The sequence below is a fragment of the Ursus arctos genome, unplaced genomic scaffold (genome assembly GCF_023065955.2).
Source record: "Ursus arctos isolate Adak ecotype North America unplaced genomic scaffold, UrsArc2.0 scaffold_123, whole genome shotgun sequence".
NCBI classification, from domain to species: domain Eukaryota; kingdom Metazoa; phylum Chordata; class Mammalia; order Carnivora; family Ursidae; genus Ursus; species Ursus arctos.
Window position 1 is genome coordinate 1 of NW_026622790.1, and position 67,537 is coordinate 67,537.

General features: G+C 52.7%; 6 protein-coding genes across 10 annotated transcripts in view; 3 read left to right on the forward strand and 3 right to left on the reverse strand.

Moving 5' to 3' along the window:
• Positions 1-5,616: 5,616 nt before the first annotated feature.
• Positions 5,617-9,966, reverse strand: CD320 (CD320 molecule). Its single transcript, XM_026481258.4, has 5 exons — positions 9,772-9,966; positions 7,178-7,291; positions 6,601-6,834; positions 6,199-6,357; positions 5,617-6,090 (listed from the first exon to the last, which is right to left on the reverse strand). Exons 1-5 carry the CDS (start codon positions 9,896-9,898, stop codon positions 5,948-5,950), a joined length of 777 nt encoding a protein of 258 aa, XP_026337043.3. The 5' UTR covers positions 9,899-9,966; the 3' UTR covers positions 5,617-5,947.
• Positions 9,967-12,629: 2,663 nt separating this feature from the next.
• NDUFA7 (NADH:ubiquinone oxidoreductase subunit A7) lies at positions 12,630-19,405 on the reverse strand. Its single transcript, XM_026481256.4, has 4 exons — positions 19,278-19,405; positions 18,797-18,846; positions 15,916-16,065; positions 12,630-12,838 (listed from the first exon to the last, which is right to left on the reverse strand). The coding sequence occupies exons 1-4, from the start codon at positions 19,392-19,394 to the stop codon at positions 12,748-12,750; spliced, it is 408 nt and encodes a 135-aa protein (XP_026337041.2). The 5' UTR covers positions 19,395-19,405; the 3' UTR covers positions 12,630-12,747.
• Positions 19,406-19,431: 26 nt separating this feature from the next.
• RPS28 (ribosomal protein S28) lies at positions 19,432-20,559 on the forward strand. The gene is made up of 4 exons (XM_026481257.2): positions 19,432-19,533; positions 19,628-19,675; positions 20,156-20,289; positions 20,481-20,559. Exons 1-3 carry the CDS (start codon positions 19,495-19,497, stop codon positions 20,276-20,278), a joined length of 210 nt encoding a protein of 69 aa, XP_026337042.1. The 5' UTR covers positions 19,432-19,494; the 3' UTR covers positions 20,279-20,289; positions 20,481-20,559.
• A 122-nt stretch (positions 20,560-20,681) lies between these two features.
• On the reverse strand, positions 20,682-32,532 carry KANK3 (KN motif and ankyrin repeat domains 3). Of its 5 annotated transcripts, none has more exons than XM_057310842.1 (12): positions 30,220-30,328; positions 29,997-30,128; positions 29,648-29,709; positions 27,517-28,812; positions 27,339-27,438; positions 26,909-27,139; positions 26,717-26,801; positions 25,991-26,207; positions 22,291-22,433; positions 21,977-22,177; positions 21,795-21,893; positions 20,682-20,989 (listed from the first exon to the last, which is right to left on the reverse strand). In XM_057310842.1, exons 3-12 carry the CDS (start codon positions 29,679-29,681, stop codon positions 20,912-20,914), a joined length of 2,484 nt encoding a protein of 827 aa, XP_057166825.1. In that variant the 5' UTR covers positions 29,682-29,709; positions 29,997-30,128; positions 30,220-30,328; the 3' UTR covers positions 20,682-20,911. The 5 variants fall into 5 exon arrangements, with proteins under 5 accessions (XP_057166825.1, XP_057166824.1, XP_057166822.1 ...); XM_057310841.1 differs by having other exon boundaries at positions 27,517-28,845; XM_057310839.1 differs by lacking the exon at positions 30,220-30,328 and adding an exon at positions 32,502-32,532 and having other exon boundaries at positions 20,682-21,893; positions 27,517-28,845.
• Positions 32,533-52,816: 20,284 nt separating this feature from the next.
• ANGPTL4 (angiopoietin like 4) lies at positions 52,817-58,813 on the forward strand. The gene is made up of 7 exons (XM_026481252.4): positions 52,817-53,781; positions 53,958-54,068; positions 54,190-54,307; positions 56,498-56,611; positions 56,963-57,058; positions 57,147-57,428; positions 58,148-58,813. Exons 1-7 carry the CDS (start codon positions 53,446-53,448, stop codon positions 58,327-58,329), a joined length of 1,239 nt encoding a protein of 412 aa, XP_026337037.1. The 5' UTR covers positions 52,817-53,445; the 3' UTR covers positions 58,330-58,813.
• Positions 58,814-65,498: 6,685 nt separating this feature from the next.
• The window catches only part of RAB11B (RAB11B, member RAS oncogene family), an 11,683-nt gene continuing 9,644 nt past the window's right edge, over positions 65,499-67,537 (forward strand). Inside the window, exon 1 of the mRNA XM_048227080.2 lies at positions 65,499-65,754. Coding sequence (XP_048083037.1) covers positions 65,715-65,754 — 40 coding nt within the window. The 5' untranslated portion in view covers positions 65,499-65,714. The remainder of the gene's footprint in view (positions 65,755-67,537) is intronic.

A 67,537-nucleotide genomic window follows, 5' to 3' on the forward strand; every position in this document is an offset into this window, starting at 1 on the left:
GTCACTTCTGTCCACTGCACCACCCCCTCCACACTCGCTCCAGACTTCCTGTTTCTGAAACACACTTCTGCCTCAGGGCCTTTGCATGGGCTCTTTGCTCTTCTCAGAATGTTTTCCACCTATATACCTGCACAGTTCATCTTTCTCCTTCAGGTCTCAACTCAAATGTCTCCCTGTTCCGGATGCCTCTTTTGATTATCAAATATAAAGATAGCAACTCTTCTTTCCCCCAACCCAGCATGCCCACCTTCCTCCTTTGGTTCTTAGTCCCCAGAACTTAGCACCATCTGACACCGATGTACTGGTGTAGTAGGGTTTAGCAGCTGACACATCTGTGCCCTCACCCCACCTCCACTCACTCCCCTTCGTGGGGAGGGGCCTTGTTCTTGTTTGGTTCAAGGCCAGCCTCCGGCACCTACAACACCTGCCACCCACTCAGTGCTCAATGAATATTTGTTCTCCTCCACAAAGTAACCGAGAAATTCAATGCAATCCCAAAGTCCCAAGTAGGTGTTTTCTGAAATGCTGCAAACGGCTGGAAAGATTCACATACTACCTGTTAGAGGTGCTGGTTGCATAACACTGAGTGTGCTGAATGCCATGGAATTGTGCGCTTTAAAGTGATTCTGTTACATGAATTTCACGTCAATAAAAAAGGGCTTGGTGAATACCATTGCACACCTGTGAGAACGGCTGCCCATAGCGAGTGAAGGAACAAGAAATACATTGCTGGGGGAGGAAAGTAAGAGTCCACTCACTTTGTAAGGCATTTTGGTGTTTCTTTTTTCTTTTTTTTTTTTTAAGATTTACTTATTTATTTGACAGAGAGAGACAGCCAGCAAGAGAGGGAACACAAGCAGGGGGAGTGGGAGAGGAAGAAGCAAGCTCCCAGTGGAGGAGCCCGATGCGGGGCTCGATCCCAGAACCCCGGGATCACGCCCCTGAGCCGAAGGCAGCCGCTTAACGACTGAGCCGCCCAGGCGCCCCCATTCTGGTGTTTCTTTACAATTAAGTACATAGGGGCGCCTGGCGGGTTCAGTCAGCAGACCACACGATTCTTGATCTCAAGGTTGTGAGTTCAAGCCCCATATTGGGCATGGAGCCTACTTTAAAAAATTAAATTAAATGAAATATATACCTACCACGTGATGCAACCACTCCATTCCTGGGGTACTTACCCGAAAGAAATAAGAGCACATGAACAGACTTAGACCTAATGTTCGTAGCAGGTTTATTTGTAATAATGAAAAATTGGAAAGGAGGGGTATCTGGGTGGCTCAGTCGGTTAAGTGGCTACCTTTGGCTCAGGTCATGCTCTCAGAGTCCTGGGATCGAGCCCCGTGTCGGTCTCCCTGCTAGGTGGGGAGCCTGCTTCTCCCTCTCCCTCTGCCTGCCACTCCCCCTACTCAGGCTCAATCTCTCTGTCAAATAAATGAATAAAATCTTAAAAAAAAAGAAAGAAGAAAGAAAGAAAGATAAAGAATTCTTCCAGCAGGTTCTTCTTTTAAAACAAAATTGGAAAAGACACAAATACCCACCACCAGGTGAACTGGGTACATGAAGTGTGGGACAAGCCATACAACGGAATACGGCTTAGCAATAAAAATGAGCTAACTTTTAGTACATGCAACATCATGTACAGATCTAAATGTGTCAGGTAAAAAACGCCAGATAAAACAGGCTACCTAATCTAAGTGTCTAGAAATGCAATTAAGGGGCGCCTCGCTGGCTCAGTCGGAAGAGCGTGCAACTCTTGATATCAGGGTCAAGAATTCGAGCCCCATGGGGCGCCTGGGTGGCACAGCGGTTAAGCGTCTGCCTTCGGCTCAGGGCGTGATCCCGGCGTTATGGGATCGAGCCCCACATCAGGCTCCTCCGCTATGAGCCTGCTTCTTCCTCTCCCACTCCCCCTGCTTGTGTTCCTTCTCTCGCTGGCTGTCTCTATCTCTGTCGAATAAATAAATAAATCTTAAAAAAAAAAAAAAGAATTCGAGCCCCATATTGGGTGTAGAGATTATGTGAATAAATATGTTTAAAAAATAGAAATGCAATGGATGTATAGTGTCAGAAGCCAGTCGATCGTTGCCTGGGTCATGGCGGGGTGGGGGGGGGAGCAGTAATAAAAAGGGGCACAAGGAAACGTTGGGGGAGACGCTTGAAAACTCGATGATCAGTGAAAGAAGCCAGACATCAAAGGCCACCTGTGGAATCATAATTCCATCCATATGAAATATCTACATCAGGCAAATCCACAGAAACAGAAAGTGGGTTATTAGGAGCCACGGGCTGGGGGAGGGAGGCGGGGAGGGAGTGCTAATGGGGGCAGGGTTTCCTTCCGGGGGATGGAAAGGTCTTAGAACTAGGCGCACAACACTGCGAATGTACTAAATGCCATGGAGTTGTCCACGTTAAACTGGTTAATGGTTAATCTAATGTGAATTTCTCAATAAAAAAAAAAAAAAGAGGAACGGCAAGAGTTATAGAGATACGCACACACACTCCCCTCCATCCTGCTCCCCATCCTCACCTGCAGCCCCCACCCTGCCCCACCCCACCCCCTCCCAGCCACCTGCCCTGGTCCACCACCCCCTCCTCCTGGGCTCCCCAAACACCCCCCCCCACTTTTAAACTTGGACCCGTCCCTGCAGTTTCCTGGAAGTGACTCACTGAGCCTGCTGCACAGGAGGGACGGGAGGGACAGCCATGCGAGCCCTGCTCCAGGCGATGAAGGCAGCTGAAACCCCAGGACGCTCAGGGCGACAAACACTTGCCCCTGTGCCTGGCCCAGCGTGCAGATGACAAAGCTGCCCCCAAGAGCAAAGCCATGAGCCCACAGATGGTCAGCTGGCTCAAAGGGAGCTGTCCCCTTTGTGCAAGCTGGTCTGCAAGGATGGCACAGCGACCTGGGTCCTCCCAGTGTTCACACCCTCGTACGGTCCCCACGCACTTCTGGGCTAACCTGGGGCTCCAAGATAGCAACAGAACGCATCAGAAGTGCTGCTGGCCCGGCTCCAGGCCCCCCTTTAAGAGGTCTGGTGGCCTCCACGCCGCACTCTGAGGAGCCGAGTTGCCACGAAAGAGACCAGACCGTCCCGCTCGGGGGCCACATAGAGAGGGAGTGGCCCTGCTGCCCTGGCCATCATCCCAAGGCTCCAGACATGACGGAGAAATTCTAGATGCTAAGGTCCGGCTCAGCCCCCAGAGGACAGCAGCCATGACTCCATGCGTGAAACAGAAGAGCGGCCAGCAGTCGTGACAGAGAACACGTGGGGGAGGTCTGCTCCACTGAATCCACGTGGATGAGTCAGACCTCCGCTTAGGTGGCATGTGACAAGCGGCCTCATACCTCCCTTCCACACCCTCTGACCCTCTGACCATGCCTAAGCAAAAGAGAAAAACCTAAAAACAAGAAAATCCTACCCTGCGGTGGGACTCCTTCCTGTCGACTGGAAGCCTACGGTTCTGCTTCTGCCTCAGTACTCCTTGGCTCCAGCGGGTGCTGAGGGAAGGCCTTGTACCCCAGGAGATGGGGCCCCCTACGGTCGCTGCAGCCCCCCCCAAGCCCTCACTCCCACTGCCCCCCGCACTGCCTGACAGAGCACTCAGCCCCCCACACACTGCCCAAGGCCCAGACTCCCAAACCTACCTCAACCACCTTCCCCGCACTGGGAGGTGGGTGGGGCCCCAAAGCCAAACTCTACCACCCCCAGAAAGCCCTCCTTGGTGCACCTGTTCACTCTACCCCTCCCCAGCATCTCATCATCAGGGGTCTCCCTGCCTGCCAGATGAGGGAGCCCCAAGACCCTACATGGGACCCTGGGTGCTCGCTCAACAGTGGGCTGCACGGGCGCAGCCGGGGGCAGACACCCAGTTCAGCTCCAGGGATGTCAGGAAGGTCCTCCCCCGCCCCGGGCAAGGAGGCTATGGGAGCCCTGGCTACGCCATCTGGAAATGAGGAAAATGAGGACTGGAGAAGAGCCTTGCCCTCAACACCCAGCAGTAGGGTGTGTATGATCTAGATTTTCTGTATTCCCGATGCTCTGGCGTCTAGGGCCTCGCTGACCAGGAGGGACTGTCCCCCATGGAGTCAGCCAGTTCCTACAGACGGCAAACAGCTCACCAGTGGAGCGCACGTTTCACATGCGAACCAATCCGTCCAGAGCCCACACCCTGAGCCAGGGTCCCGCTGCCCTGATCACCTCGGGGTCAACTGCCAGACAGCTGGGGACAGGGCACATCGAGCTCTGATTGCCAGCATCCCTCCAGAATAAACATTATCGCCAGCTGTAGGGCCCAGCTCCGAGCAACCCCGCCAGATAAGGAATTCGGCTGCCCCGCCCCTGAAGCTCCCTCTTTCGGAAAGCCCTGGGTGGCTTAGATAGTTGACTGCCTGAGTGACCCCACTTCTACCTCCCCGCCCCAATTCCTCTTCTTATGCTTTAAATTCACCAGTAAAAGGGCGCCTGGGGGGGGCTCAGTCAGTGAAGCGTCTGCTCTCAGCTCAGGTCATGATCCCGGGGTCCTGGGATTGAGTCCCGCATCAGGCTCCCTGCTCAACGGGGAGTCTGCTTCTCCCTCTCCCTCTCCCTCTGCCTCTCCCCTGGCACATGCTCTCACTCTAATAAATAAATAAAATCTTTAAAAAATAAAATAGAATAAATTCACCAGTAAAGAGTGAACTCGTGAAACCCTAGACACCCCACCCTTGGACCCTAACGAAGACAGAGAGCCCCAGGTCCACACTGCCTCTTTACCCGTGATCTCGCTGTGCGGCCCGTGAGGGTGCCGTGTGCCCTCTTGCGAGGACTTGTGAGTCATCACCCTCGTTCCTCGAAGTTCCCGGATAGTCTTTGCTGAAGTGTGTCCAGCGATCATAAGAAGAACCACAAGGGCGGGCCCAGCCACAACATCGGCAGATCCGTGGGGCTGGCTACGCCAGGCACAGACCCAGGCGGATGCCCCAGGCATTCCTAGCCAGTGGCGTCACTGTCAACAGGCTGGTACCTACAGGACAGACAGCACCTGCCCCCAGAGCCCACTGGGGTTATTCAAATTAGCCAATCCCAAGCCCGCTCACCCTGCCTCACCTGTTCCTTCCCATGGGAACCACAATAAAGGTTCTTGCCTACATTCTCCGCCCGCTCCCTCTGCCTCCTGACCCTGGGACTTCCTTCCCCTGTGTGGCACAGTGTGCCAACTCCGCGCCCCCCCATCTTTTGGGAACTGCGAGTCTTTTCAACGGCAGTCCGCACCTGCACAATAATGAAACCTACATTTTAAAACCGGGTGGAGCCCAGACCAACCCTGGGATGCCCAGCTTCCATCTCAAAGAGGAAGAAGCCACGATGGATGGCGGTTCCCCAGGACTCTAGGAGGCACTGGTCGGGTTCTGCTCCCCCGCACAAGAGCCTTCGGGTCATGCAGACCACCCTGCTGCCCCAGCCCCGCTGCCTCCTGATGTGGGTCCCAGGAAGCTAGAGGCAAAGTGGCCGAGGGAGTGCCCAGGGCTGGGTCTCGGAGTCCCACCCTCTCGAGACACTTCCACCACGGAGGAGGGCCTGGCCTGGAGATCCCTGGCTGGCTGGGCAGAGCGAGACAGAGGCCCAGAGGCAGGCAGAAGATGTGAAGTAACTTTAATCGGCACCTTCAGATGGGGGCAGCAGGAGTGTCTACATGTGGGGCCGCCCCCAGAAGCAGCCTGGGACCAGCCCCTCAGTTCCAGCTGTGATGTACTCCCCATCCAGGCTCCCTGCATCCAGGGGGAGGGTCCCAGCACCCCCAACCTCTCCGGAGCCAGCGGCAGGAGCTCTGGTCCATGGTGCTGCCTGGCCAGAAGGACCCACGTCTGAGGGCTGGTGCGCCAGCAGCCGTGCGCTGCTGCTGAGGTACACGTCCCCATAGCTGCCCCCGCTCGGGGACCAAGAGCTGTGGTAGCAAGAGCCCGTCCTCAGAAGTGCGAGGTCTTCCTGTCTGACAGCAGCAGGGACTCCTTCACGACCGTCAGCAGCCCCAGCGGGTGCAGCCGCCCCCGCACACAGAGCCGGGACAGCACAAACAGGGAGATGGCAGCCACACCGGCACTGAGCACCACTGTGGGGGACAGACAGGCAGGAGTCAGCAGCTCGCCACACGGAGAAGGGGCATCTGCAGCCTGTCCCCTCCCCAAGCCCCAGGAGTAGGAGGGCCTGGTCCTCTCACCCGCAGCTGCGATAACCCCACAAGCACTCCGGTATCCAGACTGGACAGAGTCCTGGTCCTCAACGGGGGTGGCTGTGGCATTCTTGAGAGAGGTGACACTGTGCGGGGTCACAGGCGTCCCTGTGGACGTGGCAGTCCCTTCCTTGAGGGTCTCAGTTCCTGCAATAAGTCCAGGCATTCAGCAGCTGGGGATTGGGCACTGAGGACGGTGGGGGGGGGGACGACACATGATGAACAGGTGTTCCAAATGCCTGAGGGGACCTTGGGCTGATCTTCCGCTGCCCCCACGGGGATGCAAGTGTCCACACCCTCAGCCTGGTCCCACCGGAAGCGTGAGGTGTCCTTATCTAATGCCCAGCCCTCTCCACCCCTCCAGGCACACTGAGGTCCCATGATACACACCACAGCCAAGCTCGTCACTGGAGGCGGGACAGTCGGGATGGCCATCGCAGAGCCAGGTGTGTGGGATGCAGGCACCGCCTAGCAGGCAGTGGAGCTCCCCAGCCGGGCAGGGCTGGTAACTGCAGTTGTGAACATTCTCGACGATGCCATCTAGGCAGTCATCGATGTTGTCACAAGGGCAGGGGCTGCCAGTGGGTGGCTGGCACTCTCCGTCCTGGGCACAAGGCTTGTTCCCTGGGGTACGAGGTCAGTCAGGTCCCAAATACCTGCCCAACAGTGCTGCAGTACGCCCCTCCACCCGGCCCCCTTGTAAGCCCCGCCTTCCAGGAACAGGTGACTCTAGAAAAATCCACCCATCCTAAAGACTCCCCCTTGCTAGCTCCACCTGCCAAGGACTGGCCTCCCTGCAAGCCCCTCTTCCCAAGGCCCCCCTAAGTCCGCTTCCCAGTAAACCCACCTCGTCTTGTAAGCCCTGCCCACCCTCAGGCCCCGCCCCATCATTCCCCCGCCTGAAGGCCACACCCCTCGCACCAGCAGCTCACCCCTGCGGCCCCGCCCCCAGAGCCCGGCCACTCACGGCACTCCTCCTCATCGCTGCCGTCCGGGCAGTCCTTGTCACCGTCGCAGCGCATCGTGAGAGGCACACAGAAGCCACTGGTCCGGCACTGGAAGCTGGTGGGCGGGCACGAGCCTGCAAGATGCACACAAGTGAGGTCTGGGAGGCCCGAGTCCTGCCCCCCACCCCAGGGGCACGGTGGTTTCAGACTGCGACCACCAGGAGGCAGGCCAGGTCCCAGGGCACTGGAATGACACTGGCAGCCACCGTTTGCTGAGGACCTACTACGCGGGAGGCTCGGAGGGCAGGTTCTACCGCCAGCCCCATGCTGCAGAAGACACTGAGGAGACAGGCAAGGCCCGGGGCTACAGAGCTGGTGGCAGAGTCCAGGTCTGAACCCATGTCTCACTGATCCTGGGGTCTTTACCAGGCTCCAGGCCAGATGGTCTCCCCAAGAGGCTCTCCAAGATCCACGGTTAAACAGACTAGGGTAGGGGCCATCTCTGAACCTGCCCTGGCCCAGGCCCATGGTCTGGGTCGGCAAGGCCCATTATATCCCACCTGCTTAGCCAAGGGGAAACTGAGGCCCTGGGTGGAGGACCTGCTTAGTTACCAAGGCTTGTCCACTCACCACCTAAATTCCTCCCAGATCCGACCACTTTCCCCATCCTGAATGTGCCGCCTCCTCACCAGGCCCCATCCCCATCTCCATTTGGACACTGGGGATCTCACAGAGTCACATCATTCAGTCACCTGCCCTTGCCTCCTCTCTGCTCAAAGCTGTGCCCTGGTCCCCTGAGCCTCTCACACCAAATCCCTATTTTGTCTATGCGGCCACAGGCCTGGCAAAGCCCTGCCATGAACCCTTCCTGGACCTCATTTCCTCCCTCCTTCTTCCTCTTCATCCAGCTCCCTCTGTCCTGGCCTCCTCACTGTTCTCCAAGAGGCCTGGCTCATTTCTACCTCAGGGCCTTTGCCTGCGCTGATGCTTGGCCCTGTGCCCCTCTCTTCCCCACACTCTGCAACTGGTGATTCCTCCCCAGCTTTCAGATCTCTGCTTCTTTCTTGGAAAGGGTCTCACGCACCCCTCAGAGAGGCCTGAAGCTCTGCCTTCCACTAAAACAATGGTCCTCAAATTGGTATCCACACAGACTGGACACTCAGTGGAGATCAGGGCCAGGACCTTGTGACCGCAAGCCCAGGGCAATACAGACACAAGTCACACAAGGGTCCAGGCTGGGTCCTGATGAGATCTGAGCCTTCCTGGACCCCAGGCAGTGAGGCTCGGGCTACATGCTGATCTGGAAGAGCACGAAAGGGCCTAGAACGTGGGCAGCAGGAGAAGTCTGACAGACTGAGGAAACGAATGGCCTTTAAGGCTCTCCTCCTGGGTTCAGTGATGGGGGTGCAAATACCTGCTTGGCCCCAACCTAGAGGCACTCCAGTCAATCCTGGTACTCTTAGCATTTCCACCGTTACTTACAGGCCTGAGCCTCCAAACCCCCTTCTCCCCACAGCCAGCCCGCCACAGGCCTCCAGGCCCAATGACACCTGTGACCCACACAGTCCCTGAGCTTTTGAAGACAGGAAGAGCTGTGACCGGACCTGGAGCTGGCTTCCTTCCCTGCCCACGGGGGGTCTGGCGGTCTCTGGGTGCGGCTTCCTCTCTAGGCCTAGCCACTCTTAGCCTTGCCAACCTCCCGACTGACCTCCCTCCCTGGAGTGTGTGTTCTTCCTGGAAAGTGGGAGGCAGAGCACAGCAGACCAGGCCTCATAGGGCTATTGGGTCAGACAGGAGTTGAAGTGACCAGCGACTTTCCCTCCCAGCCTCAGTTCCCTCCCCTGTAAAAGGAGCATGTTAGGAGTCCCTACCTCATTGTCCTGAGGAGAGGAGAACTGTAGAGTTTGGTACTTGGTTAAATTGAGTCCTGCCTCCTTAAAGGAACCAGGAACATTTAGCCTGTAAAGGCAGGGGCTTTGGGGTGAGGCAGGGACCAGATCAGACGGGAGCTCACTGCTGAAAGCGAGGATCACCTGTGCCTACACGGAGGTCACTCTCCCACCCAGCTGCCTCTGGGGACCTCAGGGAGGGCCACCAAGATCACCTAGGCCCAGGAGCAGGTGCCCAAGGGCCTGGCGTCACAGGGAGGGAGAGAAACGATGGGGACGGTGGGGGCTGGTCGCCCAGGAAACTCAGCCATATGGCCTTGGGGTTGGATGAGGGCCTCCTACAACTGCTGCAAGAGGCGCCAGATGACCGGCCATGCACAGTTAGAGGTCGGACAACCTGAGCCTACAGCAAGCCCTCCTGCCCACGCTGGGCTGAAGGGCGGCTTGGAGGTGACAAAGGGGTACGCCAAGCAGAGCAGGAGTGGGGTGTGAGCAGGCAGAAGCAGGACAGTTAAAGGCAGGCAGAGCCACCCACGCGAGGATCCCCCGACTGGGGAAGGCTCGCTCAAAGGCCAGGCTCCCCGCACTCCAGAGTCTCCAGCCACGTGCCGGGGGAGTGTCCGGAGCGCACAAGCGTTACAACCAATGGCGAGGCGCCGCCGGCGCGCGGGGCGGGACCAGGCCTCCCGGGGGGCGCGCGCGTGGAGTACGCGGAGCTCACTCACCTGGGGCCTGGGCCAAGAACTGGATCGGGACCGGGCTCGGGGCGGCCTCCATGCCCAGCCCGAAGCCAAGCAGCAGCCGCAGCGCCAGACCCAGGGCCGCTGTCCGCCGCACTCCGCCCTGCGCCATGCAGCCGCTTGCTGCACCGCCCCGTCCCGGTACTAACCACGCGCCGACTGGGCCTCGCTTTTATCCCGGCGCACGCGCGCCGCGGTCGGGGGCGGGGCCCACGCCCCGAGGAGCCGCGGCGCCCGCCGCTAAGAGTACCGTAAAGGTCCGAATACGAGAGGAACCAAATTTGAGGCTCTAACCCACTTTTCCCAGTGACAAGGTACATCGAAATGTGTTGGGCCCATCTGAAGTTAGAAACTATGGGGATGTAAACGAACTTGTCATTGTCTACTTACAATATCGAATGTGTCGCGGGCATACCGCAGCAAATGTTACTGTCTGATTATCATATTTAATATGGTAGCCACTCCCCTCAGGCACGCCCCAGCCTTTCCCTCCTCCTGCTTCTCCCATGCGCCCAACTTTTCTACTTTGCTTACTTTGATTGAGTGATGACCCACTAGGTCAGCGGCAGGGCAGGAATGCTGTGTTGTTCACTGCATCTCCAGTGCCTAGCACAGCGTCGGCCACAATAGCAGGCTCTGAAATATTTAGTGAATAAATGAACGAAACACTCCCAGAATTTACTGGCTTCCATCAAGGGTCCGGTTCCTCGCACCTGGATGCGCTCACCCACACCCACTGCCTCCTTCAGTCCTCCTCACAGGGCGGTGGGTATTCTCCAGGAACAAGATATGTAAAGGCAGCCCATGGGCTTTCTCATGCTCAACCAATAGGCACATAAAATACAAACCTTCTGCAGGCTTTCTAGCCAACCAGTGGCCGTGTTTTCTTGAAAGTTAAGTATTTTATCAATTGTTCTGCCTTGAGAAGAAGCAACGCTTCGGACTGTCAGCAGAACCCCAAACAAGTGGAAGTCCCTCAGTGTTAGGTATGCAAGCATTTACCCCCACCCCCACCCCCATTTCCTGGAAGCAACACTAAAGCATCCAGATCTTTCCCACAAGGGGCTGTTTGCAGGTTGTTGGCAAGCTTCACTATTAGAAAATGTTGAAAGTTATAGCTGCTTTTGGAGTGTGTATATGTGTGTGTTGGGGTTTTTTGTTGTTGTTTAAAACCTCCCAGATTCCCGTGTGCAATGGGTAGAGGCTAAGGAGTACCGGCGCAGAGGCAGGTGACAAACAGTGGACTGTGCACCGTAGGGGTGGGGAGCATCCCACCTTTGAGGCTCAAAGGTCTCTGGGGTGCAGGGGTAGAAGCTGAAGAAGCCATGGATTTGTAGTAGCTTGGCAGACTCATCAGCTGCCAGGTTCAATTTCAGTGAGCCTGAGCGAGTTCTTGTCCGTCATTCTGTTTTTCTGTCAAGGGGGTGTGGCATCAGCCATGACCTCACAGGATTGCTCCACAAAGGAGCTGAGATCCTGAAAGCGTTCAAAACAGTACCTAGCGGGGCACCTGGGTGGCTCAGTCGTTAAGCCTCTGCCTTCGGCTGAGGGTATGGTCCCAGAGTCCTGGGATCGAGCCCCACATCAGGCTCCTCCTGGGAGCCTGCTTCTTCCTCTCTCACTCCCCTTGCCTGTGTTCCATCTCTTGATGGCTGTGTCTCTGTCAAAGAAATAAAATCTTAAAAAAAAAAAAAAAAAAAAAAAAACAGTACCTAGCACACAGAGCTCAGGTGTCAGACGTTCCTTCCCACCCCCGCTCCCTTGCGAAATTTCAAATCTGTGTCATCAAGCTATTCAGAAACCTTCAATGGCATATCTTGCCTGCAGTCTGTGGAAGCCCTCAGGGCTGCCTTTCTTGTGACTTCAGGACATCCTGCCCAGACTTCCTCTCCCTCCAGATCTCCTTTCTGAATCTGACTCAACCTTTCCTCCAATTAGAGTCCCACCTCCTCCAGAAAGCCTGCCCTGGGGGCTGCAGCCCAGGGTTTTCTTCCAGATGAGCTTTTAGCATTTACATCACCCACTCTGGGGCTCCCTCATACATCCCACCTGGAACGGGGACCTTTCCTGCCTTGTTCTACACTTCCGGAGAGCAAGGCAGTCTCAACACCCTCATCTTCACACATCTCCTCTTTGCCTACCAAAGGACTGTGGGGTTCTTCCATTGGGCAGCCATGACATGCCCCCACTTGAGGTCCCTACATGGCTCCCCATTGCTCCTGCGGCCAGACTTGGGCTGCTTCTTTTCTGGCTTTCACTCAGCTGCTCATTCCTCCACAAGGACCAATCCTTTCCATTCCTAGGCTGACTCCGTCTCACTCCCCAGAACCACGCAGAAAGGCTTCTGGCTCAGGGAGGCCTTCCCTCACCTGTCCTAGGTGAGCCTTCCCTGGGAGTTGTCCTGCTGTCCTCGGTCACCCCCGCCAAGCTGCAGGGTGCTCAAGGTCAGATGGGGGCAGCAGCAGAAGGGTGCTGGCCAGTGTCCCCATGAGCAACTGCAATGGGAGTTCTTGAGAAACTTAAGCGAGCAGCTTGTGTTCAGCCCCGTGTTCCTTCACCGTCAGTGCCTTCCAAACACCCACAGGTCCTGGAACCCAGCCTACTGCTCTGTAGGTTAGCCCCACCCACAGGGAAGGGATGGTGACAACACCGGAGCCCCTGGACACCCTGCCCCTGGACCCCATGGCATCAGCCTCTGTGAGCAGTGACAGCGTGTCACCCTGAAGTGCAAGAACACTATCCCTCCCTGGCTCCTGGAGTGCTGACGGAGTGAGGATCCAGCACCAGCTTCACCAGGAAATCCATGTAAGTCATACGCAGCTTCAAAAGTCAGAACGAAGTGATACTGGAGAGCTAAGTGTATTTGTCATAAATTAGGTCGTGTTCTCCCTGGAAAGAATACAAGGAGAGGAAGCACTCAGGGGGCCTTGAGGGTCGGGCCAGGTGCCCCCAGATGCAGAGTCACAGGTAAGGTTGGTCCTTGGACAGCTCCCACCTCTTCATGGGAGGAGCTGGCGACACAGCCTTCTTCTCAGTGGCTGCTGCAGCCGAGCTGCAAGGGAAAAGAGACTTTGATTAGGGCCAGGTCTCCGAGAGCAGCATAGAGGGACTGGAGGGAGCCCATATCTGTGCCCAGCAAGACCATGGCTGCCGAGACTGTGGCTCTGCAGGCCAGAGTGAGGGTGTTTCAGAGTGCCCAAACTCCTTCACCAGGGTCCCCCAGAGGGTCAGCCAATGCTTGCTGGGAGCTGGCCAGAACCCTTCCTGCTCAAGCCCCCATGTGAACCCCCAGTCACCCTCCCCTGGCTCCTGAGCTCAAAGCCAGCCATAAAGAGCTGGGCTCCTCCTCTAGCACCCTTCCCACTTGTAGCCCCAGGGTGGACAAGCACCCCATTCCTGTTGCCTCCAAACAGGATACTGGCAAAAGGGCCAAGCATCAGGTGATGTGTGCCCACTGCTCTCTCCTCCCTCAGTGCGAAGCACTTGCCACATGGCAGGCACTGTGCGTGGCCCAGCATAGCGCTAAGACCTGACCTCAGTCTAATGAGGCTGAGAGTCAAGTGCAATTGAAAAATACACCATTTGGGGCACTTGGGTGGCTCAGCTGGTTAAGAGTCTGACTCTTGGTTTCAGTTCAGGTCATGATCTCAGGACCCTGAGACTGAGCTTTGCGTCAGGCTCCCCACTGAGCAGGGAGTCTTCTTCCCTCCCCCACCCCGCCCCTCCCCCTGCTTGTGTGTGCATTCACGCGTGAGCTCTCTAAAATAAATCAATCTTAAAAAAAAAAAAAGAAGAAGAAGAAGAAAAGAAAAAGAAGAGTACACCATTTGGCCCAGAGTGAGCCCCAAAGAGAGACACTGTGGCAACAAATCCAAGGCAGGCGTCTCCTGAGACACCCAAGCCCTGGCGCCTAGGGCTGGAGAGGCCTGCACACATGGTAAGTCCAAAGAGGGAGGAGGCAGGCAGGCAGGCTCTCACTGTGGAGGCGGCTCCCAGGAGCAGGGGTTCCAGGGCCTCCCACCCTCCCCGGAGTCTGAAGGAGGTGGAAGAGGCAGAAGCAGGCATCCCAGGGCAGGTGAGGGGGTCTGGGGGGAATTGGGTAGTGTGCCACAGTCCGGTGCTGGACTCTGGAGAACTAGAAGGTAACAAGGATCATGACACTGACCATTCACCGAGTTCTAATTATACAGCAGGCCCTGCCTGGCCTCGACACCTTACAGGTCTTGTCACACGGCAAACCCACCATCCCCGTTTTACAGATAAAGAAACTGAGGCTCAGGAAGGCCGAAACACTGGCTGCTGACCACACGATGAACTGACTGTAGAGCCCAGATACCATTGGGATCTGAGCAAACTGTTTTTGAAATCCTGCTTCTGCTACCCACTAGCTGTGTGACAGGCAGGTCCCGTGGCCTGTGCCTCAATTTCCTCTTCTGCAACAGGGGCCATCACTGCCTAACTTGTGGAGGGATTAGGAGGCAGGCATGGCATTGACGCCATTCTAAAACCTTACAGATATTAATTATGAAGATTACCCTTTACAACAACTCTGCTGTAGACTACATGTTTTGTCTCTCCCAAACTCCTATGCTGAAACCGCAACGCCCAACGTGATGGTATTTGGAGGTAGAGCCCTTGGGAGATGATTAGGTCCTAAGGAAGGAGCCCTCATGAATGAGATTAGTGCCCTTATAAGAGACCCTAGACACTGCTTACCCCTTCCATCGTGTGAGGACATAGCAAGAAAATGCCATTTGTGAACCAAGAAGAGAACCCTCACCAGACATGGAATCTGCCGGCACCTTGATCCTGGACTCCCCAGCCTCCAGAACTGTGCAAAACATGCCTCTGTTGTTTATAAGCCACCGCAGTCTAGGACATTGTCATAGCAGCCGAGTGAACTGAGATAAACTCCCTAAAGCAGATTCTATTATCGTTTCCATTTATTTAAGAGAAGGCACCTGAGACCAGGGACCAAACCGCGTTTTAAGGGGCCTGAGATTTAGACAATTCTTTCTTTTGGGCACTTGGCTGGTTCAGTTGGTGGAACATCTGACTCTGTATCTCAGGGTCATGAGTTCAAGCCCCATGTTGGGCATGGAGCCTACTTAAAAAAAAATACAATTCTTGGGGCGCCTGGGTGGCGCAGTCATTAAGCGTCTGCCTTCAGCTCAGGGCGTGATCCCAGTGTTCTGGGATCGAGCCCCACATCAGGCTCCTCAGCTGGGAGCCTGCTTCTTCCTCTCCCACTCCCCCTGCTTGTGTTCTCTCTCTTGCTGGCTCTCTGTCAAATAAATAAATAAAATCTTTAAAAAAAAATACCATTCTTAATCTTTAAGAAGAATTCAAAGAAAATGTGGTGTGTGTGTATACACATAAACATACATACACACACAATGGTATACTCTTCAGCCATAAAAAAAGAAAGAAATCTCCCATTTGCAACATGTATGGACCCTGAGAGTACTATGCTAAGTGAAACAAATCAGAGAAAAAAATACTGTAGGATCCCACTTATGTGTGGAATCTAAAAACAAAACAAAAAAACCAAACTCATAGATACACAGACTGATGGTCACCAGAGGCAGGAGGCAGGTGGGGGGTGGGTGAAATGAGTGAAGGGGGCCAAAAGGTACAAACTTCCAATTATAAGACAAGTAAGTCTCGGGGACATAATACACAGCATGGTGACTGTAGTTAACAACACATTATTGCATATTTGAAAGTTGCTAAGAGATAGATCTTAAAAGTTCTCATCACAAGAAAGAAATGTCTAACTCTGTGGTGACGGCTAAGTAGACTTACTGCAGTGATCACTTCACAACGTATACAAACATCAAATGTGAAACTCACATAATGTTCTATGTTAATTACGCCTCAATTAAAAAAAAAAAAATTACAAAAACAACGCCTGGGCTTCTCTCGGACCCCTTGACGGGAGCGTGGAGCTTCATTTGCTTTGTAGCCACCGCAGCCCTGGCTGAGGCCCCAGCCCCTACCCTGGGCTGAGTGGGGATTCACAGAGGTCTCCCATGAAAAGCCCCCACAGGACAGTTCCTAACACAGTAAACGGGACCTTGAAAAGCACAAGCAAGAGAAAGGGCTGGTTCCAGGCTGCAGTGCCCTCACCTCTCTGCAGGCTTGCCTGACGCCAATACCTTCTGTGAGGACATGATGACTGAGGGCGGCATAGCTTCCCGGCGGCCATCGCGAGTGCAGTAGTGGTTGCTGGAGAGCTTGTGGCTGGGGCCCACAGGGAGCTTGGGAGGAGGCTGCGTTCTGCGGAAAAAAATATCACCACTGAAGCTAACAGAAAACCTTTTTTCTTTTTTTTAAGATTGTATTTATTTATTTGAGAGAGACTGAGTGCACACACACACACCTGAAGGGAGGGGAGGGGAGGGGAGAGGGGGAGACAGAGGGAGGAGGAAAGATTCTTAAGCAGATTCCGCACTGTGCGCGGAGCCCGACATGGGTCTTGATCTTACAACCCCAAGATCATGACCTGAGCGGAAAACTAGAGTTGGACGCTTAATGGACTGAGCCCCCCAGGCGCCCCTAATAGAAAGTCACTCTTTCTGGCTAGGCTGGCCTAGGCCGCCTCAGTCACTGGGCTGCAGGCCAGGGGAATCGCCTGGCACGCTGTCATGGATGCATGGCTAGGGAGGATCCAAGCCCTGCAGCAGGGAGCAGTCTCTGCTTTGGGTGTGGAGATGCTGGACGGCAAGGCCTAGATATGCCCCAATGTACGGAAGACCCGTTCTGAGGCTTCTCAGGGAAAAGGGCAGCCCAGACTAGACACCCAGACCTGCTGCCACCCCACCATGGCCCAAAGCTTGCATCTGGCCTCACGTCCACCTGCAGGAGCTCAGGAAATGAAGAGGCCAGGGTCTGAGGCTCTGCCCACCTCATATCCAGTAGTCACAGAGTATAACTGCTTTGGCAAAAGCCCCAGACTTAGCTTATTCTGCGGGTCTTAGTTCCCAAAGGCCAGGCTACAGAACTCCTGGGTTTCCGGTTATCTCAGGAACTCTCTGAAGAACCCTGCTGGGCTCAAGGCTTATTACTCAAAGAGCACCTTGTCCTCTGAGGTCTCTGCATTTCCTGCCTGGTCAGCCAACGCTATAGCCAGAGCTGGGGTAGGGGGTGGGGGTGGATGAGTGAATAGAGCTCTGTCCTGGGTTGGGCTAAAACCTAGGGTGAATTTACGAAGAAGCCAGAAGCCTAAAATGGAAACGCTAACCTCAAAACAAAACAGAAGCCTCCTTGGAAAACATAGCAGAGAGGAAAGGCAGAAAAAATAGGAGAAATCATAAAATCACCGGCTTTTCATTCAACCACGTTTTAAAACATTTTGTCTGTCTGCTAACTGTTTTGCCAGGATTTAAGTTTTTCTTAAAACAAGTGATAGCCATTGTATAAAAAAATTAGAAATATACATAAAAACATAAAAATTTAATATTAAAAGCAATATCCTGGGGCACCTGGGTGGCTCAGTTGGTTAAGTGTCCCACTCTTGGTTTTGGCTCAGCTCATGATCTCAGGGTCATGAGATCAAGCCCCATGTCAGACTCTGCACTCAGTGTGCGTCTGCTTAAGACGCTCTCTCCTCCCTCTGCCCTGCCCCCAGCTCACACGTGTGTGTGTGTGTGTGTGTGTGTGTGCGCGCGCGCTCTCTCTCTCTCAATAAACAAGTAAATAAATAAAATCTTTAAAATAAACAGATAAAAGCAATATCCTGGGGCACCTGGCTGGCTCAGAGGAGCATGCGACTCTTGCCCAGGTTGTGAGTTCAAGCCCCACATTTGGTGTAGAGATTAAAAATAAAATCTTAAAAATAAAAAAAAAGGCAATATCCGTGGGGCAGTTAGAATTTGCTTAACCCCTGGAGTGCAGACGGCCCCCGTGTGGGTGTGGCCATAGCTTTCTGCCACCTAGCAGAAGGGTAAGAACCAGTGCCCAACGGACACACATGAATCACCAGGGGGCGCCACTACCCTAAGGAGGTTGGAAATTTTATAAACCCGTTTCCTCAAAAGGCCCACCAACTACCCTGGATGGAAAGCAACTTCAAACTTCTGATATTTGGAATTAGTTACAGCAGGTAAGCATTCACATAAATTTGGTTATTCAAATGCTAGTTGTCTTCCTTTCGTGCTAATCCTCAATCGCTGCCTTACCTTTGTCTACTCCTCTGACTTCCAATATACTGCTATCCCTCCTTTCCCCGATGTGGTCCAGCCACACTGGCCTCCTTCCTACTTCCGGCTCTGTCGGGCCTCAACAGGCTTGGCGTGTACCGTTTCCTCTGTCCAGAATGCTCTTTCGATAATTACCCTTTGGCTCCTTATTATTCAGGTGACTCAAACATCAATCCAAGAAAAAAGACCTTTAGTGACCACCTGACCTGAGGTAGCCACCCTCCAGCTTACTCTTACTCATTTTGTCTTCAGAGCATTCTGGAATGCTTTTTACCTATTGCGTTTATTTCCCTACTATGTTTCTCTATTTCTAGAATTTGAACTCCATGAAAGGCATGAGGATAATAACTTTTCTTGTTGGTGCTGGTATCCCAAAGGACATGGCAGGGGCTTGTAAATATTGGGTAATTTCTGGACATAAATGAGTTTGGAATCATAACACTTGTGGATTCAAATCCCAGTTGTCACTTTCTAGCTTCTGAGTGACTTTAAGCAAATCACTGTCTCTCTGAACATCACTTTTTTCATCGGTAGCTTGGGGCTGAGACTACTAACTGGCAGGACCACACTAAGGACTGCACAGCTACACGATCCCCACTCTGAATTCATGTCCAACCTGACTGTTCCACGAGCAGTCAGCTCTGAGTACAGCAAAGTTAAAAGCAAACCTCTGCTTCCACAGCCTGCCAGACACTGGAGACAAGATTCCGGCCCAGCGCAAAGGGGGTCTAAAAGAATACGAATTTTGTTCTTAATGTAAGAATAACAGGAGAAGGCCGGAGTGTGGGCAGCGAGCGGGGCTTGCTCACCGCTTGGAGATCTCCTGGTAGCGCAGCTGCAACTTCGCCTGCAAATCGTGCTGTGAGAGGAGAGGAAGGAGGTCAACCCGCAGGGCACTCCAAGAGAGGAGAGGGCGAGGGAACTGGGGCATCCCAAGGGTGGAGAAGGTAAGGTCGGAGATGGTACAGGGATGGTACAGGGATATGGGCCCTGGCAGTGAAGAGGAGAGCTAGGGCCGGGGCCACAAGATACAGGGCTAAGAAGGTCCCGGACTAGGCAGATGTCAGGCCAGAATGGGTCCAGGGCTGGGGCGGAGGTGGGTGTGTTGACTGAAGGGTCACCAGTTGGGGGTCCTTGGCTGAGACAAGGGTTCCAACCTAGGGGGATCTCGGCACTAAAAGCCTCAGACCCAAGGGTGCAGGAGGAAGGGGACTAGCGGGAGCGGGTGCAAAGCGCACGGAGCCCACAGCCGCCCCCCTCCCCCCGTATGGCCCTTTCCATCCAGCGCACCCCGGACGCCCAGTTCCGCAGCCGCTGGATGAAGCGGGTGGCTGACGCCATGTTCCGTTTGCGCTGAAGGACGCCAGTGCCGTCTCTACCGCGAGGGCTGCTGGGAAGAACGTTCATGGTCTCGCGAGAGCGGGAGCGGGCGGGGCTAGAGCGTAGTATAAAAGTTCTTTTCGGAGCACGTGACCCCTCTCCGGCCGACCGCCGCCGCGCCGCCATCATGGACACGAGCCGTGTGCAGCCCATCAAGTTGGCCAGGGTGAGGTGGGGGTCCTGATTTGGGGGCCGGGATGAAGAAAGATGGGGTAGGGGGGTCGGGCTGCCCAGGTCTGATCCCAGCTTCTCTCCGCCAGGTCACCAAGGTTCTGGGCAGGACTGGCTCACAGGGACAGTGCACGCAGGTGAGCGCTCGGGTGGGGACGCCCCGGGGTCTGAGCCCTGTTGACCGCCTGGCCAGCTGCACCCTGAGAACCGGAGGCCTTATATCCCAGGGCTCCCAGAGTGCCCGGAGACCTCACTAGAGCCCTGCCTACAGGGTCTGAGCTCCGTCGACCTCACTCCCCGGGCTCCCACGTTCCTCTTTCTCGTGGCTTAGGCCGTCCTAACGACCTCTTTGTGGCCATGCCCTGCCGAGTGTGCTTTCCTCCCGAACGGGACTAGAGCTGCAGCTGTCTCTCCTGGTGGCTCCTTTGGCCGCTCCAGAACTTTGTTCTCCACGACTTGGCTCTCTTGGGCTTCTCTTCTGGCTCAGTTCTGCCTCCCAGACGCAGTTCCCTTTCTAAGTATCTCTGAGCTGGTCCCAACACGTTCTCCGAATCGAAACATCCTGTCCAGCTGTAGCTGGCCCTAACTCGTTCGCGTCCCCCCGATGGACCCCGTAGGTGCGCGTGGAGTTCATGGACGACACCAGCCGCTCCATCATCCGCAACGTGAAAGGCCCCGTGCGCGAGGGCGACGTGCTCACCCTATTGGAGTCAGAGCGAGAAGCTCGGAGGTTGCGCTGAACTTGTGGCTGGTGAGTGCGGGGCTGGGGTGGAAAACAGCAGGGCCATTAGACCCTTGGTTGGTAGTAGGGAGGCTTCGCCAGATCCATGCGTAAGAGGTTCTTGGGGTGGGAAGTGCAGAAAGAGTCTAGTGAGATTTGCAAGATCGGGGAGGGATTTGCTGGGTGGCCCCTTAGTATCTCATGTTTGGGTCTGTTTACAGAGTCCTGGATATCTGGATCGACCACTTGGCTCACAGGGATGATCTGCGATTGTTAATAAACGTTTATGTCGAATGTAAACTCGGGATCTTGTTTGGCTGTCACTGGGCTTATAAAATCTTCCAAAGCCCCTTCCACCCTTTGCCCTCTGGTGACTTAGGGGTAGGGGGAATTATGTGTATGTATCCCCAGAACAAGACTCAAGTTGAGTTAGTAATGTTTTATTCTGGAAGTGGGTGGACTCAGGGCCCTTGTCACTTTTCAGCCCCTTCCTCACCCTGATGGTCCAAGGTGAGCCCCTCCTGAGCTCTGAGCCATCCAGACCTTTCTCTTGGCCCAAGGCTAGCATCTGGATAGCAACCCTGGCCCCTGCTGTGCCCCAGAGGCTGGGGTGGGGGAAGGAACAGACTTTTCCAATCCAGGTCCAGGGTGCTCACTGAGGCTGGGGGTCTTCTCTATGGTCACTGCATTCTCCTTCACCAGGCACAGCCATGGGGGACTCAAGGGGTGACTGGGGAGAGAGGTGGGGGAGGGGTCCTGTCAGTCACCCGTGGGCAGGATACTAGGGTTTCTTTCAGCCCCCTCACTCGGGAATATTTGACCTGATGGAGATCTTGTTCCTCTACCCTGTGGTCGCAGTTACAAAGGAACTCCACCTCTTACAGTGGAGCCAGGCTGCCTGGTTTTGAATCCACCTCTGCCCCTGTCTGACCTGGAAGAGGCACCTTCATCTCTCCTTCCCCATGTCTCTACAGGAGAGCGCAGGGTGGGCAGGCTGATTGGATAAGTTAATTAAGAAGTACTGACAACAGCCTGCTACTTGTTTTTAAAAGAGAATAAACCTTTCTCCCTTGGAGGCAAACATGAGTGTTCTACTCCTGGCTTGGCCCTCCCTCCTTCCTCCTGCTGCTGGCAAACTCTGGCTTGGCTTGCAGGGAGCCTGCAGCCCCCTTCCCCTCCCTAACTCTAGAAGGTCCCATATTCTCTGGTGGAAGCCTCTTGGAGGCAGTAGCCGGAGTCCACTGACAAGGAAGGTCTGAGCTAGGTTTAACAGCTCTGTCTGACTTTAGGTCACTTCCCCTCTGGAGACGTCGGGCTCATGACCTATAACGTGGAGCTGCGTCTCACAGGTATTTTGCAGGGTGAACATCAGATCCCAGCCACATGCAAGAGTTCAAACCCAGGTTCCCCAATCCTGGCTGCTTCCCCAGGGGAGCGGGAAGGGAGGCCTCCTTCCTGGGGCACACTTTGTTATCATCCTTCAACCCAGCATGCAGCTGGGAACTTGGTTTCCCAGGGCTGGGGGCTGCACTTACCAGGGCATCAGGCTGGCCTGCGCTCAGGTGGGCATGCAGCAGGGCAGCCACCTCGTCCTGCTCAGCCTCCAAGGCAATGGCCAGGGCACTGGTGCCCTCCTGAGGGACAATCAGGACAGTCAGGTCCCTGAACCAGGGCATGGGTACCCTCCCATCCCCACCTCAGCCCCATGATGGCTCACATTGTCCAGGAGGGCCGGGTCGCAGCCTGGTTGGGCCAGCAGCAGCCGGACAGTGTCCAGGCGCCCATACTCGCTGGCACACATCAGCGCTGTGGCCCCATCGGCATCCTGTGCATTCACGTCTGCCCCACATGCCAGCAGGGCCGCCACCATGTCCTGGCGGCCGTGGCTGATGGCCAGCATGAGGGCCGTCTGTCCTGTCTGGGGAGGAAGGGGACAGGGCTGAGGAGGGCTCTGGAGGAAGGGAGGTCAGAGACAAACCCAAAGTAGAACTGCCTACCAGACCAGGAGCCAGTGAAGAAATGTCCACGCACCTGGCTGGCCTTGGCGTTAACATTGCCCATGTGGAAGAGCCTCTGAACCACAGCCATGTCCTCTTCTCGCCCCACAGAGGTGAGTGCAGCCAGCATGAGGGCTGAGTAGCCAGCCCGATTCTGGCGGTCAACCTCGCAGACCCCTGGGAGAGTGGAGGGGGTCAGCCAACCAAGAAGCTGACACCCTCAGCCCAACCTGGTTTACTCCTCCTCCCAAGACTCAGGTTTGCCATCAATGTCATGGGGCTGGTAACTGGGTCATGAATTACGGTTCCTCTGCCTCTAAGGCTCTCCCTGCCAAGAGCCCCATGGCTCCCTCCCCTTCAGGGTTCTGCTCAAATCTGCTTATTTCAAGCTGGTTCAGAGATTTGGTTTAGTTTTCTGTTGTATCTGCCAGTACCTAGAACACCTGCCACAGTAAATCGATGTTCCTATTTTTGTGGCTATCACCTACCAAGCCACCATCGTTGCCCGCCCCCCCCAGAGAACTATGTCAACTTGGGGTGCCTGGTGGCTCAGTTTAGCATCCAACTCTGATTTTGGCTCAGGTCATGATCTCAGGGTCATGAGATGGAGCCCCACCTTAGGCTCATGTGCTGGGAGTGGAACTTGCTTAAGATTCCCCTCTGCCTCTGCCCCTGCTCCCCTCTCTAAAAAACTAACAAAGCTATGTCAACTGGCCCACCCTGGTGTCCAAATCCACTCATTTCCATGCAGCAGATCAAGAGAAATTTGGCCCAGTCACCTATTTAAAACCCTCCCACATCTCCTCATTGCTCCTAGAATACAGGCCATTGCCCATCATGGCTTTAAGTTTTGTCTCTTCTTCTGGAATCCTTTCTCCTCCAAGCTTGTGTTACAGATTGAGTTGTGCCCCCCCCACCACCACCAAAAGATACGAAGTCCTACCTACCCTGTACCTATGAATGTGACCTTAATTGGAAATAGGGTCTTGGCAAGTGTAATCAAGTTAGGGTGAAGTCATTCTGGTAGGCCCTAATCCAGTATGGCTGGTGTCCTTAGAAGAGACACACAGAAGACCATGTGAAGACAAAGGCAGAGAGGAGAAGCTGCCATCAGCCTCGGGTTGCTAAAGATTGCAAGCAGCCAGCAGAAGCTGGGAGAAGGGCATGGGGCACACTGCTTGCTCTGAGCTCCTAGGAAGGAATCAGGCCTGCTAACCTGGGTTTTGGACTTTAGGCCTCCTGAACTACAAGAAAATGAACGTCCAGCTTTTTAAGCCACCCACGTTGTGCTACTTTGTCACAGCAGCTCCAGAAAAGGAGCAGTGTGGTTACTGGACACAAGCAGAGGCTGTGTTTCCACTGGGATCGTCCCTGTTACCATCATGGCCCTCTCCCTCACAGCACCTACTCTGGGCACAGTTACCAGAGTGACTGATGCTGTTGTCCCCCACCATCTGGAAAGTTCCATGAGGCTACAACAGCTTGGGGAGGCATGGATCAGGGTCATGCAGTGGATGCCCTATAGAGAGGGACTCAGATGATGGGCTGGGGAGAAAAAGGGTTAAGTAGTATCTAAAGGAGGGGGGGTTCCCTTAGTCGTGTGGCATGTTCTCTAGGTGTTCACTGCTGCTGTGACACTCATGGAGTGTGCTGGGTGGGGAGGGACACATAGAAATAACCAGAGTGGGGTCTCTGCAGGCTAGCCAGGGCACCCACCCATCTTCCCCTACCCTCTCCTTTCCCCTCCCACCTGAGGCCTTCCTAGGCCAAAGGATCACTCCACTTGATTTCCTCCCCTAGTTAGGTTTTGTTGTGGTCCTTGTCCCTATTCGTAAGTATTTCATGTTTTTACTTGATAATTGTCTATCTTCACTCCCTCTCTCCGCACAACGCAGACTCCCAGCCATACATTCATGAGAGTTTGCTCACTCGTTCAACCAACACTTGAGCGTCTACTGTGTGCTGTGTGCTGGGGTCTGCCACGCAAGGAGGCAGAAGGAGGGCCGTGGAAGGAGTTCGAAAAGGGACATAAAGGAGTAGTTAATGACAGAGGGTGAACAAGGAAGCAGGGGGCTGGGGGGGGGGGGGGAGTGGGAGGGGCAACAGACAATGGTCCTGTGAGGGCCAAGGGTTGTTAGGGCCAGGCAACTGGAGAGCTGAAATGCTGGGAGGTCAGAGAGGAGAGAGTGTGGAGGGGGCGTGGTTGTCAGTGACATCAAGATTTTGGGGTGACCTTACAAGTGTAAGCTGATTTAGGGCAGAGGTCAAGGTGAAAGGAGGAGCAGGGGTCAAGGAACTGAGAAGCCTGGAGCTGAGAGATGCTCCATGAGGGTACTGAAACTGGTGAGGATTCACCTGCAAAGAAGGGGGGGGGGTTGGAGGGAGAAGCCAGAAGAGGGGTGGAGGGAACAGCGCTCTGATCAATAAGAGGCCCCAAGGTAGGGCTGAGGGAGGAAGGGGAAAAGGTCTAGAGGTGGAGATGAGGGGCAAGGATACACAGCCACGCCCAGCCCCCGAGTGCCAGGGAGATGAAAGAAAACAGCCCCTACGTGGGGTGTACGTTGAGGACTCGGGGTCCTGGGGGAGGGGAGGGACATGGCAGCAAGCAGACAGGGGCAGAGGGAATGATCGATATGAGAACTAGAAAGCCCAGGATAAGGTCTGGGGAGCTGGAGCCTGGGGGGTTGGGGTAGGGTGGGGGGTTGAATGCAAGGAAAAGAGGTCCATGAAGCCTTGGGCTTCTTGTGACTGACAGCCATGCCTGCCTTGCCAGTGGCTGAAACCCCAGTTCCCAGCCCCCTTTGAGGCTGAAGATGCCTTGAATCATGTCTTGTCCCCTCCTCCCAAGCTCGAGCTCCCGGTCCAGCTCAGAGCGACTGTACCCTTCCCCACGTCACCAAGATCTTCAGGGATGGGACAGACCTGTGTGTTTGGGGGCAGTGGGGTCAGGGAGGGGACAGTGGGACCTGTCTTGGCCTGTAGTTAGAGTGAGAAGCCGCCAAGGGCAGGCCCCAGCAGATACTGGACCCGAAGGATGACACCCAGGAGGACTCTTGGTGGACAGTTTGTCTACTGCCCACTGTCCCCTCTGCTGTGAGTCCCATGGGGAGAGTTGCTGTATGTGGGTGGCCCACCCCCACCCCAGCACCATACTGGTACCTAGTAGGCTTTCAATACATGTCTGTGGGCTCAGGAACACCTGGGTGTGTGTATCTCAGCTCCAGAGGGGGAAAGTTGGGGCAGGGAATGAGCAAGAAAGTGACAGGGGATAGAAATGTGTAAAATGTAGTCAAGGCAGGATGTGGGGCTGGAGGACAGGGCACAGTGGCCTGGCCTGGGAAGGTGATCAGAGCCCTGACCAGTGGGAGAGGCAAGTGTCTGCGTATTGGGGCCCAGGAATGAGGTGAGCGCCAGGACTGGAGATTCAGGGACAGAATGCATGGTGACCACCGACTGGCCTCCTCTCGCGTGCCTGGCACTATTCTAACACCTGTTATTACAGCTGCCCAGGGACGGTGGTGTTGCATCCCCATTTCCCAGCTGAGGAAGCTTAGGCTGGTGACACTCAGTAATTCCTCTAAATGTAGGTCTACCTAACTTTAAAGCCGAGTTTTCCCGCACCCCGCAAAGTGAGAGGCAGGTGTCAGGGTAGAGCTCGGAATGGAGAGGTCTAAAGGCCCTTGGCAATCTGCCCAGGACACCAGGATTCTCTAACCCTGGAGGAAGGTGCTGACCAGTGTCCAGTAGCAAGCTCGAGATGGCCAGGTTCCCGTGGGACACGCTGTAGTGCAGGGCTGTGTTCCCGTTGCCATCCGCCAGGTTCACCACGTGCGCCAGGAGCTCGGGTCCCAGGCGCGCCACCGCGCCCAGGACCCCAGCAACGGGCTCCACCTGAGAGCGCCGCTGGCTCGACACTCGAAACCACTCCTGGGCCACTAGGCGCGCCGCGCCCTGCCGGGACCGGAGGAAAGACGTCAGAGATGGTCCAGATTGTGGTGGCAGGGAGGGCGTGGGGGCAGGGCTAGGAATCGAGGCGGGGGGGATGGTCGCTGCTTGTCTGAGGGGGTCCGTGGGGCCGCACCCTTTTGGAAGAGGGAGTACAGCCAGGGCGGGTCCCAGGCTCAAGCCAACAGGAATCCTCCCCTCTGGGAAAGAGCCTGTGGGAGAACCTAGAGTGGAGGAAGGCGGTGAGCGCTTGCCTTTGGGGAATATGGGGGTGGGCCTGGGGCTTGGGTCGCACCCTTTTGGGGGAAACAGGGACAACTTCAGCGCTATCCCCGGGCGGAGATCCCTTTGGAGAGCCTGGGATCAGTGGAGGCCTTGGCGCCAAGCGGTGGCACTTGGGAGCGCCCTCCCACCCCAACTCTACGAAATCCGATGAGCTTCCCCAAGAGGGCGTCAGGGGAGGTCCTCGATGGGGCCCACGACTGCATGTGTGAAGGGCTCTCGCTGGCACTCACGCCATCGCGGGCGATTCCGCGGGACCGGCTCAGCTGCCGCTGCAGCGCTGCGCACGCCTCCCTCAAACGCGGGCTCAGCTCGGACCTATCAAGGTGGCCGGGAAAGGCTCAGGAGGGGTCTTGGAGGGGGCGCTGCGCGGAGGACAGGAAAGAAAGCAGCCGTCCCCACTCCGTGTCCCTAAGGCCGCTCACCTCCCCTGCGCACCAGGCTGAGGTTCTGCCTCCGGCTCCGGCTCGGGCTCGGGCTCGGGCTCGGGCTCGGGCTCAGGCTCAGGCTCGGGGTCTAGGGCATCCCTGACATTGTCGTCCCCGACATCCCTGCCGCTGTCATCCCCGGACGAGCTGCTCCTCGGAGGCTCGGCAGCACCGTCCTCGCTGTCGCTGTCGCTGTCACTGTCGTCCTCGCTGGATGAGCTCTCGTACCTGGGGGCAGGGTGGGAGGCGGCGGCTGAGCCTTCCCTGTGGGCTCATTCTTGCGTCCTGCGAGGTGGGAGTGGCTGTCCCCACTTTACAGAAGAAACAGGCTTTCCAAGACCACACTGTGAGTCAGGGGCAGAGCTAGGATTCAAACCCCAGTCTGTGTCCCTGCTGATGCTGCCATGGGGCGGGATAAAGTGCTCACTCTCCGTTGAGGACCCCAACAAACTGCAGGCTCTTGGGTCCGGGGCTGGGCTGGGCGCCAGGTGCACCATCTCTCCTCTTCATGATGGATTTGAGGATGCCTGGCGGGGTCAGATGAGGGTACTGAGTTCCAGTCCAGGAGCCATCAAGCCAGGGCTTAGGCAGGGGTTGGAACTCACCCGTGGGGGCCACGGCTCTGTCCACATCCGTGGTTCCCGACGGGTTCTCCTGACTCAGGCTAGGGGCCTCCGCGGGGGTCTCGGTCTGTGTGGCCTTCGCGGCACAACCCCACGGGGTCTGGGTGGCAGCCTCCCGCGGCTGGGGCTGGGCCGCCACAGCTGCCGCCGCCGCCTCCTCAGCAGCCTCGCGGGCCTCCTCCAGCTCGCGCAGCCGGCTGCGCAGGAGCTCGCTCACCCCGCGCTGGTGCTCCAGGCTGGCGCGGAGCAGCTCCAGCTCGCGCTCGGCGGCCTCGGGCAACCCCAGCAGCGCCTCGGTCACCCACGCGTCCGACTCGAGGGTCTCGGGGGCTGCTTCCACGCCTGCCTCCCGGGTCTCCGGCATTGCCTGGGCTCCAGCGTCTTGGGTCTCGGGCACCGCCTGGGCGTCAGCCTCCCGCGTCTGCGGCACCCTGTCGGGGGTCCCGGCTGCGTCGGGGACCTCGAGCGCGCCCTCAGTGCGCCTAGAAACCGGCCCGTCGGGACCATCGACCCCGGGACTGGCCCTGGAGCGAACGCCGCGCTCGGAGGTGGCGAGGCGTTCGGTGAGCCGCCTCAGCTGAGCTAGCTTGTCGGGGCGCGCCTCGGCCTCCCCGTCGGGCTCCGGCTGCCCGCGTCCAGCCAGCAGCCGTGCCTTCTCGGCGCGCAGCGCGCGCACCTGCTCCTGCAGCTCGGGCAGCGCGCGCGCCTGTTCCTCGAGCTCGCGCAGGCGCCGCAGAGCCGCGGCCATCTGCTCGCGCACCAGCTGCAATTGCGCGGGACCGGGAGAAGCAGGGGCGGGGTGGGGGGCGGGGCTGCTGCGGCCAGATCCCCGCGGGCTGCGCGGCACGGCGCGGGCGGGGCTGGGCGCGCGCTCGTGTGCCTGCGCCAGCTCCAGCCGCCTACTAGTTTCCAGGAGCGTGTGCTCGACGCGCGGGTTACGCACGGGCACGCGTGGCGACAGCGGCGGCAGCAGGAGGCCAGCGGGCGCACCCGGGGACAGTGCGCCCGATGCTCCCCCATCGTCACTGGCCAGGGATTCGCTGGAGGTCCAGGCGCCTGGGCTGCGCGCGCCAGCGAGGCCCGCCCGGGGCGCACGGGGGCGGCGCGCAGGCTGGGGGCCCGGGGCGCGGCGGGTGGCGGGGCCGCGCTCCAGCTCCTCCACGTACTTGAGGAAGTCCAGGTCCAGGTGGAAGCCATATGGCGTCTCCACTGAATACGGCGAGCTCGGGCTGCGGGCGCCCGCGGTGGGGCCGGGGCACAGGCGAGGGCCGCCCAGGTCTGCAGGCATGACGGGGTGTTGGAGGGGACAGGCTGGGGGAGGGCGACGACCCAGGAGAAACCAGACAGATAGAGCGCGTCCCCCACCGCCCCACAACAATCCTGCAGGGCTCCACCAGCACCAAACCCTGCACACCCCGTTGCACCCACGCATGCCCGAGGACCAAATGCCTATCTGCACCAAACAGTCAAGCAATCCCACCCTTATTGAGCACCTACTATGTGCCAAGCACTTTTCTAGGCGCTGGGGACACATCAGTGAACAAGACAGACAAACCCCTGTCCTCTTACAGGAGATAAATAAACATGATCATTCCAAATGATGCTTAGGGCTAATAATAACAAGATGAAATACAAAGTAACGGGAGGAGGTGCGTGACTGGCTCTAGTTGTCAGGGCAGGTTTCCTGCGGAAGGGACTTAAAAGTTGAGCACTGAAATGATGAGGAGGAAGCAGTTGGGGACAGAAGGTTCCTGAAGGAAAACAGTCAGAGCAAAGGGCCTGGGTTATATAGTGAGCCTGGTGGGCTGGAGTTAACAGTGAAGTGGAGGTGAGGTTGCCCAGAACAGAGTGAAAGAAGGGAGAGGAGTGGGAGAGGTGGGTCGGAGTCAGATCGTGGGGGCCCTCCTGGGCCGCACAATGAGGAGTCGGGATTATATAACACATGTGATAGGGCACCATAGGCAGGGTTGAAGGAGGGCTGTGACATTACCCAATGGACCTTTAGAAAGGGCTCTCTGGCCACATGCAAAGGAGGGAACCACAGGGCTGTGTCCACACATGGGCACCAAGTATCAATCCATGCACACACACGTATCCCACTTTGCACACTCACCAGGCAGGTTCTGATTCAGGGCAAACTTGGCCATGTTTTCTGAAGTAGCTGCCAGACACACCCTGGAAAATGTCCCCAGAGGGGGTGAGGACGGGGCCGGCCCCATCCCTCTGGAGTCAGCCTGGACTCTAAGTAAACAGACCCCCACCCTCCCTCCCACACACATATGTCCTGTCCTCCCTGCTCCCTCAAGAGGCTTTGAAACTTTGGAATGAATGAATGTGGGCATCCCCAGGTCCAGGCCTCAGCCGGCTGGGGAGGAGAAGGCAGGAAGGGCATCAAGAGGAGAGGAGGGTGATCAGACAACATGAGTAACTGGGTGTGGGGGCGGGGAAGGGTCATTCCAGACCTGCCGAGTTGTGTTGGTCCCAGGGCAAAATTAGAAATTGATGCTCAGAGGGATGAGGTGTGAACCTTCAGAAGGCGGCGGCGAGAGTTGCAAGCCCTTCATGGGCTCATGAGAAATTCATCTGGTCAGATTCTGGTCAAAAAGGAACAAACACAGGATCATTTGAATTCTTTTTTCCTTAGAGAAACGCAAACAAGATATAATTGTGCATCTGAGTTTTTACCAAGTCACTTGTGAGAACCTTGCGGGAATGATGGAGAGTTGTGGCTCAGATTCACCGAGGATGCAAATCAATGGATACCCATCTTCAGGAAACACGATGGAGGCTCTAAGAAACTGAGGGAGATTGGGCCACATCTCATGTGATAATTAACAAGGACAACCAGAAGGCACAGAGTAGGAAAGATGGGGCTTTGAAGAGCCCACATGAAAGACCTTTGAGGAGGAGAAAGCAGCTTGTCTTGAGTGCCTACTGTATGCCCTGCCTGATTAAATGCAACCCCCATACAATTGTGCATTCACATTTTCCAGATGGGGAAACTAAGGCACAAAGCAACTAGGTCAGCTGCCTGTGGGAAATGCCCTCAGAGTAGGCTCTGTCCATATTCCTGGGACCCCTTGCCTACCCAGCCTCCACCATCAGGTGCCTGCCGGACCCATCCGTCCTCTCCCTGACACAGTGCTCAATGTGCCAACCACCTGGCAACCTTTGTCATCCTCCCCTCCAGCCTCCTGCACTCCTGATGACCACCTCCGTGCCTGACACCCACCAACCATTGAATACGCCCTGCTCCACTGCTGAGGGGACCCTGCCACTCCTGACCTACGTCTAGTCTGTGTCCCTAAAACCTCCCTCACCCCACCCCAAGGCAAGCAGGGCCCCTTGCAGTCCTGAAGCAGCTGTTTCCTGTCCCCTCACACCGGCTGAGAGGGGCAGGCCAGCAGGGCAGCCGGTCATCAGGGAGGACGGCCAGTGCTCGCACAACTTGTTTTCAAGAAACTGCCAGGGAAGAGTTGTGTTGTGGAAAAAAACCTGGGCCGACTTAGGGGTCTGGGCCTGCCTCCCACAGCTGGCAGCGTGACTCAGTGGGGTCAGCCCCCTCCTCTGGTGACCTGGTCACACCCAAATTTGAGGCCCTGGGAACTTAAATGAAACAGCTGTGGGCCATCCATAAGACTGAAATCAGCTAGAGCAGCTGGACCCAGACGCTGGGCTGAGAAATGATGCCCCAAGAATGATAAATAACAACAACGACATTTTTCCCATTTACTATGGGTTACACTCTACTATGAGCAATTTATGGCTATTGAGTTAAAAAAAAAATCCTAACTAAACCCTCTGAGGGAGGTTTTCTTATCATTACCCTTTACCCTACTGCACAGATGGAGAAACTGAGACACAGAGAGATTAAGGGACCTGTCCGAGGTCACACATAGGCAGAGGCAGGATTTTTAACCCAGGCAGTGCATTGGCCACGCACTTGATGGCCTTCAAGAAGCAGCCCTCCCCTCCAGGGCAGGCAGAGAGCCCCCCCCCCCCCCCCCCCCCCGCCCAGCCTGCATCCCTGCCTATCCCTGCGTGTTTCCCTAATGGGGGAAGAGGCAGGCCCACCCCGCGGCGGCTCCTGGGGCCGCAGCCTCAGCAAAGCGGGGGCGCGGCTGCCCTCCCCTCTTCTCCGCTCCCTGCGGAGATGTCAGCTAGATCGCATCCTCTGCCTGAGACCCCCTCATTAGGCCATCAGAGCCGACGCCATACGCCCCCACTCCCGCCCCAGGGACTATTTCGGGACTCGGAGTTGTGATCAGGAAACCTGAAGGGTGGGAGACTCGGCGGGTAGTGTGGATCCCGGTCCTGGGAATGGGGGTTCTTCCCGGCTCGAGGCCCTGAATGGTAGCACCCACTAAAGTTGGGGCGGGATTCTCAGACCCCTAACGTGGGGGTGGAGGCTGATGATGGGGGGAGGGGGAGGTACTCAGGTACCCCCATCCCCAACACACACACACACACACACACACACACACACACACACCCCAGGACGGCCTCGTAGAGACAGAGCAGTTTCCTGCAGGAAACGCCGCCGGGCGGTTCCATCCGCTACCCATTGTCTGCCGGCCCGGGGGCCGTCCGTCCCTCCCCCCAACACAGTTTCCGTATCACCCCCCACACCCAGGTCCAGAGTGAGGGGCTGGAACCAGGTCCCCAAGCTCTCCAGGAGCGACGCTGGGAAAGTCCCGGAGTCGGTTGGGGCTCCAGGGGGCGAACAAGCCCCCACCTGGCTCATAAGGGCGGGCGGAGGGCGATCTCACGAATCCAGAACCCCCAACTCTGCTCACTGCCCACCTGGGGCTCCCAGTGTGGGAGGCGTCCCAGCCAGAGGACACGAAGCCCGCTCCATCGCAGGGCGCTGAGCCCGCAGAAGGGCAGGAGGCGCAGTACCCCTTCTCGGTACGTCCCCTAATACCCCCCAGAACCCCCGTCGGTGGCCCCGAAAACTGGCGCTTTACCTGAAGCCGCAGCCCCCGCCGCGCCCGCACCCGAGCCCGCCCCTTCGATGCTCGGGGACGGGTTATCAAGGCCTCGACCCTAACTGATGGCCACGCCAGCCAACCAGCACCCGATGCTCTCCGAGCTGCCCAATGGTGACCTGGGTGGGCGGTGCGAGTCCGGCCCGCGTGTGGGGCGGGGCTGGGGGCGGGGCCTGAAATGACTGACCCCCTGCGCCTGCCGGCAGGGAGCAGTAAGCAGGGGCCGACGGCAGGGGCGTTGGGAGACTGCCAAGTCCCGCCCAGCGCAGGACTAAGGAGCTTGGATTTGATCCACTGGGCGAGGGAGCCACGGGAAGACAGCAAGAGACTAACCCAATGGGATTTGTGTGTTTGGAAGATCCTCTGGGTGGAAGCTAGGACTGATGCTCATGTCCCAGTGTCTGGGTGAGGTACTAAGACCTTGGCTCTTTCCTACCGCAGGATCTTTGCACAAGCTTTTCCATCTTCCGAGCTGTTCTTCCCTGCACATGTTCACATGGGCACCTTTTCCTCTTCTGGAGGGCTCGACCTCTGTGTTTCCACCCCTAAAGACCTAATGTGGTCCCTCTCCAGTCTCTGTCTTTCCCCTTGCTCTGTTTTACTAACTCAATAGCTACTTTCATTATCTGAAACAAAAAAAATCTCTGACATTTGTTTACTTGCTTGCCATCTGTGTTCCCCTCTAAAGTGTCAGCACCACAGGACAGTGAACTGATTTATTTTGGTCACTGCTTCATCCAGGATCCCTGGCATACAGTAGGTGCTTAATAAATGTTTGTTGAATGATATTTTTTTTTTTTTTAGTATTTAAAAAAAAATTTTTTTTAAGTAAGCTCCGTGCCCAACATGGGGCTTGAACTCACGACCTTGAGATCAAGAGTTGCATGTTCTACTGACTGAGCCATCCAGACACCCCTGTTGAATGATTTTAAATTAGATTTAATTCTTTAACCCATTTACTGATTCATTTAGCATTTGCTGAGCACCTACTATCCACCAGGCACTGAGCAGGTCCCTGAGGGGGTCACAATTCCTGCCATCCTGGGCCAGAACGCTGAGATGCAGAGATAGACTTTCAAGGAAAGGTTTATGGTAAGGGGGTGAGAGGATGGGATGGGGGGGAAAGGGAGGGGCAAATCCCTGACTTTCAGGATCCAGGGAGGCAGCTGGCAGTGGTGACGCTTACAGAATTGTGCTCCACGTGGGATAAACTGCACATGCAAAGGGGAAGTACAAATCTCCGTAGATGGGGAACTTCATCGCGGTCACTGTCTTGGTAGGACGAGACCTGGAGGGACAGCCAGAAAGGTGCGTCTGAAGCATCTCAGACTTTATATGATAAATTGGGGCCCTTCCAGAGGCAGCTATTGTATTTCTAGATTCATCTGTCTTGTTCGTCCCAGTGCCAGTCTGCTTTAACTACTGTAGCTTTAGGATATGGCTCAATATCTGATACTCCTCTTTTTACAAAATTCCTGGGCTATTTCCATGGTCTTTTCTTTTTCTGGCTTTTTTTTTTTTTTTCCTGCAGATGTCACTTGAGTTTCCCATGAAAACTTCATTGGAAATTTAGAAGTATTTTTATTGTAAAATAAAATACATACACACACAGAACCAGATCCAGGAACCCACATGAAACAAATGCATAGCTTTTGCGGGTGTTGAAGAGGCCATTCCCAATCAGGGGTGATTTTGGTCTTAGGGGACATCCAACAATATCTGGGAACATTTTTGGATTGTCATGATGGGGTGGGGGAGAGCTGTTATTGTCATCAAGTGGGTGGAGGCCAGGGCTGTTGCCAAACATCTTGTGATACACAGGGCACCCCCACCCCCCAACCAAGAATTATCTGGCCTGAATGTCAAAAGTGCTGAGTTTGAGAAACCCAGCTGGAAGGTGAGTATCATGATAACCCCCACCCAGATCAACACGAAGCATGTCACCAGTGACCCCAGCAGCCCGTCCGTGCTCCCATCCCCGTCCCAGTGACTCCTCACTCCACAAAGTAATCACTATTGTTGACTTTGGTAGTAGTCACTGCTTTGTGTTTCTGAATAGTCTGTCACCCACGTAGGGGTCTGCAGACACTGCAGTTTAGTCTTGCACATCCAAAAAGGAAATGATATGTCTTTTAAGTCTCTTTTAGGGGGCGCCTGGGTGGCGCAGTCGTTGGCCGTCTGCCTTCGGCTCAGGGCGTGATCCCAGCGTTATGGGATCGAGCCCCACATCAGGCTCCTCCGCTGGGAGCCTGCTTCTTCCTCTCCCACTCCCCCTGCTTGTGTTCCCTCTCTCGCTGGCTGTCTCTATCTCTGCCAAATTAAAAAAAAAAAAAAATCTTAAGTCTCTTTTAATTCACGGTGTTCCCCCCTCCATTACTTCCCTTCCCTTACGATAAATCAATCGCTCAGATCAGGCTGTTTGTCCTGGAGCATTTCCCACAATCTGGGCGTCGCTGATCCCACACCTGCGTTCCTCTGTCCTCCACATTCCCTGCAAATTGGCAGTTGGGCCTGGAACTGGGGTCGGACTCAGGCTTGCTCCTTTGGCACAACACGGGGTGTGCTAGGGTCTTCCGCCAGAACCCCCACACTCTGGTCGTCTCTCCTGTATGGGGCTATGACCTAGCGGTTCTCTGGGGCTGCAACATAGTGATGGACTCCTAGCCTTTCTTCCTCACTAATAATCTAGAATTCTTCCCTGCCAGACTCTTCCTTGCATCCCATTTGGCTACCCAGGGGCGCGTTCATGTAAGAAAGGCAAGACAAGTGCTTGCTTTTCTCCCTTCATATACCATTTTTCAAAATAATGCATTGATTCCCCATCGTCCTCTGAAGGCGATGAATTAGGCTTTTTATTTTTTTATTTTTATTTTTTAAAGATTTTATTTATTTATTCGACAAAGATAGAGACAGCCAGCGAGAGAGGGAACACAAGCAGGGGGAGTGGGAGAGGAAGAAGCAGGCTCATAGCAGAGGAGCCTGATGTGGGGCTCGATCCCATAATGCTGGGATCACGCCCTGAGCCGAAGGCAGACGCTTAACCGCTGTGCCACCCAGGCGCCCCTGAATTAGGCTTTTTAAAAAAGTCATTATGGGCGTGTCTGGCTGGCTAGGTCGGTGGAATGTGCGACTCTTGATCTTGGGGTTGTAAGTTCAAGCCCCACGTTGAGCGTAGAGATTACTTTAAAAATAAAATCTTTATTTAAAAGAAGTCACTATACAAAATAGATGAACATAGGAGAAGGGAAGGAAAAATAAAATAAGATAAAAGCAGAGAGAGGAAAACCATGAGAGTCCCATCCACGGTTCCACTTTCTATGGGTTCTTCTGCAGGGTGGGGGCTTCTTTGTAGTAGGAGGAGAAGGAAAAGGTTTATTTATTTATTTTACTTTTTTTAAGTAATCTCCACACCCAACGTGGGGCTCAAACGCACAACCCCTAGATGGAGAGTCGCACGCTCCACCAGCTGAGCCCACCAGGAGCCCCAATGCTTTACATAGTATTGGTTACCTGTGTCAGGCACGGTCAGGAAGCTGATGATCTTCCCGACGTATGGTGAGAAGGTCAATAGTAGCCTAACACTACAACACAATGCCAAGGTCATTCACCTCACTTCATCTCGTGACAGATAATTTATTATCTCACATCATCACAGGAAGAAGCGTGAGTACAGCACAGTAAGATGTTTTCAGAGAGAGAGACCATATTCATATAGCTTTTGTTACAGTATATTGTTACAATTGTCCTATCTTATTATTTGTTATTTTTCTTTTTTTTAAAAGGGTCACATTTATTTATTTATTTTAAAGATTTTATTTATTTATTTGACAGAGATAGAGACAGCCAGCAAGAGAGGGAACACAAGCAGGGGGAGTGGGAGAGAAAGAAGCAGGCTCCCAGCAGAGGAGCCTGATGCGGGGCTTGATCCCAGAACGCCGGGATCACGCCCTGAGCCGAAGGCAGACGCCTAACGACTGCACCACCCAGGCGCCCCTATTATTTGTTATTTTTCTTAAAGATTTTACTTATTTGAGAGAGAGAGAGAGAGCATGAGAGAGAGAGGGCACAAACAGAAGGGAGGGATAGATTGAGAAGCAGACTCCCCACTGAGCAGGAATCCTGATGCGGACTCGATCCCAGGACCCTGGGATCATGACCTGAGCGGAAGGGAGATGCTTAACCGACTGAGCCATCCAGGCGCCCCATTATTTGTTATTGTTGTTAATCTCTTACAGTGCCTAATTTATAAACTAAACTTTGTCATAGGTATATGCATAGGAAAAACATAGTATATATATGTAAACACAGTATATATGTGTGTACATAGGGTTCAACGCATTCCGCAGCTTCAGGTGTCCACGGGGGGGGGGGTCCTGGAACATATGCTCCATGGAAAAGGGGAGAATAGCGTATACAATACAATGCTGTATGAGCACATGAAAAAATGTTCAACATCACCAGTCATTAGGGAAATGCAAATCAAAACTACAACGAGATACCACCTCACGCCCACTAGGATGGCTATTATCAAAATAAGCGTTGGCAAGAATACAGAGAAATCAGAACTCTCATCCATTGCTGGTGGGAGTGTAATATGACACAGCCACTCTGGAAAACAATTTGGTAGTTCCTCAAAAAGTTCAACGTTATTTTTTCCAGATTCCTGACACCATTCCTAGTAGAAAATGTGACACTTCTCTGTCCCATCCTGTCCAGCTGAAGCTTGAGCCAGAGGAGAAGGGGTGGGCAGGGGGAGGGGGGGCTCCTGGCCACTCCAGGACTCACGTGAACCCCTTGGGAGCCACTTTCAGCCCCTTTGCCAGATGAAGGACCTCCTGGAAACTCCAGAGCAGCCCGCACCCCAGCCTGGAATGTCCAGCTGCCCCAGAGTGGTTGTGCCTACCCCTCAACACTCACTCCCTGCTCCCCGCCCCAGGGCTGATTGGCGCCAGTTGGGAGTCTGGAAGGGCAGCGTCTCCTTCCACTCACTCCCCAGCCTCAGCCACCACCCTCCTCCCCAGACTCCAAATCCAGCCAGTGTACATCCTGTTAGTTTCCCCACCTGAATAGTTCTGGAATCCGTGTCTAGTTAATGAGGACCCCATCACCCCAGGCTTCCCTGCTGCCCTCCTGCCCCACCCCTGAGCTTTGAACAATTTGTATCTTTCACCAGACAGGAGTGGTGCTGGAGTTTCTCTCCTTCTGTTGTCTCCTTGGCCTGCTTGGAAGTTACACAAATGTGTGCTGTGTTGTTACTCCGTACCCTTCACAGGTATGTTAAAAGCAGCCTTTTGTCCTTACCCAGTATTTATTTAAAACAACTTAAAGCAACCAATCTGGACAATGTTGCAGGCAAGAAACTAATGGATGAGTTTGAGGAGAAATAGCATCTTCGCATAGCTTCAGTGTATCTGCCGGTAAGATACATATCAATTACAAAGGAGAACATTGGAGGCGCCTGGGTGGCACAGCTGTTAAGCGTCTGCCTTCAGCTCAGGGCGTGATCCCTGCGTTATGGGATCGAGCCCCACATCAGGCTCCTCCGCTATGAGCCTGCTTCTTCCTCTCCCACTCCCCCTGCTTGTGTTCCCTCTCTCGCTGGTTGTCTCTATCTCTGTCGAATAAATAAATAAAATTTAAAAAAAATTGTAAGGCTGTAGATGAGAAACAGATAGGGTCTGAACCATGTGATCATAGTTAAAATGGCTGGTAATGGGGCGATGAATATCACGTGCCTCCGGATACACTGCACAGAGGACACATCATCACCTCGGTAGCATACTTCCCAAAGATGCAGAACCCTAATGTAATCATGAGGAAAAGTCAGACAAACCCAAACAGGGCCATAGTATAAAATGACTGGCCTATGGTCTTCAAAAATGTCACTGGCATGAAACACAGGTAAAGAATAAAGAATGTTCCAGGTGAAGGAAGTTAAAAGGGCAAAGGGGCGCTTGGGTGACTCAGTCAGTTAAGCGCCCGACTCTTGATTTGGGCTCAGGTCATGATCTCAGGGTCGTGAGATTGAGCCCCGGGTTGGGCTCTGTGCTGGATGTAGAGCCTGCTTAAGATTCTCTCCCCCTCTCCCTCTGCCCCCCACTTCCCCCACTCTCTCTCTTTCTCTATAAATTAATTAAGTAATTAATTCACAAAGCAGGGGGCATGGCCTGCAAATGCGATACATCATCCTGGATTAGACCAGAGAGCAGAAAATAAACATTATTCTAAAGGGTCTTATTGGATGATTGATAAAATTTGAACACTGTCTGTAGTTTAGATAGCAGTATTATATCAATATTAAATTTTCTGATTGTGACCATTGCACCGTGGTTGTACAAACAATGTTTCTTAACTGGAAGCAGTTCTGTAACCCAGGGGACATTATTAGTTGTCACGACTGGGGGTGTGCTACTGACATCTAGCGGGTAGAGGCCCCGGATGCTACTGGACAGTCCCCCCCAGCAAAGAATTCTCCAGCCCAAATGTCAACGGTGACAAGGCAGAGAAACCCTTTGTAAGAGAGTGTCTTTCTTATCAAGGAATATAAACTGAAGTATTTAGGTATAAGATGGAGTCATTTCTGGGACTAGTTCTCAAAACCTTCAGAAAAAAAAATCTCTCTCTCTCTCTCTCCATGGACCCTCTTTATGTTCCTCAAACACATCAGCCACATTCCTGCCCCAGGGCCTCTGCACTGGCTATTCCCTCTGCCTGGAATGCTCTTCTCCCAGATATATGCTTGACTTACTGTTCTCTCTAAAATTGCAAGCATCCCTCTACTCCCATAATTCCCTTCTTGGATTTATTCTCCTTAGTATTCATCGTCATGTCATATGCTATATGTTTCCCTTACTTATCTGTCCCTCACACACAGTTATTGTGTCAGGTCCTCGTGTTAGGGCAAGGACCTTTGCCCCCATTGCGTGGCACACAGTAGGTTCTCAATAAATGATGAATGGCCTAAAAGAAGGAGGAAGGGGGGAGAGGAGGAGGTAGAGGAAAGTTGCTACTCATCATCTCCACATCTCCCCTTTGAGGGCTCCTCTGAATCTCAAATCTCCTAGGCCAAGCTCCCCCCCCACCCCCCGAGGCCACCGCGGGTGTCCCCGCGGCCTTCCGGAGTCGCGCACAAGGGGTGCCTGGAGCACCTCCCCTCCCTCCAGGGTCTCCAATAGTGGGAATGGAAAGCCTAAGGGCTGCTCTCGGATCCGCCACCAGGGGGCGCTTTCCTCCGGCCAAATCCCACGGTGCAGCGCTTGTGCGCGGAGTACTTGGAAGAAATTTTGCTTCCAAAAAATGCCAGCTTAGCTTTTTCTTATTGCTTATAAAAAACTAACCTCTAAAAATTAACATATTCATTATAGGTATTTAAGAAACTAAAGAATTAAACAAAAATTGCGGCACTAGCCCTTCTGGGAACTCAAAATGAGATCTTCCAGCATATTTTACTTTGATCACCATTTGCTCACTCGAAATTTTTATTTTAATTTTTGTTTTGGAGACTTTTAAACAAACAAACAAAAAAGAAGTGTACTTCATGCCACTGAACTGTACACTTAAAAGGATTAAAATGGTAAATTTTATGCTACATATCTTCTCCCACAATGAATAAATATATATATATATTTATATTATATATTTATATATTTTATATTATAGAATTATATCTTATATAATTATATTATATTATATAATTATAAATATGTAATATATTATATATTATATATTTATATATTATATATGTGTGTTTAACATAAACAGCAGGTTATCTACTCAATCCTGCTTCATCTCCTCTCATTTTCCCCACTTCCTTCCCAATTGGATTATTTTTTTAAAGATTTTATTTATTTATTTATTTATTTATTTATTTGGGAGAGAGAGAGAGAGCACAAGCAGGGGAGCGGCCGAGGGAGAGAGAGAAGCAGGCTCCCCACTGAGCAGAGAGCCCTACTTGGGGCTGGACCCCAGGACCCTGGGATCATGACCTGAGCTGAGGGCAGTCGCTTAAACAACTGAGCCACCAGGCGCCCCTAGCCACTTTAATTTTAAAAGGCAAAGCAAAGAAGGTGAAATTTATTGTGATCATTTAATTTTAACCAGCATATCCAAAATTTGATTATTTCAATGTACAATCAATATCAAAAATTACTCAGGGGCACCTGGGTGGCTCAGGCAGTTAAGTGACTACCTGTGGCTCAGGTCATGATCCTGGGGTCCTGGGATCCAGCCCCACGTTGAGCTCCCTGCTCAGCAGGGAGTCTGCTTCTCCTCTCCCCCCATTCCTGCTCTCACTCACTGTCTCTCTCTCTCTCAAATAAATAAATAAAATCTTTTAAAAAATTAGTCAGATATTTCACCTTCTTTTTTTTTTTCCAGCCAGGTCGTCCAAATCCAGGGTGTCGTTTAGAGCACAGCTCAGCTTAGACTGGCCACATTTCAAGTGCTTCTAAGCCACAGGTAACTCATCGTTATTATTTTGGAGAGTGAACTAATTCTAGACATTTTTCATCTTCAAGTTTGACTTTTCAGCAAGGCAACTTTATCAGTGGTGACACACACTTCCATTAAGAAGTCCATAGCTTCCTCTCTTCTGTGACACAGCACCAGTAAATATCCTAGGGAATGAATGAATGGGCTCATAGAAACCCTGCCTGAGATGATTCTTCGGTTTGTGTTCTCTCTCACCAGCTTCCTTTCTTATAAACATGTTTAAAAAGAGAAATTGGAGTGCCACTGGTGAAGCAGTTTGGATTTCTCATTTAACACACCCTATATTTTTCCCAGGTCACTAAATGCTTCCTTAAACTAGCTTGCAGTGTGAATGTATCTTGCACTCTGGGTCTTTCCCCTAAGGTTGGAACACTTAGGTTGTTTCCCGAGCAACAAATCATTGTTGAAGGAGGTGATGTAACTAGTTCACTAAATGTTCTGGCTTAGGGGGCACCTGGCTGGCTCAGTCCGAGAGCACGAGACTCTTGCTCTTGGGATCGTGAGTCGGATCCCAACTCTGCTTTGGCCGTAGACATTACTTTTATTTTTTTTTTATTTTAAAATTTTTTTTAAAGATTTTATTTATTTATTCAACAGAGAGAGAGACAGCCAGCGAGAGAGGGAACACAAGCAAGGGGAGTGGGAGAGGAAGAAGCAGGCTCATAGCAGAAGAGCCTGATGTGGGGCTCGATCCCAGAACCCCGGGATCACGCCGAGCCGAAGGCAGATGTTTAACAACTGAGCCACCCAGGCGCCCCTAAAAATCACCTTTTTGCACCAAAAAAAATATGTATATTAAGAGCAAAGAGGCACCTGGCTGAGTCAGTCCATAGAGCATGCAATCCTTAATCCAGGGTCAGGAGATCAAGCCCCACCTTGGGTGTGAAGCCTATTTAAAATTAAATAAATAAATAAATAAATAAATAAATAAATAAATAAATAAATCTTTTCAGTATATATAATGAAAAATTATATACTTACTTATATACATAAGTATAAATTAAAGTATAAATTTATATTTTATATATTTATATATCAAGTATAAATTTACATATATATACACATATATACGTGTGTGTATATATGTGTGCATATATACACATATATATGTGTATATATATAAAAGTTTGCAACTCATATCCCAGAAACAATCTGTCTGACTGATAAGGAACTGCTAGAAATCAGTAAGAAAAATAACATATCAATATAAAAAAAAGGATAAAGGAAATATAAAAGGCTATTAAACATTTGGAAAGATAATCTTGTACTAAGATGATAATTAAATCGTGAGATGCTATTTTCTGCCTATCAGATTGGCAAAAGTCCAGAAGTTTATTAAGACACTTTATTGGCAATGCTGAGGCAAAATCAGTGCTCTCATACACTGTTGGTGCCAGCATATATTGGCCCAACTCCATGGAGGGCAGTTTGGTAATGTTTATCAAAATACAAATATACATCCCCTCCGACCCAGTAATTCCCCTTTGGGAAATTCATTCTGGGGATCTAATTGCACAAATACAAAATGGCAACCTACAGGGTTATTTATTACTGAATGGTTTGTAGTAGCAAAAGATTAGAGGGGCGCCTGGGTGGCACAGCGGTTAAGCATCTGCCTTCGGCTCAGGGCGTGATCCCGGCATTATGGGATCGAGCCCCACATCAGGCTCTTCTGCTATGAGCCTGCTTCTTTCTCTCCCACTCCCCCTGCTTGTGTTCCCTCTCTCGCTGGCTGTCTCTCTCTCTGTCAAATAAATAAATAAATAAAATATTTAAAAAAAAAAAGATTAGAGACCTGGTTAAATAAATTATAGTACAACCATAAATGGGATACTATACACTCATAAAATGACTGATAAGAACTCTGACATTTATGTCAAGTGAAACAAGAGACAAAACAGTGCATACAATATACGATCTTCTGTGTAAAAAGAGCTCGGGTGTATTGCTTATATCTGTCTAAATAAACACGAGAAGGATAGAGAAAGAAGTCCTGACAGCGACTTTATGCGGGGAACTGAGCAATAGGGAAGAGGAGTGCTAGGGGAATTGAAATTAAAATTTGAAATTAGGGGCATCCGGCTGGCTCAGTCAGTAGAGCAGGCAACTCTTGGTCTTGAGGTCATGAGTTTGAGCCTCACATTGGGTGTAGAGATTACTTAAAAAAATAATAAATACAGGGGCGCCTGGGTGGCACAGTGGTTAAGCGTCTGCCTTCGGCTCAGGGAGTGATCCCGGCGTTATGGGATCGAGCCCCACATCAGGCTCCTCCGCTATGAGCCTGCTTCTTCCTCTCCCACTCCCCCTGCTTGTGTTCCCTCTCTCGCTGGCTGTCTCTATCTCTGTCGAATAAATAAATAAAATCTTTAAAAAATAATAATAATAATAAATACATAAAAATAATTAAAACTTGACATTAAAAAAAAAAAAAGATTCCTGGGGTGTCTGGCTGGTTCAGTCAATAGAGCATGTGACTCTTGATCCCAGGGTTGTAGGTTAGAGCCCCATGTTAGGTGTAGACATTATTTAAAAATTACATCTTTTAAAAAAAATTCCCTCAGGGGCACCTGGGTGGCTCAGTCAGTTAAGCGTCTGCCTTGGGCTCAGGTCATGATCCTGGAGTCCTGGGATTGAGCCCCGTGCTGGGCTCCCTGCTCAGTGGGGCGTCTGCTTCTCCCTCTCCCTCTGCCCCATCCCTCTCATGCTCTCTCTCTCTCTCTCGCAAATAAATAAAAAAATATTTTTTAAAATCCCCCAAAAGAAATGAAAGCATTATCCAATCAAAATCTTGATAGCAACTTTATTTATTGGGAAACCACCCAAGTGTCCTTCCACAGATGAATGGATAAAGACACTATGGTTTATCCATATTATCATTAAAAATAAATATACTACTGATCTCCAATGGGGATGAATCTCAAAGTAAACATGCTGAGTGAAAGAAACCAGACCAAAAAAGAGTGCATTCTGTCTGATGCCATTGCTATAAAATTCTAGGAAAAACCACATAATCTGTAGTGACAGGAAAGCAAGTCATGCGTACACAGGAAAGTGGGGGGAGCCAGGGGGAGGGGTTCCCAAGAAGCTCAAGGAAGCTTGGGTGTGGTAGATATGCCTATTACTTGATTATGGTGAGAGTTTCACAGGCATATACACATGTCAGTGTCAATTACGTTGTGCCCTTGAAATGAGCCAGGATATGGCCATGTCGATTCGATGCAGCATGCCCTATTAGTCATCTTCGGCTGCTATAAGAAAATGCCAGAGGCTGAGCGGCTTAAACAACAGACATGTATTTCTCACAGTGCTGGGGGCTGGAAAGTCCGAGATCAAGGTGCTGCTAGATTTGGTTCCTGGGGAGAGCTCTCTTCCTGGCTTGCAGGCAGCCACCTTCCTACTGCATCCTCACATATGTCTCTGTGTCTCTTTTTATAAGGGCACCAATGCTATCGTGGGGGCCCCACACTCATAAGCCTCCATCCCCAAACACCATCACACTGGGGGGGTAGGGTTTCCACATATGAATTGTAAGGGAATACAAACATTCTGCCCATAAAACTTTTTATTTTATTTTAATTAATTTATGTTTTATTATGTGCTGTTAGGCAACATATAGTACATCTTTGGTTTCTTGATTATTTCTATTTTTTTAAAGGATTTTTAAAGTTTATTTGTCAGAGAGAGAGAGAGAGCACAAGTGGGGGGAGCAGCTGGCAGAGGAAGAAGCAGGCTCTCCGCTGAGCAAGGAGCCCGATGCGGGACTCAATCCCAGGACCCTGGGATCACGACCTGAGCAGAGGGCAGTTGCTTAACCGAGTGAACCACCCAGGGACCTGAGCAGAGGGCAGTTGCTTAACCGAGTGAACCACCCAGGCGTCCGTGTCCATAACAACTTTTTCAATGAGGATATTTAAACGTACAAAAAACCCCTTGAAAGTGATGAATAGTAAACCTGAATAAACATTCTCGAAACAAAGTTTTGTGTGGACACATGACTGGGAAAGAAGAACTTCTCCAGCATCTCTTTCTAGACTTTTCGGGTTTGGTGCAATGTAAATGCATTACCCATTCAAAACTGTCACTTTAAAAAAAAAAAAAAAAAGGCAAGATTTTTTTAAAAAGATCCAGTGGAAAAAAAAAAAAATAAAATAAATAAAATAAAAAGATCCAGTGATTTGGAACTAGAAAGAACTAGATTAAAATTGCGGCTCTTCCAAGCTGTGTGACTTTGGCCAAGTATCTGAATGTCTCTGCATCTGTCTTCCCAACAGTCAAAGGGAAAGGAACACTGTCCTTTCCGGGGCTGATTTGAGAATGACGTAATACGGACCGGGCACAGGCCTGGTGGTATAAAGATGAGCGCTTAAATAAAGGTGCACTTTGTGGTTATCGCTCCTTCCTTAGTGAGCCCAGAGTTGGTGGCTGCCAGGCTCACATACATGCACACAAGCTCCCAGGCTGGGAGGACTCTGAGCAGGATGCAGATTCGGAGCCTGCCCCATTCCTTTCTGAGGACCAACCCACAATCTGATTCATCCTTTTTTCCCTGAGCCTCGGAGCCTCGGAGCCTCCTGACCTATGGCTGACCTTTCCTGGTGACCTGGATGTGACCAGAGGTTGACAGGAAAGAGAATGAGCAGTGGCTGGAGGTGGTGAGAGCCATTCCCTGGACAGCAGCCTCCCTTGGGGTGTCTGCATACACAGCCCCAGTGTCCCGCTGGGCTTGTCTGGGATGCACAGGGCACGTGTCCCAGGCTATAGTGCATTTTTCATGCTCTCCCTCCAGCCTGAGCCATCCGTTCCTTACCCTCTTCATCTGGTTGACGAAGGCAAGGAAGCCTTGCCTGATGCGATTGGTCCCTTTCCTGGGCTCTCCTAGGTTCACGTGCTTCCCCCATGACTGACCACCCAGTATTACATTTAAAGTTAAAATCATCACTATTCGATCAAACTTCCAGTTATAAAATAAATAAGTCCTGGGGATATAACATACAGCTTGGTGACTGTAGTTAATAATACTGTCGTGCGTATTTGAAAGCTGCTAAGAGAATAGATCTTAAAAGTTCTCATCGCAACAACAAAAACGTTTTGTAACTATGGAGAGTGACAGATGGTAATTAGACGTATGGTGGTGATCGTTTCGCAACATATACAAATATTGAATCATTATGTTGTACACCTGAAACTAATATAATGTTATACGTCAATTATGCCTCAATAAAAAAATAAATTTTAAAAAAGACAACGAACAGTGCTGGCAAGGGACAGACGGACATCACGTGCCTCCTGATATGCACAGAGAAGGACAAACTATCAACTGCCAAAAAAATGTCTAATCGGGAGGAAATATCAGACAAATGCAAAGTGAGGGACATTCTATAAATAACCGGTGTTTACACTTCAAAAACGTCTATGCCGTGAAGGACAAAGAAGGACCAAGGAATCGGTCCAGATTAAGGGGGGGCTAAAGAGACACAGAAACAAAGTAACAAAAGGCAGCGTGTGATCTTGGATAGGATCCCAAGAGAAAACACGGCTGTAAAGGACGCTGTGGAGTATGGACCATAGATTAGATAATGGCAATGTGTCAGGGTCACATGCGAACCTGCTGTGATGCCCAGGAGCGTGGCCTTGTTCTCAGCAGAAGGCAAAGGCACACAGTGTGTCTGCAACATACCCTCACACCGTCCAGAAAAATATCAGTGCGTGTGTGTGTGTGTGAAAGAGTGTATGTCCCCTTTCTTTTTCCCTCTGTGTGCATATTATATCCGTATCTATATCTACATCTGTATTTCATATTTATGAGCACGTGCATTATATATTATATCTCTGTGTATATATTATATGTCTATATGTGTGTGTGTCACTGTACATAAATGTGGCTCTCTCCATATACGTGTGGAGCTTGTGTGATATGTATCTGTGTGTATTAATAGGTCCCTATGTATATTATGTATCTCTGTGTATATTATATATCTACAGCTCTCTACATATAAATATGTGTACTATACATATGTCTCTCTCCATAAATGCTTGATATATACATCTCTCAAAATATTTGTGTGTATAGGGGCGCCTGGGTGGCTCATTGGGTAAGCATCTGACTTCGGCTCACGCCATGATCCCAGATCCTGGGATCTAGTCTCGCATCGGGCTCCCTGCTCAGCGGGAAGCCTGCTTCTCCCTCTCCCGCTCCCCCTGCTTGTGTTCCCTCTCTCGCTGTCTCTCTCTCTCTCTCTGTCAAATAAATAAATAAATAAATAAAATCATTAAAAAAATATTTTTGTGTGTGTGTATTCCATATCTATATGTATACATACATGGAATTTATCGATAGAATGATAAATGCACAAGTTAACAATTGGCAGATCTCTGTGAAGAGTATACAGGAAGTCTGTGACCTCTTCTTGCAAGATTTCTATAAATTGAAGTTATTTCAAAATTAAAAATTAAAAAAAAAGAAATTGCAGGGTAATGTGGTCTGTGTCCTTGGGCAAGCTTTTCCAAAAAGAGCCTAAAGGGCAAGCTCTTTTCAAGCCCCTACAAAAACATTTGGGATTTAAAAACGGAACATACCTTCTTGCAAATTCAGAAAGAAAAGAATTGGCAATATTAAAGTTAACACATGTTTAATTAGATGTCACAGAACGTCAAGTGGTATCAACTTGATTGCAACTCAGCTCCAAGTAGATAATTCATCCCAGGGCCCTGGTCTCCCTACCAATATGTGAAGTCTTGAGGACAGGACCATGTCGATCTGCCCTGGGTTGTATCCCCAGTGGATGGCCCAGGGCCTTGGCACATATAACATTTGCAGAACATATGAAGTGAGCTCATGCTGGGTCTGACCCCCAGAGCTGGGATCTCCGTGAGGGCAATGACAGGCTCTCGATTTGCATTGAGTCCCTGGTGCAATGGAGAAGTCCCTCCAACATCTGCAGGACCAGGGCAAGATACCAGTGGAGGTCCGGATACCGTATATCTAAATATGTGAATTTCTATGTCAAGTTCACTAATGGCCCCCAATGCTTCATGCTGACTGATGCCCATGCCCTTGTGTAGCTTTGGCTGTTGGGGCATCAGCAAAGGAGATTCAAGCAGAAGCTTAAAACATCTTGGGTCTTGGGTCTTATTCTCTTGCAACACCGTCTTGGCCACGTAAGAAGCTTAGTCAATCCTGCTGGAAAGGCTCCATTGAGGAGAAGCGAGGGGTCCTGACAGCCCCAGCTCCCCACCAGACACTAAGTGTTCACCTTGGATCATCCGTTCCCAGTGGAGCTCAGGTGACTCTTGAGTGAAACGAACCGGCCCACCGAGTCCCCCGAATTTGGTTTTGAGCCCTAAGTTCTGAGAATGTTTGTTACACAGCAATAATAGAGAACTAATGCATTAATGAACCCCTGTCGAATAGTAAAATATGTCCTATCCTAGTTATTAAATATATTTATTAAATATATCTTTAAAACAATGTAAAAGGCTAGGTTCAAATTTATTACTTCTTTTCTGTTTTATCAAGATTTCTTTTAGATTTTTTTTTATTGTGGTAAAATACACATAATGGAAAATTGACCATTTTATTTATTTATTTTTAAAGATTTTATTTTATTTAGGGCACCTGGGTGGCGTAATTAAAGTAAATAAAGTATTAAATTAAATAAAGATTTTATTTATTTGTTTGAGGGAGAGAGAGCTGAGAGAGAGAGAGAAAGCACAAGCAAGGGGGAGGGGGATCCTGACAAGGGGCTCGATTCTAGGACCCTGGGATCATGACCCAAGCTGAAGGGAGCCTCTCAACCAACGGAGCCACCCAGGCACCCCAATTTTAACCCTTTTCAGCTATGCAATTCAGTTATGTACATTCGTGATGTATTACCATCATGATTACGTAGTTCCAGAAATTTTTCAGCACACTAAATGGAAACTCTGTCCCTGGAGTAGAAGGGAGTCTGTAAGCTCCAGTAAACACATCCCTGCTCCCACAGCTCCTCACCTGGTGGGGGGAGTTCACCCTTACGGTGCGGTGTCAAGCTAGAGGCCCCTGTTGCGCAGGTCTGAGGCCGGCACTAGGGATGGAAAATCACCAGCCCAGAGACAATGACCAAAGCCCTCAGGGATGGGCAAAAGACAGAGTATGGAAGGGACTGTGTCACACAGCAGTGACAGGGTGGGAAGGCTTGCTTGGGCTAAAGAGGCAGCTTCTCATCAGCTCTGGCCCATTGCAAACAAGCAGGACTGCAGACTGCCCTTGCAATTTTGCAAGGGAAACCAAACCTCTAGACTTTTGTTAGAAAGCTCCTGATATTCAAAATTCTGGGCAGACCAAAGCAAGCATGTCTATCTTCAGGCAGGGTTTGGCTAGTGGGGCCCAGTGTAGGATCGTGCAAGGTCCGTGCCTAAAACATGGGCAAGGGGTAGAGTGAATGACAGAGAAGAAATGACAGAGGGGGCTTGGCTTCTGCAAATTTGGACAGGTGACAGGATTGTAACTCGCGGGAGTGGTATTAACTGTATCCATTGTCCGCCCACCGCAGGACTCAAAGCAGAATACAGGTGCAGCAGGGTTAAGCCCAACACTAGCTCCCAGTCTTCCTGGGAGACTGCTCCCTCACATTTCCTCTCTCGGATCACGTGACTTCTCTGTGCCTCAGTTTCCTCTTCTTTCTTTAAGTTTTTGAAATTCTGCTTTAACTTTTTTAAGTAGGCTCCATACCCAACGTGGGGCTTGAGCTCCCAACCCTGAGATCAAGAGTCGCGTGCTCTACCATTTAAGCCAACCAGGCGCCCCTCCTTTTCTTTAAAATGATGGTTAAAATAGTACCGTGCCAACCTCACAGGGCATGCTAAGTGAATGAATGTATGTAAAATACTTAAAATAGTGCCGGGCACAGAGCGGGAACTAATTAATCATTGGCTATTGTATTGGCTATCTACTGTGTTAGCTGCATATTGGTTCTGGCTTGGGGTCTCGTGAGGTTGCTAACACACGTCAGCTGAGGCTACATCATTAGGAAACTTGACTGCAGGATCTGCTTCCAAAATAGCTCCCTTGGGGGCGCCTGGGTGGCTCAGTCAGTTAAGTGTCGACTCTTGATTTTGGCTCAGGTCATGATCTCAGGGTCGTGAGATCGAGCCCCATGTCAGGGTCTGCGCTCAGCGGGGAGTCGGCTTCGTTCCCTCTTCCTCTGTACCTCCCCCACTCTTTCTCTAAAAATCAATAAATCAATCTTCAAAATAGCTCCCTTGTGTGGTCGACAGGCTGATGGTAGTTATTGTTGGGGGAGGAGTCCGGCTCCTCATCACGCTGTGCTGAGCTCTCCAAAGGGCTGCTTGAGTGTCCTCACAGCATGGAGGCTGACTTCTCCCAGAGCAACTGATCCAATCAAGAACAAGACCAGAATCACATGGGTTTTCATGATCTAACCTAGGAAGTTGCACACACCATCATTTCAGTAATATCCTCTTGGTTATACCACAGGGATGAACTAGATAAGGGCATGGGGGTCAGGTGTCAAGGACCACGGGGCTATTATGAACAAAGGTGGCCTATCGCGGCTGCCAAGAACACAATTGTGAGTCAGCTAGCCTGGTGTAAAATCCTAGCTCTGTCCGGAAAATCGTGAGAATTCGAACAAGTACTTAATCTCTTTTACTGTGTCCTCACCTGTAAAATAGAGTAGTAAGAGCTCCTAACTCATTGGGAGTTGCTATGAGACTTAAGTGAATACATAATCTCTTTAGGACAATGCTGGCATTATGTTAAGGACATAGTAGGTGTTTGCTGCTATTTTTTGTTTGTTTGTTTTAAAGATTTTTTTTATTTATTTATTTATTTATTTATTTATTTATTTGACAGAAAGACAGCCAGTGAGAGAGGGAACACAAGCAGGGGGACTGGGAGAGGAAGAAGCAGGCTCCTAGCGGAGGAGCCTGATGTGGGGCTCGATCTCAGAACGCTGGGATCATGCCCTGAGCCGAAGGCAGACGCTTAACGACTGCACCACCCAGGCGCCCCAAACTGCTGCTATTTTTATCATAAGCAGCCCGTCCACTGACAGATCAGTTCTTCCTGTCCCACCCACTGGAAGACCCAATGTTTAGAGATTAGTAAGAGGGACTGAGGGACCCCTAGTAACCTAGGTTCTAGAGACACAGATGGAAAGACACTCTTCATGAGACCAAGTACTGTACCAGATTGAAATCTCCCAAAAGTAGGGAGAATCAACTGCCCATAGGCAAAAAAAAAAAAAAAAAAAAAAAGTCCATTTTACTGCTTCCCCGGTTTGGTGAGAGATCCAAGACCACGTGTCACCTTCCTAATGCTATTTGCCTTGACCAGAGTAGCCGACATGGGGGATAGGAGTACATGGGATAGGGACCCCAGTACAGTAGCTGCCATACAGTAGATACTAAAGAAACCATTGATCGGGGGGATTGCGTCATTGCTGGGTCAGAGGGTATGTTCGGGGGGGGGGCAATTTTTAGGATGCAGTCCAGAGCCAGCTCCTGGCCCCGTTCACAGCAGGTGCCTCTAAGACATTCTGGCATATTTTATGCCCTCTGAAACATGGCACAGAGGACGAAGTCCCTGAAAAGTGAACAGAGAAAAGGCCATCATAAGGTTGAGAAAGTAACCGATCATTTCTCTCAGTGTGAGAAGCCAGGAAAGAAGACAGCATACCCTGATACTTATATCACCCACTCAGAGCGAGGCCAGGGCCTGGGGGATGGGCGGGCCGGCTGCCAGGGCAGATGGTGGCTGTCTGATCTACTGTTTGCAGAGAGACTTTCCTTCCTGCCCTTCCCATCTGCCTGTCATTGCTGCCGGGATCAGCCACCCTGGCATCCCGCCCGGGCCCGGGCCAAATGTCTGAGTGGTGACCTGCACGTCAGCCCCGGGGCACACAGTTTCAGATTCCAGAGGCTGAGCTGGCTCCGAGCCCTGCTGAGTCAACTCTGTTCTTGCCTGTGCTCCAAGCCAACCTGCCCAGGGTTCTTCCTGGCACGCAGGCTTTTCTCTGCCAGCTTGAATTTCCTGACAGGGTAGAGCGGAGCTGGTGGGGAAGGGGGGAAGGACTTGGGTCAAAATTTGTTGAATGAGGGACAGCTGGGTGGCTCAGTCGGCGAAGCCACCGACTCTTGGTCATGATCTTAGGGGTCGTGGGATCCAGCCCTCCATTGGGCTCCTCGCCCATCAGAGAGTCTGCTTGAAAGAGTCTCTCCCTCTACCCCTCCCCCCCACACCCGCGTGGTCATGCCCACGTGCGCTAGCTCTCTCTCTTTCAAAATAAATAAATAAATCTTTTTTAAAAATGTTTCTTGAATGAGTGCTTAGACTTTTGGAATGAACATGGTCCAGCCCCACAGCCTCATTTAGTTCTTCCTTTGTCCCAGCCTTGCCCCTCCCCCAGGCTAAGTGTAGGGCTCTCTCCTTTAGCCTGGGAATTACTACCAGAGAACAGAGGACTGTTTGTTGAATGAATGAATGAATGAATGAATGAATGAATGAGGAGGAGGAGCCCTTCTTTGCTGTACCACCTCTTGCTGTTCTGAGGTGTCTGCTTTGATATAGGCCGGGACTGAAGATACCGCAGACCGTGGGGTAGAGGGTGGACTTGCGGAGTGAGCCCCGAGCTGGAGACTGAACAGGATAGTCCCGGGGCCACCCCTAGGGCACTCAGTTGTGGGAAGTGGGATGAGAGACGTTAGACGATCCCACAAACACATCTGCAGTGACGAATCCTTGAGCGGAAAGGGGCGTGGGAGCTCAGAGATGGCTCCCTAGGGGTCCAGCCCGGTCTTGGGCTGCTCTCCGGGAAGTCTCCGAAGGCGGTGATGTTTGAGGTGTCCCGGGCTTCATGCCCGGCCTTGCTGGACTCAGCGCACCAGACTCCTTTCTTATTCGTCTCTCCCTGCACTCTCCCCAGCTTCGGACCTGGGGAGCGGAGTCCGGAGGACCCCCAGCCCCGTGAGTCCCCACTGGGCGCGGCGGGTGCGGCGTGGAGGGCTTGCGCTTCCAGCGCTTGGAAGGGAGCCGCGGAGAGTCACATCTCCCATGGTCGGCAGAGAAGACGCTCCAGTGCCTGGTGGGGAGGAGCTAGAGTTTTGCACCCCAGGGTGCCCCCAGCCCCCATAACAACCCGGCATCTGGCGCACAAACCCCACCCCCAGCCGCAGGCCCCGCCCCCGGCACTCCCTGCGCCCCGCCTCCGAGGCTCCCCTTTCCCTTTCGCACCGGCCTTATAAAACGGGGCGTCGCGGGGATAAGCCAAGCCCAAAGGGCTGGAGCCTGTGATCCGAGACTTCCTTGTGGCTTCTGCACGCGAGTGAGTCTCCGCCAGGGCCCTCTCGTCTCCAGCCCTCGAATCTCGAGCCCCCGCGTCTGCCTCGCGCCTCCGCGCCTCCGCGTCCCCGAGTTCAGACCACCCCCAGAAGGATGCGCTGCGCTCCGACGGCTTCAGCAGCCTTCATGCTGTGTGCGGCCACCGCCGGGCTGCTGAGCGCGCAGGGCCGCCCGGCGCCTTCTCCCGAGCCGCAGCGCTTCGCGTCCTGGGACGAGGTGAACGTGCTGGCGCACGGGCTCCTGCAGCTCGGCCACGGGCTGCGCGAGCACGTGGAGCGCACCCGGGGGCAGCTGGGCGAGCTGGAGCGGCGTCTGAGCGCCTGCGGGGCAGCCTGCAAGGAGTCTGGGGCGTCCGCCGCGCCCCCGCGCGCGCCCGAGGCTCTGGGCCCACGTGGCGACGCTGTCCCCGAGACCCTCCGCACCCTGCAGGTACTGGTACTCCTACTTCTCCCCTACGGGTCTTAAGCAGTGTGGACGGGAGGGGGATGCATCCGGGAGGGAGGGAGATCCCCCGGAGGGAGAGTTGGAAGGACGGACAAGTGGATGCATGAAGAGGCTTGCTGCAGAAGGCCCGGTCCTCACCACTGTTTTCCACGCTCTCCCAGACTCAGCTCAAGACCCAAAACAGCAGGATTGAGCAACTCTTCCACAAGGTAGCTCAGCAGCAGCGGCACCTGGAGAAGCAGCAGCTGAAAATACAGAATCTGCAAAGCCAGGTGACTGATGCTTGCCCCGGGTGGGGCAGGAGGTCGAAGCTCGACCTGTGGCTGTGGACTTAGAGCCAGGTTAAGCAGCGTGAGCCAGCCAGACCTGATATCCTCCTCTTGTCCTGTCCAGGTGGGTCTCCTGGCCCCCATGCACCTGGGCCACGGGATGGCCAAGCCTGCCAGGAAGAAGAGGCTCCCGAAGATGGCACAGCTCGTAGGCCCTGCTCACAATATCAGCCGCCTGCATAGTGAGTGTCCGGTCCTTTGCTGCCCTCTGGCAGTCCCCTCCCCCGCCACCACACACACACACACACACACACACACACACACACACACACTTGCCATTCCTGTTCCCCTCCTGGTCCGGTCCACCTTACTGGGAAGAAGAGAGGCCCTGGCTCTGGGTTCCTGTGGGCTCACTTGCCTCTCTGGTAAAGGGCTGAGGGGGTACATCCCACCTCATCCCTGGCCCAGACCAGCTAGGCCACCCCATCCTTCTTTCTGGCAAGCCAGTGACTTAGCCCAAAGCCTCTCTGGCCACTAACTGGAGTAGGGGTTGGGGAAGAGGGTCCAAGAGGAACTTGAGCTGCCAGGGGTGTGGGGAAGGGGGTGCTGCAGTGCAAGGACGCCTTCTTGAAGGTTGGAAGCTTCTCTGAGGGCACAGTAGTGGACAAGAGGGTGCTAGCTAGGGATCCTGGAGTTCTGACTGGGTGAAGAGAGATGGCTGCCTGGGTGGGGGGCACTGAGCTGGGGCACCCCATGGTCTCTTGGAGTGTAGATCTAGGAGGGGGGCGAAGGCAGGGGGGCCCCATCTCCCTGGCCAGACACACAACTCACTCTTGAATCTCTTACAAATCCAGGGCTCCTCACCCACACACCTGGTCCCTCACCTCTCTCTTGGTCCTGAAGTCCCTGATCACTCCTTCCCACTCCCCCATTCCTACAGAGAATGGGCCTTTGTCACTGTTACAAGTTCTGGGTCTTTTATTGTGCATCCCAGATTGCCCCAGATCTCCTCCTGCAGCCTGTCTCTGTGTGTCTGGCACCGGCTCCTAGCTCCTGGTGTCTCTGTCCCCACCCTAAGTTCAGGGCTTCAGACGTGGTTGGCTACCCCATAGTCCCCCTACCCCATCGCCCCAGCCTGGCATCCGTGGTGGCCGTGTGCAGCCAACTGGGTGAGAGTTCGGATTCCCCCCTTCGCACCCTGGGGCTGGTTGCTAGCTGTCAGCCCTCTGGTCTTGAGGGCTCCTCCTCCCCTCCCCCCACTCCCTCCCCCACTCCTCCTGCCTCCCAGGCCAGTAAGGGTCCAGTGCACCCTCCCACCCCCCCCCCCCATGAGGGGTTTCGGAGCAGGCCAGCAAGCGTGGGTCTGGGCTGGGGGATGTGAGGGTAGGGGGTGTGTGGGTTTGGGGACTCCCAGACTTGGGGCTCGGCCCTGCCAAGTAGGGGAAGGTTCAGGGCTGGAGAGACAAACAGCTGGTGCTAATGGAAGCCACATTGGTGGTTTGGCCGGGTGCCGTCCAGATTGGAAGAGAGGAAAGTAGGCGAAAGGGGAGCTGCTCCAGGGGCCGGAAAATGTCTCCAATCACTCTGGGCCCGCCCCCATCCCCCAAGCACCCCCCTCCTCAGTGTGGACTTCCCCTCCCTCAGGCAACCTTTCCCCTACTTTCCCGACTGGGCTGGGGGTGGGGACTTCCCCAGCCTCTGGACACTCCCAAGCCATCTCTCCCTCCTCCCCTCCTTCTTTTCCTCCTTGGTTCATCAATCCTTCCCCTCCCGGGACCCCAGGTGGGGCCTCTGTCCCTGCAAGCCCCACGCAGGTCCTTGGCATCCCCACGGGACAGAGCAGAGCCACTTCTGATCAGCTCCCCTCCCACCTCCCCCACTCTGGCCCGTTCTCACCTGCTCATTCTTCCGGTCTTTATTAAACACCTGCTGTGGGCTAGGATCAGCCTGGGCACTGGTGCCAGACTGTGGGCAAAGAACCATTCTGTCCCTGGCCCCATGGAATCCTCATTCAGTGGCGGAGAGACCACCAGCTGACTCCAGTGTTGGGAGCCGGAAGTCCTCGGTGCTCCTTTTGGGAGGCTGGTCTGGTCTGGGAGTCAGGGAAGGCATCCCTACCAGAAGCCGGGATCTTTAGAATGAGGCAAGAAAGGCCTGAGGGAGGAGGGTCTCAGGCAGAGTGACTGGCATGTGCAAAGTCCCTGTGGCAGGAGGGCACATGGCACAGGGAAGGCTGTGTGGCCAGAGGTGGGAGTGCAGTGTGGGAGGAGGAAGGATGGTGGATGGCACAGAGGCCATCCAGGAGGGGGCTGTTGTGAACCCAGGATTGCCTCCTAATATTCCTGTCACCCACTGCCCAGCCCCTAACATGCTGGTTTCCTGAGAACCCTCCTGCCTCAATCTACCCGCCCCTTTCTTTTCCTGCCCTTCAGGGCTGCCCAGGGACTGCCAAGAGCTGTTTGATGACGGAGAGAGGCAAAGTGGACTGTTCCAGATCCAGCCTCAGGGGTCCCCGCCCTTCCTGGTTAACTGCAAGATGACCTCAGGTAGGATTTGCTGGCTCCCTGGGGTGTCCTGCATCATGCCATGGACCTTCTCCTCTTTCCATAGCTCCCCACCACTACACATGGTTGAGCCAGGTTCCGTGGGGCCAGAGAAGCTCTCTAGATTTGTGCTGCCCCCTCCCTCCCTGCTGGGTCCTTGGGAGGATGATCTAGGCTGAGCCCCTTGCCCACTGGCCCGCCCACCTTTGACCACCTTCCTCCAGTCCTGCTGGGATGAATGAGAGGAACACTGCCCTCTCTGGATTTGGAGGCAGTTGGAAGTTTGAGTCAGATGAGGAGTCGGGGTCCCCTGCAGGAAGGGTCCTCCTGACGACATGGCACCTCTCTGGGCAGATGGAGGCTGGACTGTAATTCAGAGGCGCCAGGATGGCTCCGTGGACTTTAACCAGCCCTGGGAAGCCTACAAGGCTGGCTTTGGAGACCCTCAAGGTAGGTGTTTCCAGTGGGGCCAGAGGCGCTAGGGGAAGGAGGGGGCATGGAGACGGGTCTCTCTCACTGATCGGCCTCTCCCCTGTAGGTGAGTTCTGGCTGGGCTTGGAGAAGGTGCACCACATCCTGGGGGACCGCAGCAGCCGCCTGGCCGTGCAGCTGCAGGACTGGGAGGGCAATGCCGAGTCACTGCAGTTCCCTGTCCATCTGGGCGGTGAGGACACAGCCTATAGCCTGCAGCTTACAGCTCCTGTGGCCAATGAACTGGGGGCCACCACGGTGGCGCCCAGTGGCCTCTCCTTGCCCTTTTCCACTTGGGATCAGGACCACGACCTCCGAGGGGACAAGAACTGTGCCAAGAGCCTCTCTGGTGAGCAAGCTCTGTTCCTCCCTGTCCTGTCTTGCACCTTTCTGCGTCCCTGTCCTGCCTTCGGTGCCTAATTCCATCTATTCTCTGCCTCCTTTTCTCCTTACTTGCTGTGTGCCTTTGGGCAACTGACTTACCCTCTCCCACCTTCAGTTTGCCCATTTTTCAAATGGGTATAACCACAGCGCCCAGTCCATAGGATTATTTCAAGATGACATTTGTGGGTTAGTGGCTGGCGTGTGGCAAAGCTGTTTTGTTCTCGTGAAACACTGTTTTGTTCTCATGAAAACCCCTGTTTTGTTCTCATGAAATCGGAGGCGGAGCCTAGGCCCTGTAAAGTGAAATCTATGAGGTTGCTTTTTGGTGGGTCACAAACTGATGGAAAGCTCGTAATTCATTTGGGTCAGTCTAATGTACACGGATGAACTGGAGGATGATCAGAGCAAGTCTTTAATAAACATTTGCCACGTGCCAGGTACAGAGAAGGAATCTGCCACGGTCACGGACATGAGTGCTGTAGTTACTGGGAAGGGGGGGCCCAAAGTCCCTGAGATTCCTTTGTCACAACCTGGGGTTCCTCAGGACCCCGCGTGAGAATCACTAGCAATGTCTTCCCCTCTCAAGTTTGTAAAGTCCAACACCTAGCCTCCTCTCCATCCCAGGCCCGGTGGAGGCACAAGGACCCCAGCCTGACCAGCTTCTGTTTTCTCTGATCCCGGCAGGTGGCTGGTGGTTTGGCACCTGTGGCCATTCCAACCTCAATGGCCAGTACTTCCGTTCCATCCCACACCAGCGGCAGCAGCGTAAGAAGGGCATCTTCTGGAAGGCCTGGCGGGGCCGCTACTACCCACTGCAGGCCACCACGATGCTGATCCAGCCCACAGAGACGGAAGCAGCCTCCTAGCCTCCTCCCTGGGGCCTGGCCCCAGGCTCGTAGAGGACAGTGACTCTGACTCTGGCCCGGCACGTGGCCGTTCCCTGCCTCAGCAGGGGCTCAAGACAACGGCCATCTGGAGCCTCATGGACAGAGAAGCAGCTCACGACTGGAGATGCCCCCCTTGCAGAGTGGGGGGTTGCAGGTGATGCCCTCTGAGGACAGAGCTGTAGGGTTGCAGGGCACGGACTCTGGAAGCGTGAGACTGAGGGGCATTGAGACCTACTCCTTGCCCGCCTAAGGAGTCGGGGACATAGAGGGACCACTTGGGGGCATCCAGGCCAGCCCTCGATGGCGGATTCAGTCACATTGACTGGCTGGGGGACCAGGGCTCCCAGGAGCCTGCAGTGCTCTCCCAGTGCTCTGGCGTGTGGGTGCTGTGGGCCGAGCCGGCGCCAGTGGGGTCCGGACGGAGCTCGCAGAATCCTTGCAATAAAATCAACCTCAGAACATTTTCATTCTTCTTTGTTCTTCAGTTTGTTTTTAAAAAGTGGGCAGTTTCAAAGTCCACAGAAATATGTTCCCAGGGTGGAGGGTGAACACTCCCAGATCTTTTGAGGACAACACTGGTCGGTCCTACCACCTGACAACTGATTTTAATTTCCTTCATTCATTATTTCACAATGTGTGTCTCAATTTTTATTAAAAAAAACCCCAAAACCCTCATTCAGTCCTTCTGGAAGCAGATAATGGAGAAAATGAGAGCCTCTTGGTCCTACTTAGACACATGAATCATGGTGAACTTTTTAGCATCCGGCCATCTGATAGAAATATAATGTGAGTCACATGTTTAATTTTATTTTTTTCAAATAGTCACATTAAGCCTGGGTGGCTCCGTCGTTAAACATCTGCCTTCGGCTCAGGTCATGTTCCTGGGGTCCTGGGATCGAGCCCCTGCATCAGGCTCCCTGCTTGCGGGGAGGCTGCTTCTCCCTCTCCCACTCCCCCTGCTTGTGTTCCCTCTCTTGCTGTCTCTCTCTCTGCCAAATAAATAAATAAAATCTTCCAAAAAAAAAAAAAAAGTCACATTAAGCAAAAAGGAAAAAAAAAAAAACGTACACACAAAAAAAAACAGTTAAAAAAAAGTAAAAAAGTCAGGGCGCCTGGGTGGCTCAGTCAGTAAAGCGTCTGTCTGCCTTTGGCTCAGGTCATGATCCCAGGGTGCTGGGATTGAGTCTCGCATTTGTCTCCCTGCTCGGCGGGGGGTCTGCTTCTCCCTCCTCCCTCTGCCCCTCCCCTGCTTATGCTCTCTCTCTCTCTCTGTCCAATAAGTGAATAAAATCTTAAAAAAAAAAAAAAAGTAAAAAGAGGGGTGCCTGGGGAGCTCAGTCAGTTATGCGTCAGACTCTTGATTTCAACTCAGATTATGATCTCAGGGTTGTTAGATTGAGCCCCGTGACAGGCCAAGCTGGGCATGGAGCCTGCCTAAGATTCTTTCTCTCCCTCTTCCCCTCCCCCATCCCTCTCCAAAAAAAAAAAAAAAAAAAAAAAAAAAGGAAAGGTAAAAAGAAACCTATGAAATGAATTTTAGAAATGTATTTTTATCAGGATGGCTCGGTAGCTCAGTTGGTTCAGCACCTGGCTCTTGATTTTGGCTCAGGTCATAATCTGAGGGTCATGGGACTGAGCCCCATGTTGGCTCCACGCTCAGCCTGGGGTTCTCTCTCTTCTCCCTCTGCCCTCCCTGTCCCCTCACATGCTCGTGCTCTCACTCTCTCTCTCTCTAAAAAAATAAATGAAATGAATGTATATTCATCAAACCCAGTATAACTGAAATATTACCATTTCAACATGTGAGTGCTATATAGGTTATTAATGTATTAATACAGGTTATTAATTAACATTAATCAATATTATATTAAAGCATATACACTGCTTTTTTGTACTAAGTCTTTGGAACCCAGTGTTTATTTTATGCTTAGGGTACATCTCAATTGGGACTGGCCATGTTTCTTTTAACATTAAAAAAAAATATTTTATTTACTTGTTTGTCAGAGAGAGAGAGAGCGTGTACATGCAGGGGGAGCTGCAGGGAGAGGGAGAAGCAGACTCCCCGCTGATCACGGAGCCCGATGCGGGGACTCGATCCCAAGCCAAAAGCAGATGCTTAACCGACCAAGCCACCCGGGCGACCCGGGACCTGCCATATTTCACAGGCTCAACAACCACAGGGGGTAACGACCACTGTATTGGACAGCACGGGTCTAGTGTGTACATTCATGTAGTGTTTTGGGTAAATTCTTCACATCTTAACCACATCTGCATAAGTTATCCTTTAAGTTGGACGTAAAAATACGTATATAAATTCAACTAATATCTATTGAATTCCTACCACATCCCAAGCTCTTATACTAAGTGCTTGGGATACTCTAGTGAACAAAAAGATTCCGACCCTCACCAAGCTTACCTCCAAAGCCCTTCCTTATTACAGATAGGTTGGCCTATAACTGGTAGTCCAAAATGAGGCCGTCACTTTGGGTGGGGAAAAACATATAAATAGTGGCAAGATTGGTGGGATTGACTAAGAAGGGGCATGAGGTAGCTTTGTCCCGTGATGATGATGTTCTGAACCTTGAGAGAGGAGGGTTACTCCATATGCCTTTGTCTCTGTGAATGTACACTTCAGATTTGCATTTCATTGTATGTAAATTTCACCTTAGAAGGAATAAAACCAAAACGAAACAAAGAGAGCCATAACCAAATACTGAACTCCAGTTAATGATATGCATGCTGAAGTGGGAAGTAGACTGATGTCTTCAACTTTCTTTTATTTTTATTTTTTCCAGCTATCTTGAGATACAACTGACATATGACATTGTGTAAGTTTAAGGTGTACAATGTGTTGATTTGATACATGTATATATTGGGAAATGATTACCCCCATGGTGTTGGCTGTCACCTCCATCACATCACAGTTACTTCTTTTCTGTGGTGAGAACATCTAATCTCTGTTCTCTTGGCAACTTTCAAGTACTAACTATAATCACCATGCTCTACGTCAGATTCCTCCAAATTTTCAACTTTCTTTGAAATTCATCAAAGGGTTGGGTGGGTGGATAGAGAGATGGATATGTGATCAAGTAAAATGGAATCTAGATATTCTCTATACAATTCTTTTCATTTTTCTAAATGTTAAAAAAAATTTCACAATAAAACGTGGGCAAGAAAAATCGTAGCCAGATCCTGTTACCTTCTGAAGACTCTCAGCCTGTGTCGGAGCTCTGTATAGAAAGGGAGATGGGGGGGGGGGCACCCGGGTGGCAGAGTTGGTTAAGTGTCCAGCTCTTGGTTTTGGCTCAGGTGGTGATCTTGGGGTCGTGAGATTGAGCCCCACGTTGGACTCTGCACTCAGCATGGAGGAGTCTGCTTAAGACTCTCTCTCCCTCTGCCCCTTGCCCTCCCTGCTCTCTCTCTCTCAAATAAATAAATAAATAAATAAATAAATAAATAAATAAATATAAAAAAAAAAAAGAGGGGCACCTGGGTGGCTCAGTTGGTTGAGGGGCTGCCCTTGGCTCGGGTCATGATCACAGGGTTCCTGGATTGGTCCTACATCGGGCTCCCTGCTCAGTGGGGAGTCTGCTTCTCCCTCTGCCTCTCCCCCTGGCTCGTGCTCTCTCCCCCCGGCTCTGTGTCATATAAATAAATAAAATTAAAATTAAAAAAAAATGAAAGGGAGATGAGGGGTAGAAAACTGTTCAAGAAATATGAGCAAGAAAGAATAAGCTCCTCTCCTTGATGGATAATAAAATGCTTCAGAAATGGAAAAAAGGTATGACTTTCTCAGCATGTGGTTCAATGCTCTTTAATGCACTGCCTAAAATTGCCACTCATATCATGTGGTCTGGAATAACGTGATGCCTTGTCTCCAGGACCCATGTTTGGGAAAAGCAACATCTGCCTGTGCCCTGAACCCCAGCTGCTGTTTTATTAGGAAAACCTATCCTTCCAATATGCTTTTTAAGTGTTCTTGGGGAAGTGGTGGGGGCCTCCTTTGCTAGGGGAAAAGTCTGTGCTTTTCTGGTCCTATGACTCTTCCTGGTTCATGTGGGGACACAGTAGCTTTGCTGGGGCCCTGGCTGAGTATGGGTGATGAACTCCTCAGCTGGAGGCCAGACGCTCTCCAGGCTCCTTGTTTGGGGGTGTCCTGTACCAGGCAGGCTTGCAGAGTCTCCCTTGAGCCCACTGCGGCTGGAACTGGTGGAAAGTGCCGTCTATGGAGGTTGGGGAGGTAGGGGGTTTCCTCACCTCTGCCCTCTTAACTCTCAAGCTGTGCCAAGAGAGCTTATCTCCCCAACCCTGTCCCTTCTCCTGTCATCACTGCCTCTTCCATCCAAGGAACAACACAAAGAATAACCACTGGGATTGGGAACCAAACAAGAGCCAGGATGTGAATCCAGACCCGTCCAACTCCGGAGTCAGAGCTCTTCAACCACATCATTCTCCTGGTTGGCTAGAGATGGTCTATTTAAGCTCGTGGCCTCAGTTCCTGCATCTGGAAAATGGGGGTGGTGGTGGAGGCTTTGGTACCCTCCCCTCCCATCCCTACCCCTTCTGTTCTCCTGGTGCTGTGAGGATTTCATGTAGCAGTAAATGGAAAGCACTCCAAACAGTGACTGGCTCCTAGCACACAATATAAGCATTAGTCGACATTACTGATATTACTCTGAGCTATCCTGGAGAAAAGGCTTCAGGGTGGAGGTGGCTTTTGAGTCAGTTTTCAAAGAAGGATGAGAATTCTACAAAGAAGGTGGGGCTGGGGGTGGGGGGTGGTATTCCAGGAAGAGGGCACAGTGAGAGCAAAAGTCTAGTGACCTTGGCAGGAAGTAAAGCTCACTGGGGAGCTTTTAGTAGCCCCACCTGGCTGCAGCATTTGGGCAGGAAGCTAGGACGGTGAACTGGGGGTGGGTGGGGAGGGCATTTGTGTGGGAATGTGCAAGGCTTCAAGCCAACTGCCCGGGATTGTGCTGACAAGGCCTGGGACGGTGCACTCTGGTCTGGCTTCCAGTCTCGCTTTTTCACCTCATCCGATCTCCTGGCCCCTGGACCCCACTCTCCAGCCACCAGCCACCATGGCCACCTGGCTGTTCAGATCCACCAGAGTCTCTCTCACTTGCTGTTGTGTCCCCCTGAAATGCTGTTCCCACCACCTCCTCCCCTTCCCCCAAACAGTACAAACGCCCCCTCCCCCAGGAAGCCTTCCCTGGGTCCCCAGCTAAGGAGCGCCATCATCACATAATTCAAGTTATTCCCCTCACTGCCCGCCTCCCATTCTGAAATTATCTCGTGCAGGTTGTTTACTGGCTTCTTGTCGGCCTGACCCCATTAGACTGTCAGCTCTGTGAGGGCTAGGACTTTGTCTTATTCCATGCTGCATCCCCAGCACCTAGAGCACTGCCTGGCACTTAGCAGGTGTGACTCAAAAGCCACCTCCACCGCTGTGCCACCCAGGCACCCCCTGACTTATGTTTTAAAAGCCTCCTCTGACTGGGGGCCCCTGGCTGGCTTAGTTGGTGAAGCATGTGACTCTTGATCTCAGGGTGATGAGTTTGAGTCTCATGTTGGGCATAGAGCTTACCTAAAAAAAAAAAAAAGAAAAAGAAAAAGAAAAAAAAAAAAGCCTCCTCTGACTGCGTTGGAAAGAACAGACTGTGTGGGGTGAGGGCAGAGCAGGGAGATCTGAGGACAGACAACAGCTCAGGTCCAGGGAGTGATGATGGGGCCATGATTGAGATGGTGGCACTGGCGGGGGTGAGAACAACTGAGGGAAAGGAGGGCAGGAAGAAGCAGGGGACTAAAATATGAGGAGAGAGGGGGGCGCCTGGGTGGCTCAGTCGTTAAGCGTCTGCCTTCAGCTCAGGGCGTGATCCCGGCGTTCTGAGATCGAGCCCCACATCAGGCTCCTCTGCTGGGAGCCTGCTTCTCCCTCTCCCACTCCCCCTGCTTGTGTTCCCTCTCTCGCTAGCTGTCTCTATCTCTGTCAAATAAATAAATAAAATCTTAAAAAAAAAAAATATGAGGAGAGAGGAATCCATGACCTTTGGCTGTGAGTTAGGCAGGGGAGGGGAATGGAGGTGGGGGGTGGCATGGGGGACACAGAGTCACAGGAGTGGATATGGGTAAAGAGGCCAAATTAGTGTCTGGGATGCCTGTTGGACAATGCAGGGATGAGATCTACGAGGCAATTATAATAATTATAATTATAGCAAAATAACTACCACAGAGCTCTCTGGTTACATTATTCATCACTGATCAAATATTTACTGACCATTAGGGACACAGCCCCAGCAGTGACAGGGTCCTTGCCTTCATGGGGCTGATGTTCTGTTGGCAGGGGACTACAGAGATTAATGGATCAAGAAAGAAATACACTTAAAAAAAAAAAAAAAAAAAAAGCTCTATGCCCAAATGGGGCCCGAACTCAGGACCCCGAGATCAAGGGTCCCAGAAATACATAGTCTAATGTCGGGTATGATAAATCCTCTGGGGCAGAAAAGTGGAATAAAACAGGGCCAGGGTAAGAAGGGGAGATCAATTCATGTTGGAGACAGTCTGATGTCTGGGAAGGATTTTATAAATATTTGTTAAAGACTCAATGACAGAAAGTGGATGGTTGATTTGGTATGTCTTTAGGGTGATATCTAGTTATCCTCAAAAGATTCCACGAAGTGAGTTTCTCCCGTCATGTAGCGGAGGAAACCGAGGTAGAGGGGTTCCTTAATGATTCACAAACATAATGATGGAAACCCAACCAAGAGCGGAGAGGGAACCCCTCGGTGGAAAAAACAAAACAAAACAAAACCCGCTCAGAGGCCCAGAAACGGTCATTTACTGGGGAGGGAGGAGGGAGGAGAGAGAAGGGAAACGGGGTGCGGGGGTGCGGGGGGAGCAGAGCAGCGCGCATTGACCTATGACGTCATCGGGACGTTAACTAGCGTAACATCACCTGGACGTAGCCCCATTTCCCTTCCCGGACAGGTCCTCTGGTACTCCAGGACAGTCTGAACCAAGCCTCTCATTGGTTCCTCGCTCCATCAATCTGTTTCATTCTCACAGTCTTCCGCCCCGCCTTCCAGAGCCCACCTCTGATAGGCTGATGTCGCCGTCACTTCAGAAAGGTCCGCATTCCTTCCGCCTTTCTCCAGGAGACCGAAGGCGAGGAGGGTGGATCCCAGGCGGTGCCCACCCTTGAGGCTCTGCTTCCGCCTGTGACTGGCTGCCCTGGGTGCCGGTCGCTACGCCACCCGCTTCTGATTGGTCATCGAGCCGCCGCTCTGCGCGGCGCCGGCTCCGCCCCCGTCGGGTGTTTGTGGTGGGGCTGCGGAGTCGCCGATCCCGCCGGAAGCGCCAGGACAATGGGGACCCGGGACGACGAGTACGACTACCTATTCAAAGGTGCGGTCTGTGGGACAGAGACGGGCGAGGGGACGGCGGGGAGGCAGCAGGCAGGCGGGTTGAGGCTGCGCTCGGGTCCGCTAGGCCCAGGCCGGAGCCCGGGACTTGGGGGCCGGCGGGTTAGGCAGCGGGGAAGGCCGGGGCAGTTTGGGCTCGGTCAGCTACGAGCTGGAGTGCGCGGCCGTGCGGAGCGGGCGGCCCAGAGAGGCCTGGGGGCCCTGGATGCGCCGAGGCGGGGCCGGGGCCCGGAGGGGGTGGGGCCCCAAGCGGTGGGAGAGGCCGTTAGGGGCGGGGCCTCTGGGGGCGGGGCCTCCTGAGCTTTTGGCGGGCTGGGCTGGGTGGAAAGCTCCATTCATGGTGGGGGCGGGGCCGCCAGAGGCGGGGCTAGGGCATGGTGGGCGTGTCCAAGAAGTGGGCGGGGACTGGGCAAGTGGGGGTGGTGCTCTCACGGAGTGGGAGGAGCCGGTCCTGATTGGCGGCAGCTTGTCTGGGGCCGGTGCCCGGGAAGGGACTGGACGAGAGGGATTGAGGTGTGTGGTGGGGGTCCCTGGATTGGGGTGCTGACCCAGAATTTCGTGGAAGGGGCACCTGGTGGGGGGACTGTGTGTGCTGGACCCAGGCTTGGTGATTAACGGTAACAATTATCTTTGAACTCTTAGAACTCTTAATAGAATTACCCAAGTACCTGCTCTTCTCTGAGCACTTCACGCCCGCGAATTCATTGAAATGCTCACCGCAACCCTGTGAGGTCGTGGGTAGTATCCAACCTCTCTCTGTGGACCTGGAAACTGAGACCCAGAGAAACAGGGCATATTTGAAAAATGTTGGAGCAGGATTTGAACCCAGGTCAGCTGTGGGCTTTACCACCTAAGGAGTGTATGTGGGACTAAGCCTGTCAGACCACCTCCCCCAACACATGCGCACTGATGGGCTGGCCTTTGGCCAACCTGCTGGAGGATGTCTCTGTTCAAGGGACAGAGGGCTCTAGAAGCCTCAAGTATGGCCTTGGCAGGTCAGGCAGTCACTGCTGGCCTGGCTTCCTCACCCTGCAGCTCAAGCTGGGGAGACTCCCTCCACTTCATTGGGGTTGTGGATTGACTTAAGAGTCACTGACTTTCGGGGATGCAGGCTGGCTCAGCTGGTAGAGCATGTAACTCTTGATTTCTGGGTTGTAAATTTGAGCCCCACTTTGGGTGTAGAGATTACTTAAAAATAAAATCTTAGAAAAAAAAAGAGTCACTGGGTTCACAGTGCCTTCTGTGCCAACCTGGGCTTTGGCCAGGTCCTGGGCTGTCTGTTCTGGGCTCCCTGGCTGACAGTGGTTGCCCTTGATAGCTAACCCTGGGGCTGCATGAGGCACCTTTGTCCTGCTGCCTGCCATGCGAGGGTCTGCCTCCCACACCAGCGGCTTGCATCGTCCCCTTGTTGGGGAAGCCTGGCTGTTGCTGGGAGTGTGGTCTGTGCCCATCATTGACCATTATGTCTGTGGTATCATCCCACATGTTGGGGCCGGAAGCCGGGGGACCTTGGGGATGTGGAGAGCGGGGTGGAGTGCTCCCTACCTGGGATGTCCATGTGGTGAAAGGCTTCTGGGCAGGGGGAGTGCCCATACAGAGACCAGAGTTGTCACATGTACCGTGGCCCCGGAGAGCTGTGTGCAGGCTCATAAGTCACTGGCAGGGAACGCTGTGTGGTCAGCAGTTACCAAGCCAAGGCCCCGGTGCTGACTGCGCCCTGGGGTCTTACGTTAGAGGTAGGGGAAGCTCTTCTGTCAGGGCTTCAG

Coding starts and splice junctions, on each gene's coding strand:
- CD320 (XM_026481258.4), bottom strand. CDS start 9,898: ATGGCGCAGGGCGGAGTGCGGCGGACAGCGGCCCTGGGTCTGGCGCTG. Junction 6,835..7,177: donor CAGCGATGAGGAGGAGTGCC/GTGAGTGGCCGG, acceptor CTCGTACCCCAG/GGAACAAGCCTTGTGCCCAG. Junction 6,358..6,600: donor CAGTGACGAGCTTGGCTGTG/GTGTGTATCATG, acceptor GACTTATTGCAG/GAACTGAGACCCTCAAGGAA.
- NDUFA7 (XM_026481256.4), bottom strand. CDS start 19,394: ATGAACGTTCTTCCCAGCAGCCCTCGCGGTAGAGACGGCACTGGCGTC. Junction 18,847..19,277: donor TGCGGAACTGGGCGTCCGGG/GTGCGCTGGATG, acceptor CTCCTCTCACAG/CACGATTTGCAGGCGAAGTT. Junction 16,066..18,796: donor TACCAGGAGATCTCCAAGCG/GTGAGCAAGCCC, acceptor TTTTTTCCGCAG/AACGCAGCCTCCTCCCAAGC.
- RPS28 (XM_026481257.2), top strand. CDS start 19,495: ATGGACACGAGCCGTGTGCAGCCCATCAAGTTGGCCAGG. Junction 19,534..19,627: donor AGCCCATCAAGTTGGCCAGG/GTGAGGTGGGGG, acceptor TCTCTCCGCCAG/GTCACCAAGGTTCTGGGCAG. Junction 19,676..20,155: donor CACAGGGACAGTGCACGCAG/GTGAGCGCTCGG, acceptor TGGACCCCGTAG/GTGCGCGTGGAGTTCATGGA.
- KANK3 (XM_057310839.1), bottom strand. CDS start 29,681: ATGGCCAAGTTTGCCCTGAATCAGAACCTGCCTG. Junction 27,140..27,338: donor GTTGGGGTCCTCAACGGAGA/GTGAGCACTTTA, acceptor CCCTGCCCCCAG/GTACGAGAGCTCATCCAGCG. Junction 22,434..25,990: donor GAGCTTGCTACTGGACACTG/GTCAGCACCTTC, acceptor CCACTCTCCCAG/GGGTCTGCGAGGTTGACCGC.
- ANGPTL4 (XM_026481252.4), top strand. CDS start 53,446: ATGCGCTGCGCTCCGACGGCTTCAGCAGCCTTCATGCTGTGTGCGGCC. Junction 56,612..56,962: donor TAACTGCAAGATGACCTCAG/GTAGGATTTGCT, acceptor CTCTCTGGGCAG/ATGGAGGCTGGACTGTAATT. Junction 57,059..57,146: donor TGGCTTTGGAGACCCTCAAG/GTAGGTGTTTCC, acceptor TCTCCCCTGTAG/GTGAGTTCTGGCTGGGCTTG.